The following is a 72,089-nucleotide window of genomic DNA, read 5'->3' as shown; positions in this document are numbered from 1 at the left end:
TTGCATAAGACTGTTAGAGCAGCAGATTTTTGTGTCTGGGTATTTCACATATTCTTTTACATTGCAATTCTACACATATTTTATTATAGAGACTATGAAATAATATTTATGCATTTGGGGAAGCATATTATAGTTTGAATCGGATATGCCTAGCTCTGTGGTTGCTTGGGTGACTGCATACCAGGATGAGCAATCTATTGTTAGAAGCTAATGGCTCTTAGGTCTAGTTCTCACTGATCTTCCAATTTAATGCTTATTTTTGGTCCATTATAGTAAAAGGATGAGCCCCTGTGTGTGCTGAGTACAATGTAGGGATACACATCCAGATATTGTATACCTGGTCCAAATATATACCTAAAATATATATTATCAGTATTTTCCTGCTATAGTCCAGTCTCAAGAAGATATCTGAGATTTTCTGGGATACCAGGAAATGGGTCCCAAAAAATCCCGGAAATATTTGGGATTAAACAGAAATATCAAGAACCAGAGTTTTAAGGCTCCCAGGGCTTGGTATCAGCTTGGCAGGCTGGTTTCGCTTTGATTCTGTCCCTTTAAATTTGTTTTGTTGGTCTTGCAACACTGTATTCTTTGCTTGAGTTGCTTGGTGTCAGGTTTGCTTTTTGCAATGAATTCTCAGGTTCAAAATTGCCTTTGATTTTTGAGTTGTACATTGGCTCAGATTCTCTGATTTTGCATTTGGTTGAAATTATTCACTGATTTGACCTAGGACTGGATTCTCAGGTGGTACATTTATTGTGTTAGGCTTACCACAGTGTCCTGCAGTTCTGCTGGGATTCCCTGGTGCTGCATTGGTGCTTTGGGTTTGTTGGTTCTGTCTGCTTTGAGAGGCTTTTGGCCAGGGGTTGCCTTGCTTGCTGTTGTGTCTTTGGCTGTTTTTGCCTTAGAGAAAGCATGAAATCCCCTCCAATAGCAATCAATGCAAGACATCTGGGAGTACCTTATTCAGGGCCCCATACAACCGGACCTCTTGGTCTAATTCCCTTGAAATTTAGAGGTTATTTAAAGGACAAGGACCAGCAGTGTCACTGCAATTGTGGCGTAATTTGTTTGAAAAACAGCCCCTCCAGCCCTCTGGAACTATTCCCCATGGGGAATGATGGAGCTGAATAATATTGGAATCTCCCCCCCCCCCAAAAAAAAAACAAACCAGTATAAGGCAATTACAAATGAAAGTTGTGAGAGGGACAATGTTCCTTTTGGTAGGAAAGGGAAGGTATTTTAGGCATAGAGAGTAGCATGGCAAAATGTATGATAAGTGGAAATGATGAAGAGTAAACTAAATAAGAAAAGAAACTGAGGGGACTGTAAAGTCAGGGGACAGCTACCTCACATCTGTTCAAACACAATGTTTTGTAATGGAGGCAGTTCATACAGTCAGTTGTAAGTCATCAACTGAAAAGTAAAAAAAAACAGGACACAGAATGATGGATATGCATGAATGGGTCAGCTCATATCAGGGGTCAAAAGTGCCCAGTTTAAATGTAGGATAAAGAATTTGCATTTGAAATGTGCTGTTTCTTCTTTTGGCACATGCTATGTTTAGAGATGAGAGCATGGATAATGCCAAGGAGAATAATTTCACACCTTTCTAAAAATGAGTATGTTCCCTTTGTTCAGAAACTGAACAACATTATTTTGTATGCTTAGACGTATTTTAGATTCAGATGCCAAGCTTAATTATGTCTGGTGAGATGTACCAGAAAATTAACATTATTGTTTTAAAACGATTGCTTTCTCAATCGTTAACAAAGAACACAAAACAAAAATTACCTGAAGAGAAAACAATGAAGAGCAACTATTTTCAATCCAATAGGCATGCAGAGCCTGGCAAGATTAATTGCATCAGACTGGCTCTTTGGAAGGATTTTTGGAATGAACATAATGTTTCATAAGAAGCTTAAACTAAAGTGGACAAGTACTGAAAGAATAATTAGATAGAACAAGTCTGTAGATTGCTATTTAATTTTCTGATAGACTTCAGTTTGACAAGTGGAATATTGTGGGAGCCATCAGTAAGTAAGAAAACCATGACATTACAGTTGTCCTTGTTTGGCCTATTGATCCAATATATATATTAGAAATTTAGCAGTACAACTAGAGGTGCATGTTTATTTATTTATTTATATAGTCGTAAAAGGGCCAGGTTAGTGACCACACAATGGTGGATGCACCATTCAAAAACCTGAAACACTTAAACAAGTAACATTTATTGAAAGGGGAGGGAAACAATAAAGTCAGGCTGAGAATTTGAAGCAAAACAGTGTGAATAACAATTATATTAACCAGTCCCAACGTCAGTGGGAAAATAGAAGGAAGTCTCTTCAGTCTCTGGGTCCTGGCTCACAAACTGAAGACGGGTTGCATTCTTCTCACAGTCACAGAAGTCCCAGTAACACTCAGGATGGAAGACTCACACCAGAAGATGGCCACTCTTCTGCCAGCTGCCTTTGTCTCCCCGTCTGTTTTTCTCAGGAGCTTCTTCTTAAATTCACCCCAACATCAGGAGGACAAAACACCTCAGCTTCTCCTCTAGATGCGTCTCCCTCTTGGAGTCCTCCCCCTCCTTCCGCTACCCTGTGGCCAGGCAAAACCTGTCCCTGCCTCCCCTGTAAGAAGCACCTCCCTCTAGAGGGCAGTGTTGCCAGGCTATTGTTTCACAACTATGCAGGTGAAACACGGCAATACACTTGTCAACAATAAATACATTTTTTTTCAAGGCTTACACTTTCTTCATTTATACATTGGCTTTCTCTCCAATGGGGGAACCAAAAGAGCTTACAACGTTCTCTTCTCCATTGTATCTCCACATTTTATCCAGTAACGAAGCTTAGGTTAAGAGTGTATAGCTGGCCAAAGATCAATCAGCCAGCAAACTCCCATGGCACAGTAGGGATTCAGACCTGGGTCTCCCAGACCTTAGTCTGACACTGTCACTACCACCGCACCACACGGCTTCTGTAAATAAAATGACATCCTAGCCATGATCGTCAGTCCAAGCTGATTGATCCTGCCATCTGCCTGGGTTCCTCGTTCAAAAGCATGCAGTGGCCTACGTTATTTTTCTGACCTTGTTGTGGCCACATCTTTCTTGCTGGTGCCTTGGACACCTAAAAGCCACAAACCCCCTACTAAAGTATGAACTTAGTCTGTGTGTAATCTGCTGCACAGTTGCTGCACAGTATTTGATTATGTATGGACCCAATATCAAGCACATCTGATCACGGACAGTACACTGATCACAGTACTATCCAAATATTTTGAAAAACTATGAGAAAGCATATTGTCTCTATTTGATTCTATCAGTAAGTGACTGATCAACACAATTCTAAACAACAAGGAGATGGATCCTCTGGATTTGTTCTGCTAATACTGGGACTTTCCTCTGGTGAGCAGAAGATTCCTTGTGCCAGAGTAAAATGCTGCCATTAGTAGAATGGATCCATGGGATCCAGCCCAGGATCTTCATTTAAAGCTTCCATTTTGACAATTTTTTTTTTTACAATGGTGGTATTTCTGTGTTTGTTATACTTAATTTCTAAGTCCATGTTCATAATCATGTCTCTGGGGCACTCAACTACATTTTGTTGTGTATATGATTTCTATTTTGCTATGTTCACAGATGGATATATGTTCACTATGTGTCCACTTGGCCATGTGTCCGTATAAGGTTTGGCTCTGAAAACATGGTTCAATTGATGATAAAATCCTATGTGTGTGACCAAAGACATATAGTCATAGCATATATTTCCAACCCCATGCGTTTCATGTGCAGGCTCGCGTGCAGCTTCTCTTTAATGCATGCATAGGGATGTTGCTACAAAGAATCTGAAAAATTCCCACTGACAAAGTTGCACACAAAACAAGTAGGAGTTGCAAAAATTATTTTAAAGAATTTGTTTCCCTCTGCACCTTGCCTTCATTTTGCCTTGGTGCTGCCCCCCTTCTTTTCTTCATATATTTCCAAAACAAAAAAAAAGTGTGAAGTAGCCATTCTTGGTGGATGACGTCTTCTCATATTGGACACTCTTGTGAAACCAGTGGCTTTTCTGAGTTAGCATTCATTAGATCAGGAACAGACTAATTTTATTTGGAAAAGTCAATCAAAATATATGAATATTTTTCCTGTGGGCCTAAATACAGGCTGCCTGACCAATATTAAATGTTGAATCAACACCTGCTGCAAAGATGGCATTACCTAATGCTTTCATGTGTTTAATTAGCAGTTCATAATGACCCACTCAATCCACATTATATAGTGTTGTAAAAAAGGGGCCGTAGTCATATCTTTGCTTTCCAATATCAAACGTTAGCTGTTTTCTTCCCACACAGATAGATTTTCTTCTTATTTTTGCATAGTTCATATATATATGTGTGTATATATATAAACTACATTTCAAAGGGTCTGAAAATATTTCCCCTTCTATTTTTTTTTAAGACAGATATCCAGCAAAACTAATGGCATATGCTGAGGAACTCTGGGACTAAAGGATGGTTTAGGAATGGCCTCAGTTCCAGATGGGGTTATTTTTACCTGCCAGCAGAAACCGGGAAAATGGCCAAGTCTTCATTTGCTTGTGCTTTCTAAGTCAAAGCAGGCTACCAGTGTGGTATGTATGGAATTATGAGTTTAAAAGCACCTCCCACCTTTCAGAGGTAAATTTACCACATGTTTATGCCTGAAGATACGCTCCCATATTGAAGGACACCTGAAAAGCATGTTTGTTAACTATCATGTTCAGCATTGTGGGGTGTATTCGACACCTTCACTTTTTAAAATTACTTTCTGTTTTGGCTTGGCAAAAGCCCACCTTCTCATCGGTCTCTGTACTAGAAGAACAAGCAAGATGTTGCCAAATGTAAGATGTTCCTCCCAGTGAAGGAAGCTTCAGAAATATTACATTTCCAACTTTGTTATAAAAACAGTGACCATCTTAACCATCAGGAAAAGTTTTCCCGCTGCTTGCCTGCATGTATTTGGTATCAAAGGAAAAGAAAGAAAGAAAGCACTGATGGCTAAAGCTATGCAAATTATCTCTTAATTTCTTACAATACAATACAATTTATAACACACTGTGAACAACATCATACATTCATCATGGTAGCTGCAAAGTCCCGAAATAATGAAAAAAAAATCAACTTGAAGAACTCAAACTGCCACACTAGTGACTCATAGTTCCTTTCACAGAAGAGAGCTATATCCGGTAGCGATCCCATCAAACTGTATGCTCCTAACGTGTAAAGAAATGCCAATTCTCTAAGCCGGGAGCTGCTTCCTTTCAGTATCCCGGAATGAAGAGAAATCTGGTTGATTCTTATTAATTCCCGAAATTCCCAAGATGGGGACCCGGTATGACTCCCATTTCGCCAAAGCTTTATCTATCGGGAGAATTACATGTATTTGGTGACACAGGAAGTTGAATCTTCATAAAGAAACTCTATTCCTATAATTGCAAGGACTGTGCTCCTATAATTGCTTTATCCTTCCCTTCTCCTTCCTATAAAATAACAAATGAGGAAGTGGCAGTGGAGCTAGATGAGATTTATTAGATGCCCAGACAATGACTTCTATTGGTTCAGTTCACTGGACCCATGAAGCTGCCTTATATAGAATCAGACAATTGATCCATCAAAGTCAGTATTGTCCATTCAGACTGGCAGCAGTTCTCTGGGGTCTTTCATGACATCACCCACTACCTGATCCTCTTAACTGGAAATGCCAGGGATTGAAACTGGGATCTTCCACATGCCAAGATGTTCTGCCACTGCCCTTCCGCGCATGGTTGATGTGGCTTGAGTCACAGCTGATCATCCTGTCCTTTTCAAAGACTGCACTTATTCATCGTTCCTTTAAAGAAATATAATTTTAAAGGAAGGATTGAGAAATAATCTTAAACATTTATGTTCCGGATACAACTATTAAGATAGGGGGATAAGAACATAGGAAAGGACCTGTTGGATCAAACCAAGACCCATCAAGTCCAGCAGTCTGTTCATGCAGTGGCCAACCATGTGCCTCTAGGAAGCCCACAAACAAGACGACTGCAGCAGCACCATCCTGCCTGTGTTCCACAGCACCTAATATAATAGGCATGCTCCTCTGATCCTGGAGAGAATAGGTTTTCCTGGAAATACAAGTGAACACAAGAATAGGCATTTCAGGAAATACAAGCAATGGACCTGAGGGTGGGTGGACACATTACAAGCTTGTACTGGGCTCAGAGAAATGAAGCTTGGACCCTGATTATGTATCTAACATGGATACAATACCTAACCCACACATTCCCCTAAATGACCAGATAATCCCCAATATTAATTTACAGCAGTTATGTTCTGTGAAAAACTAATCAACAGTGATCCTACTGCAACATTTTCCTTCCAACTTCTTCTGTATACAAGAGTTCTAATGATTTGTAGCTAGATTTCTTTGAAGACCAAGTCCTTTGAGGAAAGGTTGAAGGAGCTGGGTATGTTTAGCCTGAAGAGGAGAAGACTGAGAGGGGATATGATAACCATGTTCAAGTACTTGAGGGGCTGTCATATAGAGGATGGTGTCAAGTTGTTTTCTGTTGCTCAAGAAGGTTGGACCAGAACCAACAGGTTGAAATTAAATCAAAAGAGTTTCCATTTAGACATTAGGAAGAATTTTCTAACAGTTAGAGCCATTCCTCAGTGGAACAGGCTTCCTCGGGAGGTGGTAAGCTCTCTTTCCCTGGAGGTTTTTAAGAAGAGGTTAGATGGTCATCTGTCAGCAATGCTGATTCTGTGACCTTAGGCAGATGATGAGCGGGAGGGCATCTTGGCCATCTTCTGGTCACTAGGGGTGTGGGGGGGAGGTAGTTGTGAATTTCCTGCATTGTGCAGGGGGTTGGACTTGATGACCCTGGTGGTCCCTTCCAACTCTATGATTCTATGAAATATCAGTAAATCTTTTATTTGGCGTGTGACAAATTTGAAATGCCAGTAGCGCTTCAGTTTTATATACAGAAGACTTGGGTGGGTAACTTAAGAACAGGAAAAAAACAGAATAAAAGACCTTTTATTCCAGGTCTAAGAGTTTTCTGTGAGAATGTTGGAAGAAATCCACATTCCCTGATTTTTTCAACTTTGCTGGTCACTTTGCTGGTCATTAGCAGATGAGCTTATCCTTTGAGATAAATGCTGGTAATTAGAAGTGAATATTTAAAACTCTATTCCATGCATTTTGCTCATGCAAAACTATTTTAGTTTTTCCGTTATCAAAGTCATGCACATTTAAAGATAAGAAGGTTGCTTTCCTGCTTCACTGGTTTACATTTTGATATTGCCGTAATAACGTAACTCAAAGTCTGTGGGTTCAATTTTGCCTTTTACTATTAGCAATTTTTTAAATTTGTATTTTTGTCTATAGTTTTGCTTCATTTTTCTTACTGGTAAGCTTGAACTTCAATTTTAACAGGATCATTTATCTACTATGACACTTCATTGATGTAGTATTTCTTCTGTTTCTACACAGAATTAAAATGATGCTTCATGACCAAATTGCCATTTAAAAAGGTAAAGGTTAAGGTCCCCTGTGCAAGCACCGGGTCATTCCTGACCCATGGGGTGACATCACATCACGACTCCAAGGCAGACTTTGTTTGCTGGGTGGTTTGCCAGTGCCTTCCCCAGCCATCTTCCCTTTACCCCCAGCAAGCTGGGTACTCATTTCACCGATCTTGGAAGGATGGAAGGCTGAGTCAACCTTGAGCCGGCTACCTGAAACCGACTTCTGTCAGGATTGAACTCAGGTCGTGAGCAAAGCTTTTGACTGCAGTACTTCAGCTTAACACTCTGCGCCATAGGGCTCCTAAATTGCCATTTAGAAAACATTAATGCATTTTGAAGTGTTGTCAAATCAAGATATGAATCATTTCCCCCAATTTTTGAAACAGGTAATGTAAGATGGAGAAAGATGGCATAATTGGCCAGTTTTGTACACCAAGGGACTAGTCACATGATTATTCACTGTGCAATAGCTCTAGGCAAAACTCACCCTGGCCCGCAGTAAGCTAGTTGTATGAATCCTAAGACTGCATGATGAAGCTGAACTTGGAAGAAATAAGATTCTGGCACTAGGGTTGCACTGTTAGAGAATGATTCTAAGCAGGTCTATACTGAATCCTGCCTGTCGCTATTTATGAAGCATTTTTGGAAGCGGTATGAGACAGCACAATGTAATATTTAAAAGAAAGAAAAAATAAGAGGTAATATTTTTACATGAATTAACATCAGCAAGTGCTTGTTTATTGTCTAGTTCTCACTTAACTATGCAATCCTGTTTCTGGGCTGTATCAGATCAGACTGCAGGCTTTTCCACACACCGGATTTCCCTCACATGAAGAATCACCATGCCAAGGAGGAGAAGGCTAGGCTAGAAGCCTACTCCTCCATAAACAGTATTTTAACTGTAGAGGGGTTTTTTTTGGATGAAGAATTCAATAAAGTGAACATTCCAGCTGCTGACTAAAATGGCATGACCTATATACAAATTTACTACATTGTGTGTGTGTGTGTGTGTGGGGGGGGGGGAACTAGGCCTATGTTTCTCTGGGTGATAACAGATTAGGGACCAGTACATATGGAAAGGAGCAAGTGGGAGATGAGGATTCAACTTTCAAATTTCAAAACCTTTATTGGCATACCATCAAGCAGTCGATCAAATAAAACCAACCCTCTAAACCACTAGTTCCCAACTGGGGGTCCGTGGACCCCCAGGGGTCCGCGAGAGCTAAATTAAGATCCGCAAAACAAAGTTATAAACCCATAATAAATTAATATTTTCAATTAAAAGTTCTCTATTATAAAAATATATATTCAAATATTATTCTAAGTATAATGTTTAACTAACAGTTATGATTAAAGTGTATTTTCAAATTCTCAGAATTTTTATTTTGAACCTTGGGGTCCCTGCACCGAACAAAAAAGTCCTAGTGGTCCCTGGTCAAAAAAAGGTTGGGAACCACTGCTCTAAACATAATTTAACCCCTGCCTCTTAACAATTTCATCAAAAAATTTAGCCACAGATTCAATAGTCTCAGAATCTCGGGAGGATAACAACAATTTGATCTTACTATCATCAACGTGATCTACATGATATGAGAGAAAGGGATCTAAAAGGACCGCACGAATTTCACAATAAAATGGACAATACAAGAGCATATGCTCAATACTTTCAATCTCCCCCAGGGCACATTTACACACACTAGCAGAGTATGGAATTCTTATATCTCCCATACAGAATAGTAGAAGGGAGAACATTAAAACGGGCTAACATAAATGCCCTCTGGTGATGAGGGACAGTAAGACAGGACAAGTACTCTGGCGAGATGAGGATTCTAGGCACTGTATATCCATTTTAAACATTTTACGTTGCTTTTTCACAGCAGCTTACAGTTAAAAGCTGATAAAGTACACACATTTCATATAAAAAGGACACAAATGCATTCTGAAAAAAACACATAACTTCTACTCAGATTATTCATTTATTTGGGAAGTTTATAAGCCTCCTCTCCAGAGACCTACAGTCACATCATGCTGTATCTCAACTGCCAAATATGAGATTGAAAAGAGCTGGTGGCTAGCACAGGAGAGAGGCCAATGCAATCCCTGTAAGTGAAGCTGAAGCGAGCGTCACTTGGCCCCCCTGCCCCCGGTCAGAACAACGAGTTGGAGTGTTCCGGTCTGTGCTGACTGCAAGGCGACACCATTCCCAAGGGCTCACCCATTCAGTGTGGCAGCCAACAGACATACTAAGGGTGCTGAATTAAGGGCGAGGGACCTTATCTAAGCCCTGAAGCAGACCTGAGGGGGAAAACCTAATGTAAATGTATGTTAGTAGTTGCTTGTTCAAATAGTTTTGGTGATTTATTTGTGTGTGTGTGTGTATTTCTTCTTGCTCACTAATAATTATATTAGGGAATGCAGAATATAACATTTGTAAGCTTAATCAAAAAATTAAATTGAGTAATTGATTTATTCACATAATTTGGTATGAAAATTGTTAAATAACATAACATCTCTGTATAAACTGCTATAGGTTCGTCTTCTCTTTCTCATTGATTGACTGTTGCTTAATTCTACTCTTGTTACTAATTAATTATACCTGCTACCATTACTGTTACATGTCTGTACCAATTAGGGGGAGAGGTATTAGGAATTACTTAGTGCCTCTGGAAATGAACTCACAAGAAAGTTTAGCAATAAAGTTTACAGATCTTTAATTCTAGGATACATTACAAAATCCAATTTTTACTAGAAGCACCTCCAGAGTCCCAAGATATATATAAACTTTAAATGATTGTGCAAAATGCTCTCTCAAACAAGAAAACTGTAAAAATAAAACAACTTAAACAACATGCCCTCAATCAAAGTTCAACTAAAAAAACATATATGATCTTTACCTTAAGAACAAGGGACATTAATACACAATAGTGACAGAATTCACATTAAAATCATACAACACATGAAAAAGTATAAAAGGTAAGTAAATGTTCTCTTGAAAGAGAACTGATACCAAGTCCATGGTAACTTAATTAAAAGGTTGATTATTCCCTGTATGACTCACAGCACCTTAAAAATATTTTTCAACCCTGCTACCTGAAATCCTAAAATTGGATGTACTGAACACCGAACCTGGGACTTTATGCTTACAAAGCATTGGTTGGATCCAACCAGCTTTTCACTGATGAAAAAGGGAGGGAGAGGTCCAATTTTAACCACCCAAAAGGCTATGTTGGGGATCATGGGACTTGCATGGGAAAAAAATGTGGGACGGAAGCTGTAGTAAGAAATAAATTTCAACAAGATGGAGTGAAAAAGCTGTCTTGGTTCAACCCTGTGTGTTCTATCACTGAGTTGTGGGCCTTTGGCAAATGAGCTGCTCCCTATTACTAATATGCTCCTGTACAAAGGAGTTCATGCTTCACAAGGACTGCAGATTATGGCTAAGATTCAAAGAACCATATGGTAAGCCCCTGTTCTGAAAGCGATCCTCAAACTCAGGGGAACCGGGAACAGCCTGGTATCAGAAAACTTCCAGTACCTAGAGACAGTGATCCTTGTTAAGAAGCCCTCTGTAAGTACGAAAAGGAAAGTTGCCATGTAACATAACACAGATATTACTTCCCTGCACAGTCACTAATAAGTACTTAAAGGTAAAGGTAGTCCCCTGTGCAAGCACCAGGTCATTCCTGACCCATGTGGTGACATCATAACCGACAATACATTAGAGAATCGTTCTGAATCAGATTTCATTCCATGATGGCCCAACCTTTAAGTATTAAAAGATTCTCCCTTATTTTTCCAAACACAGAAAAATTATGTGCATTTAGTGCAAAACGGAAAGTGATGGTTTTTGCGATCCAAGAAAATAAACAATCTTTCGGAACGTCTTAAATGTCTTTACTACTGCTGCCATCTGTTGGTTCAAATGATGTTCTTCAGACTTTAGAAAAAGCTGTTGAGAGTGACCCAGCCAAAATAATGCAAAAGGCTATTGAGAGTAAAAAATAATTTTTCAGACCCTGAGTAGACAAAGAAAACACAGAGGGGTAGGGGTAGGGAGAACAGCATTATTTTCTAGAAATCAAATGAGTAATCAGGTTTTTTACAGTACATTTCAGATCAGCAAATATGTTATAATGTGTTTTCAGAAACACACTACATAAATATTAGTAGCCAGCTAATGTTTACTTCATGTAGTGAAATAACCAGATTTGGCCAAATAATCTGGTTTTACACACTCATTCATAAAAAAAACATGTCAGATACAGCCAAGATATGTAAAAGCATTAGGAAAGTGTAACATGCAGCAACTCTTGAAGAGCTTTGCAGTGCCATCCTAAACAGAGGTACTTCCTTCTAAGTCCACTGAAATTAATGCTAAATGCTAATAGCTCACTAAATCACTAAATGCTCATAGCTGCTTGTCTGAATAAGAAGCAGCTCTAGGAAAGAGGAAGACATGTGAGGGGGCGAAGAGTGCTTAAGCCCTTCCCTGATGGCCACTGTTCTACCAGAGCACTACTGTCCAGGGGCTCCAGATGAATTTCTGCTCTTGTAAACAAGCACCCAGAACTCCATGGCAAAGGGGGACAAGGTTTGGCTGAAATAATTTGAGGCGGAAATGGAAGGGTTAAACAACTCCTCCCTATGGTTTTTTTAAATTCCAAACTGCCCCTTTCCTCCATAAGGATATATAAAGAAGTAGTAGTGTTGGTTTCTACCTTTTAAGGAGAATCAAACAGGTTTACAATCCCCTTCTCCCTACAACAGACACTTTGTGAGGTAGGTAGGGCTGAGAGAGCTCTAAGAGAGCTGCGACTAGCCCAAGGTCACCCAGCTGGCTTTATGTGGAGGAATGGGGAAACCACATGAAGAGTCCACCACTCTTAATCACTACACCACACTGGATCAGCCCAATGGTTTATCTACTCTAGGAGCCACTTTCTCATGTTAGCCGACCAGATGCTCTGGAAGAGATACAGAGGCCAAAGCTTCTCTCCATTGTTGCTTCCAGTAATTGACATTCAATTGCTTATAAACATGGAGATCCCATTTAGCCCTAAAGACTATTAAGTCATTAATAGACCTAAACTACATGTATTTGGCTAATCTCCTTTAGATAAATTCTGTAGAAGTGTCTGTTGGCAGCTTGTAATGTGTAGTTCTGCTGCCCTAAGCCTTTGGAAACTGAAAACTGGGAGAGATGAACAACTGTGTTTGTTTGAAGAATTCAGTTCTTTTAAACTTGCACATCTCCTTGTGGAAGAGGTACAAAAGTTCAACTCACCAGCATGTCTCTTTCCCCCACATGTTTAAATCATTCTAAACGCTGTGGCAGCAGATGAAGCCGAAGTACACTAAACACTGGATATTTATTTACGTAGGCCTTTCTACTCTCATTTTCTCTCCAATGGGGACTGATCGGGTCTTACATCATTCTCCCCACCTCACGTTTGTCCTCACAATGATCCTGTGAAGTAGGTCATGCCGAGAGACAAGCCCAAGGTCACCCAGCAAGCTTCCATGAGTGGCGATTTGAACCTGGGACTCCCAGATCCTAGTCCAGCATTCTAACCACTAAAGCACACTGGCCTACAAAGAGAAATACACAACTCTTCCTGGAGTTGCAATTGTGAGAGAAATGAAGTTAGGATGTTGTGGATCTTACCTTTATTTCTTTAAAGACCAGGACTCCCCACATTGCAGCTATAAATCCAGGCCCCTGAACAACAAGTGTAATATATAATAAATACTTCTACTATCATGAGTTGAATCATTTACATTTAGCCATGTGTATATGGAATCATGTGGGATACTGTTGCTCATAATCATGACAGGAAAAAAGAAGTGGAAACCATCTGAGGAAAGTGTATGGGTAAGACCTGCAGTAGGGTCATTATTTTATATAGGTCAGTCCGGCAATAGGCTTAATATTTCCCATGGATCAACTGTACAATAGCCTCATTATTTCACATGGGTCAACATATTCTCGATTAATCTATTTTTTATTTTGCCCTTCCGCCAAGGAGATAAAAAAAGGTAAAGGTAGTCCCCTGTGCAAGCACCAGATCATTCCTGACCCATGGGGTGACGTCACATCCTGACGTTTACTAGGCAGACTTTGTTTTACGGGGTGGTTTGCCAGTGCCTTCCCCAGTCATCTTCCCTTTACCCCCAGCAAGCTGGGTACTCATTTTACCAACCTTGGAAGGATGGAAGGCTGAGTCAACCTTGAGCCGGCTACCTGAAACCAACCTCCCTTGGGATTGAACTCAGGTCGTGAGCAGAGCTTGGACTACAGTACTGCAGTTTACCACTCTGTGCCACGGGGCTCCTAAGGAGATTAGGGTGGTGAATATAGTCCTTCTCCCAATCATCATCTCAACAGTTCATTGAGTTCGTTAGACTAAGGTCCCTTTCATACACCATCTTTAACTTGCTTGGGCTTCTGAAGACAAATTGATTATTTTAAAAGGTTTCATACACCTTAAGGATAAAATGCTGTCCTTATTACTTCATGAAGAAATGTATTTCAGAAGTACTTACTGCAGTGATTATTGGAAAGCTGACCACAGCACTGAGGTAACGATTTGCTAGGAACCAACAGCAATTAGCTAGTGCCCACAATATGCCAGAAACAAATCCTAACAACAGAAATGAATATATTACACAATACATCCACCATTTAAGCTATGCATACTATGTAGCAAAACCATTGTATGTAGCGACTTTAAATAGATTTTGAAAAGCATGGGGGACAAGATAGAACCTTGTTGTCTGATGTTTAATTACATATTGTAAGTGACCTTGAGCCATGGGGAAAAGGTGAGATAAAAATGTTTTAATAAATAAGTTAAAATAAATAATTTCTCACCCACACCAAGTTCAGGGAAACCTGTTTCTCTAGTTGGCAGCCAAAAGTGTGTGCACCCTTGTGTCAGTTACAAAGCCTATCAGCCCCTCTTCTCAAAACAGTTTTTCAAACATTAAAAACCTCATATAAAAGGGGGCACAGAACAAATCTTTAATCAGCTGAACAAGTGATGTGCTTTGAGGGGGGAAATAAAACAGTGTTCCTGCCTGAAGCATGGAAGGAAGGGCAAAGAGGAAAAGGAAATAGGTATTGGTTCCAGAGGCAATGTCTATTGAGGAACAAACGAGGCAATGTGGGGAAGGAGCCAAGCTCACCCCACAGCATGAAAAACTGCAACCTTTCCTATTTCCTATATTTCACACAGATGTGAAATACCAGCATATCCCATGCTGAATGAGCCTCTAAAACTTATCCTTCCAAATCTATCATTATGTTTATGTATTTAATGCAAAACACTATATATCAACAGTTCCCATAAATACCTTTCGTTTCAAAGAGCTCTGACTGCAGAAGGATTTATGTAAATGAACAGTGTATGGAGTGACAGGTTTGGAATCTTAACTCAAACACAACTTAAAGATTAGTACATTCACATTATGGAGATGACTAACAGCAGTGGTGTATGTGATAGAAAGTTGTAATTACAACAACAGAATACATAATATTTCAGCATTATACCTGGGATTATGGCTTCAGGATACACTTTAGGATGATTTTTCATTATTGCACAGTAGATCAAAAAGTAGATGGTACTTGTAAGGAAGATGCCACTAAAGTGCGCAAAGACATAATCTAAATCTGAAACAGAAATGTAGATTTCACACATTACATACGTAGCAAACAAACCATATTTCAAGAATACGCAAAAGACCATACGAAGTTTATACAAGCTCACAGTATTGCAGAAAACATGATCACATTTTCAGAACAGACTCCTGCCCTAGATATACAGATTTAAAGCCTCCTGGGTTTTTGTTGAGTAAGGATGTTGGCTGAATCACACATACATATATTACATACATCAACTCATATATAAATATTATTATAGATATATCATTACTTTGATCTCCAAGTGTCACCAGTTGTAGTTTTCTTCTGATAAAGAAATGTTTCCTTGTCCCTTACAAAAATTGTCATCACAATAAACTCTATAATCAGAAATCTGCTACAGTAGGATGGAGGAAGCAAAGAAGATACAGAAAGTCTCTGCTCTTCCTCTTCTCTGGCCCTTTCCTTCCCTACAAATTATCATGGTGCCCTTGTATACGTTATATTTTAAAATGTCTCATTGGTCTTTACCAAACTGACTCGCTCCTGTATATGTTGTTCCATTTCTTCTGCCATGGTCCTTGATGTAAAGCACGGGCACAAAACTAGAACCGTATAGTATTCCAGCTATCACAGCCAGGGAACAGCCTCTTAGAGAGAGAGAAAAAAGAAATATTAAAAAAAGAAGTATTTTAAAAATCCAAATTCATTTGCTGAGTAATACGGTTCCTTGCAAATTCAGACTACCACTGCTAATGGTATTCTAACTGCTACCTGCAAAGAGATGTCAGAGCTCTGAAAACTGTAATGGCATCAATATATATAATTCTCAACGTGGCCCCATCTGTGGATACTTAAATCTAGAAATTGGAGCCATGAACATACAATCCAGATCTGTCTACAAACCCCAGAAAAGTTCCAGGTTTGCAGAAAAATCTGAAAAGGACAAACATTAATACATAAAACCCTCCAAAAAAACCTGAAGCAGTGCCTGTACCTTTAAGAAACTAATGCTCTCTACATAGGGTTGCCAACCTCCAGTGGGTGCCTAGAGAGCTCTCAGAATTACAAGTGATTTCCAGACCACAGAGATTGGTTCTCCTGGAAAAAAATGCCTCTATAGTAGTATATCTACTGAAGTCCCTTCCCAAATCCCATCTTCCCCAGGCTCTCCCCCTAAATCTCTCAGAATTTTCCAACCTGGAATTGGGCAATTCTACCTCTACGGTGGCCATTGTAGGGGTTGCTTGGCAACCACAGAAATACTGTCAGCCTTCATGTCTTGCTTTCTGTCAGTATAAAACAAGGGGAAAAGGACAGGGCCTTTGAAGGGAGAACTCATTGAAGCCAGGATTGGTGGCAACCACTGGTAGGTCCCACTGCTCGCTACTTTTCAACAACAGCCACTGCATGAAAGCCAGTATGGTATGGTGCTTACAGAGTAGGATCTGGAAGACCCAAGTTTAAATCCCCACTCTGCTGTAAAAGCTCACTGGATAAACTTGGTCAGGTCACACAATCTTAGCCTAACCTTCCTCACAGAGTTGTTGTGAGGATTACTGGAGGACAGGAGAATGATGTAAGCTGCTCTTGGTCCCCACTGGGGAGAAAGGTGGGGTATAAATGAAGTAAATAATTAATAAATATAGCTGAAGATGGGGGGGCAGATAAAAGGTAGGTTGGTTGGTGGGTGGGGAGAAGGAAGCAGAGAAAGGGGAGAGGATATGTGGGCTGCCAGGAGAAGTGAATGAGGAAGTAGTGGGGGAAGGGGATACCGGGTGCCCCCCAAAAGTTCATGAGAATCGTCCACTTGTGGTTACTGTTTGCCTTATGGAACTACAGGCAAAGCTTTGTTATCTGGCATTCATGGGAAATTGGTGGGGGGGCTGGTTAATTATATTAGCTGGATACTCAAGCTTAAAGCACTGGATAACAAAGCTTTTACTGTAGTACCTTGCATGCCAAAGGTAGTAAAACAAGGTAGAGGGCATTCACCAGAAAGAAGAACAGAACTTACATAATTCTCTTTCCCACTGGAGAAAAATTGTCCACCCAAGATACATCGTTCCTGATTTCATTCCTACGTTCAGAAGTATTGATGGACTATCAATAAAATGAAAGTCACTGAGATTAAGATTTCTGAAAATAATTAATGGTGTACACATTTTACTTGATCCTACACAATCCTTTTGGATAGGAAAGACAGTCTTACAACTTAGCATAGTCCTAAAGAACGCCCAATTTGTACCTGTGCAGATTTTCTTGGAAAACATCAGAGGAAAGACATCCTCCAACTTTCCACTGTTGTTCTGACCTCCTAATTAGGAAGCTTTTCCTGATTCACTGATTTTATGACATATTTTATAATGTTCTGCTTTAAATTGTTAGCTGCCTTGGTGGCCCTCTTTGAGCCAAAAGGTGAGACATAAATTTTGTAAATAAATAAAAATAAACAAACCATCCTGTAATTTAAATGAATTGCTTCCTATTTTCAGTGGATAAGAAGAATGGCACTGTGGACATATCTTCGTTTACTCTTGTGGAAGTCAAAATATACCTCCAGGCCCTGTCACCTGTCCAGAGAAAAGACTTGCTCTTAATGCAGATGGCCTCATCCAGTTCCTGTTACCCTCACTAACTGAAATTTTCTTCTAGACCTTTCATATTCCTACGAAGAATTCCCTATTTGTAACAAACTTCTTGAATTATGGGAAGCAGCAGAGAATTCTAGGATCCAGAGGGTAGTGTAGCCATACATGTACATCATGATAGCTCAAAACATGATCAGTTGTCACATCATGTGGGCACAAAGTTCGTATAGAGGTTTTGAGTTTGGGATGTTAACGGGCAACACAGAAATGCTCTCAGTGGTGATTAATTTTGGTAATGAGCCATTCATCATTTGATGCTGCATATGATGAACATCCCTGTGAGAAATGGCCAGAGGTGGTGGATTTACCAAAAAGAGAGGGCACTGTTTTCTAAGCATTGGGCACAAAGATTAACTCAATACAACCCAAATTATCATTAGTATCTTAAGTCACAGTATTGACTCACATTCAGTTTGCTATCCAGCATCCCTTTTCAACATTTACTTTTCAACAGTTCAAGTACTTTACCAGTTGTTCCTCACCCACATTACTTTTTTTTGGTTTTCTCTGTCACCTGTACATTAGATTGTATTGGGTTTTTAACAGAACCATTTCTGCTGAAGCTCTCTTATCTAACATATTTGCTGTTCTTTCTCTATTTCCACTGAACACTCAATGAAAGTCATAAAAGCATCAGACCCAGAACTGAGCCCTGCAGAACTCCATTTGAATCAGAGGAACAAAGAAGCTGGGGGCTTCCTAGAAACTAATAATCAATGAATACTCAATGAAACACTCAATTAAAGTCATAAAAGCATCAGACCCAGAACTGAGCCCTGCAGAACTCCATTTGAATCAGAGGAACAGAGAAGCTGGGGTCTTCCTAGAAACTAATATTAAACCTAGAAAAGACCAGGAATAATTCAGGTGTGTGTGTGTGTGTGTGAGTCAAGTGCCGTCAAGTCGCTTCCGACTCATAGCAACCCTATGAATCAATGTCCTCCAAAACGTCCTATCAACAGGTTGTTTGTGCCATTTTCCAGTGCAGACACAGACGCTCACTGTTTTAAAGCAGTAGCAAAAATGAAAAACTTACATGTTCTCTTAGTAATGGAGTGCTTTCTGATGACGACGAAGAACTCTGAATATCAGTTTTTACAAAAAGAAACAGGATAGTGCTGCAAAGAAACCATTTCAAACACTACATTCATAATGGCATTTCAAGCATGTATCTTTTCTTCAAAACGTAACGCATCATTTTTAATATCTGTAAAAAATAACTCCCAAACATTAATAAACCATTTACGCGCATCCGCACAGACTCGAAATACTAATTTGCATTTGTTCTTTCACATACATCTGATGTTTTTTTGTTTTTTTTAATGTTATTAACAAAAGGGAGGGTTTTTTTTTTTAAATACCTTAACACTGAAAGTCCAGCTCCAACATAGTTTAAGACTGGCTTTTCTACCACTTCTGGATCAATTCCAAACCAACCAAACCTGTTGTAACCAAATAAATAAATAAGAAAGAAAGAAACCTGTTGTAACCAAATAAATAAGAAAGAAAGAAAGAAAGAAAGAAAGAAAGATCTTCTTTGACAGTTCTTGAAATTAAATTGGCATAACAGAGGGAAGGGAAAATTACATCAGACTGGGATATACTGAGTGTCTGGGAATGGTCAGAAGAACATAAGAAGAAGCCTGCTGGATCAGACCAGTGGTCCATCTAGCCCGACATTCTGTTTCACACAACAGCCAACCAGCTGCCCTGGAGGGCCCAATTATCAGGCCTCAGAGGACAAGGGCTTTCCCCTGATGCTGCCTCCTCGCACTAGTATTCAGAGGCGTGCTGCCGCTGCCTGACCCCCTTTTAAAACCATCTGTGCTCACGGCCATCACCACAGGCAGTGAATTCCACAATTTAATTACACATTTTGTCTGTCCTGAACCTATTTTCCAACAATTTCACTGGGTGCCCCTGGGTATGGAAGAGGAAGAAAAAGCTATCTTCTATCCACTTTCTTCACACCATGCATAATTTTATTAATCTCTATCACGTCCCCCCTTTCCTATCTTTTTTCTAGACTGAAAAGTCCTAGAAAAGCCTTTCCTCATAGGAAAGGCACTCCAACCCCTTAATATCCTGGTTGTTCTCTTCTGTACTTTTTTCCACCTCTGCAATATCCTTTTTGAGATAGTCTGTGATTATGATCCTATATTTCTGTTGCACAACTAATTACAACTAAGTAAGAAGGAAAACAAATGCTTTTCATAAGAAACTTGACTTATTTGTTTTAAATATTTAAGTTAATCACAAATGCATATGTTACTACCTAGTTAGGTATGTGGCAGTTTTACCTTGAACTTGCCCAACCAGTTAGCAAGTTAAAAGAAGCCCAGATTAAGAGCCCAAGGCCCAGCCCAATGGTTTTAACAATGGGGACAACTGTTACATTACCTGCAATAAAAAAAAGAAAAGAAAAATTTATCAAGTATTATACACTGCTGTGTATTATGATAATAGGTATATGTTATCTAGATTAGATACGTAGATTGTTTAGATAAAAATAACCTGTTAAAATCTTTGGCTTGGATCCCACCAACTTTTTCACTCACTCAGTTAATTCCCCTCCTTATTACAGCCTCTATCCTACAAGTCTTTTGTCCATGCAGGTCCCATAGTTCCCAGAACTGACTTTTTGATGGACAAAGGGGATTCCCTCCTCCTCCTTTCAATAGGAGAAAAGCAGGTTAGATCCAAGTCTTTAGTTACAATGCACATAAACGCATTTTACAACAGTTTCTACATACCTATTTGTTGTTGTACAAGAACTACTACTACCTGCTCAATATAAACAAATCCCAGAAACTCCCAGCATCTTAAATTACTAGATTTGTCACGTTTTCTTTTTTCAGCTAAGCTGAAATTCTACCTAACACTCTGTTAATAAAACACAGAATCTCAATCAGAGGGGAAAATGGCTATCATATCCATTCCCCACTCACAAACACAATTTAGAAGCATACAAGTAATTGAAAGTACTAACAGTGTCAATCATAAGGAAGATATACTTCTGAATACGCCTTCATGCAATAAATTCTAGTATTCAAGTCATAAAATACTTCAAGCCTACTTTCTCATACTGAATTACAGCTGGTTGGTAAATGCAAGAATAGGTCGTAACATTTATAATGTATTTTCTCTTTCAGGACTAATTATTATATTTTACTGTGTGATATTATGCCACTCCTGCTATCTGTAAATTTACATGCATTAATCTATTCCCCTCAGCCATAGCAGAAGGCCGGTATAAAAAGGTACCATTGGAAGAACGGTTTTGTCCCTGTGGATCAGGGAGGATCGAGTCGATGGACCAGATCATATTGCACTGTAGGTTTTATGAAGCAAGTAGAATGAAGCTTATTTCACCAATAATAAAGCGATGGCATGGAATTACCGATGCTGAAATAAGCCAGAAACTATTATTTGAGACACACCTGGATTTTATATTGAATTGTGCTAGATTTTTAGCTAGAGCCCTTAAAATTCGCAAAGATAAAGTAGTGATCTAAATGAAGGGCTACCTAGTAAAGATAACTTTATTTAGGTGATTTGTTGGGCTTTATATGTGTATTTTATATTTACAGTCAGCTTCAAATTTTATTGTGGGGTGTCGTATCCCATCCATTGCATTTGGATGGCGGGTTCGATATACCTGTGTATTAGACTTTTTGCAACTTTGCTGGTTATGTACCGAATAAAGACTTGATACCTTGATGCATGAATCTAGCTACATTCCAAAAAGGAGGATTACTTCAGCATTACCTGTAGCCCATAAGAAGCCCCCAACCATAGCAAGAGGCCAAAATCTAGGACAGTTCTGAATAAGGTTGACGATTAATGAAACTATCCAGATAGCAGTGCAGAGAATCCACTGGAAGAACATCCCTAGAACACACAAATCCCCCCAAAACATAGTTACATTTCACTGATACCACAACATTATAATTCCATAATAAAGAATACCGATCCTACTGAATTTAAACTTGAATTATAAAGTACTAAGGTATTTTGTGGTGATGAAGTATCTTGTAGTAATTGACTGAGCTGATGTGATATCATGGAATGGTTACAGCCTTTCCATAAACTGGCAATAGTGAAGCAACAGTAAAGGCCAAAGACAGTGGAACGAATCTCACAAATTCATCTGAATTAAACTGCCAATCCTTTAAGACTGCTAAATTGAACAACACTAAGCACTTGTATAGTGCCTACAGTGTTGAAAGCATTTCACAAATACCATCACTATAATCTTTACTACAGGCCTGTAAAGTACGCTACTGTTAAGGAGTTCTTTTTAGGAGAAAAGCAAGGTAAATGTTTTTAAGATTGAATGTGAAATCAGTTGCAGATGGGGGACTAGAGTTGAGAGTGTCTTGCCTAAGGCCCTCTGTGGCTGAAATGAGACTTGAACCACTAACCTCCCAAGTCACAGCTCATGCTCCTAGCCACTAGGCTGTAGCCGCTCCACTTGCAGGGACTTTTCCTGCCTTAGGAAGACATCTAGGAATTATGGGCTACTAAAGTCTATTGATATGATAACATGTTTCATTCCATTTATAATGATGGCTCTTTAATTAACCCTAGCTCACATGGAATCTATCTACTTGATTTATTCATTTGAAACAAAGTGCCATTTGACATCTGTATGAGGTATGAATAAGAGCATTTAAAGTTAACGCAAATTATTTACCGTCACCAGTGTCAAATTTCTTAACCGGTACAAAGTTTGTCCCAAATAAGAAGACTGCTATTGCTGATGAGGTGAAACCAATTGTTAAATCTGTCTCATTGCTGCTGACAGAACTGTTGCTTCCTTGCCAGCCGGCCATCTCTGGTCTTAGCAATGAAACGTGACTTCCTTCAGGAATGGCTACGATTCTGTTTCTTCCTGGCAGCTTCTGAAAGTAGAGAGAGGGGCTAAATAAACGGTGTTGTTGGGCAAATATTGTCATAATAATGAATGCTGACCATCACAACAGTACTAATATATTCCCCTATACAATCTATTTTAGCAATGTATTATAAATATCATTCTATTTAATAGTAAATTGACTGGCCCCCCACATGGAAAACATAGGGCACAAAGCAGTGGTCTCTACAATACATCCTGGGACTCTCTAGGTATGTAGAAAACCATGACACTAAATTAACCCAAAGAAAAGTACTCTCAGAAAAGTAGCATGATGATGAAAACAAATCTGCTCCAGAAGGGATAGAATGCTGAAGACATCTGAAGTGTCAGTTAAATGGGGAAAAGGTGGAGGATTAGTCCTTGGAGTTTAGAGAATCTTGGAGGGGAAGATTTTAAAAGGTGGATGACATTTACAAATGGTTTCCCCCATGATTCCTTGTGGGTCCTCAGATTTTTCTATAATAATGCTGATCCTAATACTGTTCATGGCCCTGACCTGGATGGCCCAGGCTAGCCTGATCTCGTCTGATCTCAGAAGCTAAGCAGGGTCAGCCCTGGTTAGTATTTGGATGGGAGACCACCAAGGAAGTCCACGGTTGCTGTGCAGAGGAAGGCACTGGCAAACCACTTCTGTTAGTCTCTTGCCATGAAAACCCCAAAAGGGGTCGCCATAAGTCGGCTGCGACTTGACGGCACTTTACACACACAATACTGTTCATACTAATTTCCAATAAGGATAGGATTTTTTTTTTACAAAGGCACCATATTTTTATTTTGGGGTACAGTAAATAAAATAATGAAATGAGTACTAACACATGCATTCCCCACCCAATGCAAGCTTTAACTAGCGAATGGTTTTTGTATTTTCCCTAAAAGGTAAAGGTCCCCTGTGCAAGCACCGGGTCATTACTGACCCATGGGGTGACGTCCCATCCTGACATTTACTAGGCAGACTTTGTTTTACGGGGTGGTTTGCCAGTGCCTTCCCCAGTCATTTTCCCTTTACCCCCAGCAAGCTGGGTACTCATTTTACTGACCTCGGAAGGATGGAAGGCTGAGTCAACCTTGAGCTGGCTACCTGAAACCAACTTCCGTTGGGATTGAACTCAGGTCGTGAGCAGAACTTGGATTGCAGTACTGCGGCTTACCACTCTGTGCCACAGGGCTAATATTTTTCCTAACTAGATGCAAATTTTACATATTTATATTTCACGCTGTATTTCCTCTACTTTGTAGCTTCTTGACTCTGCTTTGTCAGCCCCCCCAACTTCTGACATAAAATGACTACACAGAGAAAATCCACTCATAGTATCTGAAGAAGTAAGCTCTACCCTATTAATTTATAATAGCATAAATTGCCACAACAGACTACCAAACCAACCCCTCTGGAATTCATGTATGCTGAACATAAACTAGTTTACAGCATGAACTAGCTCCAGTGCAAACTGGTTCAGAAGAAGTTTTTCCTTTACAAATGTTTTTTGGAAAATAGAAAATTTAATCTAGGACATCTTCCACTGCAATGCCCACAGTGATCTAACAGTCGAGAGTAAACTGACAGCAAGATATAGCCAAATTTAAGCACATTTATGTCCCATTGGTTTCAATAGGAGAGTAACTCAACAGGGCCTCAAAGTGTTTAACTGTGGCCAGATCGTTCTTATAGTAATAGAAGTTAAAGTGCTGTTCTCTGTGCATTGTGTGTGTGTGTGTGTGTGTAAAGTGCCATCAAGTTGCAGCTGACTTATGGCGACCCCTTTTTGGGGTTTTCATGGCAAGAGACTAACAGAGGTGGTTTGCCAGTGCCTCCCTCTGCACAGCAACCCTGGACTTCCTTGGTGGTCTCCCATCCAAATACTAACCAGGGCTGACCCTGCTTAGCTTCTGAGATCTGGGCTATCCAGGTCCAGGCTCTGTGCATTAGGGACTCGATAACTACACCTCGATTTTGTGCCAGAAAACCAGGACGTTGGGATTATTTTGTCAGTTTCCCCCTTTGCGATCCCCAGGTGCACTTTACAAAACTAGAGAAAAGATGAAGAACGCAGGAGGAAGTTGTCGCTTACTATTTGCCAAAACAATGTCCTGTCCTAGATGAAACTCCTGTTTCTTTGAGGCTGCAGGTGACGTTTCCAAAGGTCTGTGTTTCTGAATTCAATGAAAGGCCGGCTCTAAAACGTGAAGACACTTAGAAGCAGTCTCTTGTCCTGTCCTGAAAGTAACAAGCGCTCACCCAAAACTGGCCAAAACTGAACAAACGGCTTTACAAATGTAGGATGCCATGGAAGTTACTTACAAACTTTCCCTACTGACCCGGCTCCCTGCTCGGATTTTCAATACTAAACGCCGGAAAAGCGCCTCCCTGTTCTCACGCGGTGCCTTCTTCTTTCCCGGGATTGTGTCGGAAACCTCGCCCCCAGCAGCAGTGGCTACAGTCGGCACGCTACCTGGCAGTCCTACCTGGCAGGAGCGGTGCAACATCTGAAGCAGTAAACCAATTCCTGTTGTTTTTGCACTCTCCGCGACTCCCCTTCCCACCTTTTCCTGCAACCTCCCCTTCAAAATCCCGTCCGCGTTTGCAGTAGATCACGGGATACGGGCAAACGAGAAGAGGCGGGGTGCTGGTCTCTTGTTAAGGTCGTCTGCCTTTGACGCTGTTGTTAAGGACTGTAGCCTTCATAAGTCTCTCTTTTCTGATTCTCAGTTTTGCCGTTTACGCATGGGAGGGTTTGCCTTGGATTTGCCACTCTTGAGATGCACTTCCCCCCCATCCATATTCTCAAAACTCAACAATAAGCCCCCGCGCAGAGTTTTGAGGATTCGGATGGGGAAAATGTGCATCCAGAGAGTGGCAAATCCAAGGCAAAACCTTCCATTAATAAATGGCCTATAAGGAGAAACTGCTCGAATATCACGTCCAGGGAAAACCATTTCTGGCTTTTGTATTGTTAAAGAGAATGTGGCTTTTTGATTTTTCCATCCCAGCCGCTTTTAAGTGCATCTTGAAATATGCTTTGCATCCCGCCCATGTAATCCATTTAGGTCTGCAGCACAGCCCATAGGGCGGAAACGCATGGGAGGTTTTGCCTTGGATTTGCCACTCTAGATGCACATTTTCCCCATCTGAATTCTCAGTACTCTGGTTCTTGTAGGTTATCCGGGCTGTGTAACCGTGGTCTTGGTTGAACAGCCCGGATAACCTACAAGAACCAATGAACTCTGACCATGAAAGCCTTCGACAATATCTCAGGACTCTGCATGGAGGCTTGTTGTTGAGTTTTGAGAATTTGGCTGGGGAAAATGTGCATAGGAGAGTGACTTATAGAATTCTGTGCAGGCAACAAACTATTCATTGCAAACATGTATTCGTTGCAAACATGTGTTTCAGTCAACCAAACAAGTGATTGTATACATGGGCATCACTGGATGGTCAATACAGAAATCAAATAGATTACATACTCAGAAGCAGTGAACTCTTACAAATGCCCAGAAATTTCTGTTCAGAAAGGAATGACACGTTATTAAACTTTTTGGGTTGTCATACACTAGGGGGCCCTCAGGAGTCAGAAACAGATAGGATAGGGCTGTGCTGGTTTTGGAAACAAGACAGCATACTCGGCTTTTTCACTGCAGAATGTAAAAGAGCGGTGTTTCCTTAATTAATATTAATCATAATCAAATATTCCTGTAAATGTATAGCTGCAATTAGGAAACAACTGTCTTAACCAGTGAAAATGTGTAGAAGGAGTATAAAGTCCGTAACGAAATTTCTAAAGCGTGGATGGTATTATTTGTTTCAGAACTTTGAAAAACTGTTTTACATTAATATTAAAGATTTATGAGAACAAGAACTGGGAGAAAGATCTGGGAGAAGCTGTGTAGGTAAGATTCTGAACACAGAGAGAGAGACGCCTCTTCTGCTGTAAAAAGTATGATGATGATGTTTGTTTATGTGTAATGTTCTATTTTTGTTCAAAAAGGCAGCAACTGAAAAAAATATTTTGGCTATGCAATGTCAGTTAGCTTCTGCATTTAGCAGCAAACATATAAATCATGGCTCAATCTATGCCTAATGTACTTATTTAACAATGTAAACATGCTTGCTTGGCTTAGCAGATTTCTGACTTGTTAGTTAATGTAATATTTTCTTATAATAACAGGAGGCAATAAACTACATGGCTTTACTGCACGCATCCCCTGTAATTAGTCTAGAAAGAGGAAAATATGTCTTCACTAAATTTCAAAATATGTCTTCTACTCATGGCTGTTTTTATATGCTTAGTTATTCTGGAACATAATTTCATTTCTAGCTATACTTAGGATTTTTTTATTGCTTCCTATTAATTTGATGTAGATAGCATGAAATACCTGGATCTTCTTTACTTTGGGCATTCATACCTTTTAAATGCAGATGTTTAGATTGTTAGAAATAGTTATGTGGATAATGACTAAAAAATGTTATTTATAATTCTCTCCCTTGTAACAGTGCGCCAGCCCAGGAGGGACTCCCAGACTTTTCAGACTGTGACTCAGTTAACTTTGTTTACACAGCCGACTCCATTCATTCTCTGAAACAAAATCACACCCTCTGTGGTGGCTGATAGGATTTTAACAGCTTGTTGGGGTAGCCTGTCAGATTCATTAGGATTCATCATTATCTTCCTTAGGGCATTCCCCTCCCCACACACACAGATGGAAAAGGAGGAGGAGAAATCTGGTATTTTAGAAAGCATGCATCATCCTTCTAGCTTGCAGCTACCAAAGTCTTTAAACTACTTTCATCATGTTGATGCACTGGAGAAATGAACTTCCTGGATTACACATGCCAAATTATAAACTGGTTTGTTTGCTCTCTGTGTACACCACGGTTGCTGCGACTCTGGAATGGCAGGTGCCCAAGGACGAGAAGGAATTTGCTATTGGGCACTGCTTTTGTGATTTACTTGGGGTTCCTCGTCAGCCAAGTAGGTCATGTTCTACCACAGCATAGAGCTGGATCACCGAAAGCTAATTCCAAGAATCTCCAAGATGCAGCCCAGACCCCTTTCCTTGAGATCCCACTGGATGGCACCCTGTCACTTTCTGATTTGCAAAGACCCCTGATGGAGACAAATGATACCTCAGCAGTGCCCAATGTGGTCTACATTACTCTGCCGTCCAAGCGCAGCAAACCTGCCAACATCCGAGGCACTGTGAAGTCCAAGCAAAGGAAGAAACATACTGTACCTTTGCCCTATGGAAATAACAATCCAACAATCTTCACTGTCCAGGAGAAGCATTTCATGCACAAGTCACCTCATGGGACTAGCAACTCCATAGGGCTGAAGAGAGCTGTAGTCCAAAACAAAGCAAGGCAACGCCAGGAAAAGGACAAAGAGAAAGAAATACCTCCAAAGGGTAAGAGATATTGGCAATCTGTGAAAATTCTAAGAGGTGAAAATGTGCAGCCTAATTCTCAGGAGAGCAATATCAGGATGTACAGCGAGAGACCACCATCTTGGCTGAGCAAAGAGGACATCTTACATATGCGTCTTCTGGCAGATTCCAAGATAGGAACTGTTCAAGAGGCACCATCTCAACATGGAACAGTTCTGATATTTGGGAGGATCTCTGCTGTGAATGGATTGACCAAAGGTGCTTCTTGCAGTCAGAGGTTCTGTGGCCTTCTTAAAGGACCTCTTGACATGAGTGAAGTGTTTGCTTTCCATCTGGATAGGATCCTGGGGCTGAATCGGACCTTGCCTGCAGTAGGCAGAAAATCAGAGTTTTTCCAAGGTAATTGATTCACAAAATGCACAGCAACTAGACTAGAGCACTTTCTGCCTTAGTAACAACCAGCAATGAATGTGGTGTAAAGACTCTATAGAGCAGAATAAAGAGTAAAAAAATCTTTAAATAAATGATTGCTAATGATTTGGTTTCCAGTGAAATTTGTCCTTTCCTGAAGGACACAGTTTCCTCATAATTTATTGACTTTCCAGGTACCCTCATGCATTGTTAGGGTAGGAAACAACCATAAGCTAATTGATTATAAGCTAAATTGTACAAAGTAAAGAGTATGGAGGATTCGTTTGGATTTTATTTCTAAATAATAAGACATTGTACAGTTATGAGAGAGAGAAATTGATTGTGTGACAGAATCTAAAAATTGACATCAGCCTAGACTTGCTTCGTCTCATCAAGGTTTTGCTCAGGTGGGTCTTTGGGGGTATTTTTTTGGTGGGCCGGAGATGGCAGTCAAGGATGTGGGCCACCACATGTTACAGCTACACATATTCCATCATTTCAGTAGAGCTTCAGTACCGTAGAGGATACATTAATAAAGTAAATGAAGATTCGGAAACAGTAAAACCTGACGGTTTGAATCATGGGCTTAAGTCTAGTAAACCTTCAAGGTGATTTGATGGGCATGTAATACAGTTAACATTTTGCTCCCTTTCCATGCTGCTAGATTTTATAAAAGTTATAAATACATAGTAATGGACTTATTTTATTGCTTTGGTCAGTTTAGAAGAGTGCCATTTGTATTTAGTCTGTATTCCTACTACCAGCAATAAGAGTTTTAAAAATTATCCTTCCAGTGCTAAAAAATAAGTGTAACTATATTATCTTGCTTTTCACCCTTATTTTTCATCGTGACTACAAAATGTCTGATATACGCTCATCTCACAACTTGCTTATATTCTGCACATTATGTAAATCCCAACACAAAATGTAAAATTAGACCGAAATAAATGCCGTTTGATATGGGCATCTAAAACATCGCTCTCACGTTAAACTGTGGTTTCAGCAGAAGCATTAGTCACAAATAGCTTGAAAAAACTGCACTGCATTTTAATGAATCGCTGTTAAAAACAGTTCACTGTTTTTCCTGGTGATTGCTTTCTAGTGGATCACGAAAGTTCATACCTACCAGAAATTTTGTGTCTTTAAGGTGTTACTGGACTCTTGCTCTTTTCTATTACATTGTACAAAATCTACTATCAGGGTATATTTTTATTAAAGACAAAGCAAAAAAAATGCAGTCTCAGCAGAATGCAGATATAATGCAGTCTCTGCTTTATCAGCTTTAAGCCTCCCTGCGGGCAGTACATATGATAGCGTCTGTAGATCTGTAAGAGTAGCAATGGGCTTCTTTCCTTGCTTCTGAGAGTATTCAGACTACCAGAAAATGGAAGACACACATTATGCATACATAATTTTAGGGACAGCTGTTGTTGCTGCAGTCAGAAGGAACCCAGCAGTTTAGTTTCAGGGATCCTGGGTGGCGGGTTCGCATACATTGCAGAATGCGGGCTTCCTGGTAAACTGCTCTAAGCCTAACCTTAGAAACATTTGCTTTCGGTTTGCATTCTCCTTTCAGAGTGTCAGGAAGAAAGAAGGAGAAATTCAGCCTTCCTCAATCTCTGTGTAAATTGGTGATGTTCCCAAGGCAAGGGACTGTTGCTAGGCGATGAGAAGGGTGGGGGGGAAGGAAAGCCAGTTTTTCATTTTTGTTATTTTTTGCTGGGATGTTTCTTAGCTACGGATGAGATCAGAATGTGGAACAGCCACAGCTTTTTCTGGAAATATTCTGAATCTGAAATGTCCAGTTTAAGCCCCTAATGATCGTAGTGACTTTGGGCATAATATGCCCTGGGAAAGCCCCAGTGAATGGGAGCTTTTGTTATCTCCGTCTTCAGTATGGCTTGTGCAGGAGCACTTCTCAACATATTGTACTCCTCTTTATTTCTGATTTGTCCATTGACACATTTAATACAAACACCTTTATGGTGAGGTAGAATGGAGCCCTGATCTGGCTAGCCCCAGGCTAGCCTGATCTCGTCAGATTTCAGAAGCCAAGCAGGCTCAGCCTTGGCTAGTATTTGGATGAGAAACCTCCAAGAAATACCAGGGTTGTAATGAGGAGACGCAGGCAATTGCACACCAACTCCAAAAATCTTTTGCTTTGAAAACCCTACTGGGTCATCATAAGTCAGCTGTAACTTGACAGCAAAAAAAGAAAAAAGAAAAAAGAAAAAAAAAGAATCGATTGCCAGAAAAGCAGTTATGTGCATTTTATGACAGTGTATAAATCTTTTTTTAAAAAAATATAGCTGCAAGAATGTTTGAGCTGCTTTAATTAGAAGAAAGACACGAAAGCTGGACTTTGGAGTTCCCCAATCCTTCTCACTACCTGCATTGTCCTTTTTTACCATGTCCTTTTAAACATATCAGTTTCAACCATATGACTATGATGTTAACACCTCCACAGGATGCTTCCATTTTATCATTCTGACTCCTGATGTGGTATAAAAAGACAAATTTCTTGCCAACACTCCACAAAATAAGCATTTGAAAGCTGCCATTCATTTTGTGGAAGCCCCTTTTCCAGAGATGTACTTAGGATCCTGATATGAAACAACTGTAGGTTGTTCTCTTCTTCCCAGTAACAGGATAATAGGCTGCTCTCTGTTGTTGCCCAAATTCATATTGTCCTTTGACCCATCTGCATTATCAGAGTGGAAACTGATCCTAGCTAGACTTGCCTTAAAACTTCGTTTGACAGTTCAAAATTCAGGCAGGCATGGGGGCAGCAAGAGACCAAAGCCTCCTGTAGTTCTGGCTGGCAAAGCAAACAAAGCTTAATTTGTAATGTCAGTGGCAAACATGCTGCTTTTGTCAGGGAGCTGACATGTGATGGTAGCTGAATGAAGGCTCTTGATCCAAAGAGGTTAAAAAAAACGAACAGAGCAGGATGCAAAAAGGAAGATAAACTTGTACAAGTGCATAGATCTGTGTTTTCTGAGGCTAGGTTGTGGGGCAAGGAAAAGTAGTGAGGAATTTAGATGTCTATATAGTGTTTACTTAGTAATGTTAGGACTAGGATTCAAAGAGCTACTTAAACCCAGAGTCCCCTTGGATGTACAGAACAAGTTGTGTGCTCTTTTGATCCTAGCCTTGTTAGGTGTAAGCAGAAGTTTGTTTTTAAGCAAATGCTACTCATCACTGCTCATATAGATGATAGGGTTGTAGGGTTACCAGGTGCCCAGTGGTGGCGGGCAAACCTCCGGCAATTCAGCCCTATAGGGTTGCCAACTGTGGGTTGGAATATTCCTGGAAATTTGGGGATGGATCCTGGGACGGTTGGTGTTTGGGGAGGGGAAGGACCTCAGCAGAGTACAATGCCATACCGTCCACCCTCCAAAGCAATAGTTTTCTCCGGGGGAACTGATCTCTGTAGTCCTGAGATCAGTTGTAATTCTGGGAGGATGTCAGGCCCTGCCGGGAGGTTAGCAACACTAATGAATGGGATTTCTAATCATGGGGAACTGAATAATCAGTGGAAAGAAGAAAGAACTGTAGAGTATGTCAATACGTACGTGTGTGAAAACACTGCCTTGACAGGCCATAGTGAAAAGCTGAATTAAAAAATAGAGAAAACAAAACGAATGGGAAAACAGACCATGTATGCTCTTTGTAAGGAGGGTTCCTCCTTACCAACAAATCAAGCAACCACTGAAGTGATACAGAGACATATTTTTCAGATAGTGTCACAAATCATGGTTGCAAAGTGACATGAATAAACCATGAGTTAAGAGTTCAGAAAGATAAGTGAGCTGAAAACAAGGGGTGGAGATGGGCAATAGTTTTATAAGAGAGCCAAAAGTGGTATGATGAAGCTTTGTTCTCTGTGGTGTACAGTTCTTTTGCCTCACACTCATTGCTAAGCAAGGAGGTTGTGGAGATTTTGAAACCAGACTATAAAAACATGCAAAACCTATGAGAAGACTGTGGGGTGAGTGCTATTGTACCACCTTTTCAAACAAGCATATGAAAATAGCCCATTGTCTTTCTCCAGCCAAGAGCCCCACAGTGCAGTGAGAAGTAGCGCTGAAGTCCTTGTGCTGTCAGAACAGTTCCATAGACGCAATTTCAATTTATAACACTAGCTAAAGGTCCAGCTCAAATGCAGAGCTGCTTTTGCTCTGAAAGGGTAGAGCTTTTGATTCTGAACCGCATTGTGTTTGTTCATTCTATGATCAGTCTTATACCAACAGAGGCTGGGAACTTGGCACAGATAAAAGAGGAAGCACTGTTGATTCCATTTACCATGTTACTCTTGCGATCTCTACAGACTGATAAGTGAAGTGAAAATAATGCCTTAAAAAAAGAAAGAAATTAAATGAGTGAGACATTGACTATGCTCTTTACAGCATATTTTAAAATTGTATCTCATCAGAATGATGACCGCTGGTCAGTGGGCAATGAGAAAATGCATTATTGCTGGTGCATTCGGATTTATTGCATACCCTTTATCAGCTCTATCAGTTTTGTTTGCAGCTTGATCTCATATTCCATTACTGGGGCACCCACTGTGGTGCCCACGCCTGCCATGGCACCCACCAACTCCCTTCCTAGCACCTGCCAAGGGTTTTCAGAAAGTGGTGGGGGCCAGGTGGGGCTGTTGCCCAGCAGGAATTCTGTTTGGCCATTAAAGATCTGCTGGGCTGTGCAGCTTGTTTACAATTTGCTTCAGCAGCAGCTGCCACCACAACACATGTTCATTTTAAAAGGCATCCTTGTTAAACAGAGGTTCTGCCTTAAATGTGGAAGAGTTGCTATTAGGACGATGCATGACTTTGCTCCCTGACATTTTGTGATTGGCTCTGTCTCTTGTGGCAACCATTTGGCAGTTGGCCCCACCTCCTGTGGCAGCCATTTCATACTTGTACCCACCACCTTGTGTCAGAACTGCAAAGATGCCTGCAAGCTCAAAAAGGTGGAGACAACACCTGTACTACTATTTGACAAAGTGACTGGAGGGCAAAGTAATATTGTGGACAATAAAAAACCTATTGGAGAGCTGTGGGTTTGTTTAGAAGGTGGTTAAAATCTACTGATCCTATCTCTTGATTATGTATGCCCTCCTAAAAAGGTAAAGGTCCCCTGTGCAAGCACCAGGTCATTCCTGACCCATGGGGTGACATCACATCCCAACATTTACGAGGAAGACTTTGTTTACGGGGTGGGTTGCCAGTGCCTTCCCCAGTCATCTTCCCTTTACCCCCAGCAAGCTGGGTACTCATTTTACCGACCTCGGAAGGATGGAAGGCTGAGTCAACCTTGAGCTGGCTCCCTGAAACCAACTTCCGTTGGGATGGAACTCAGGTCGTGAGCAGAGCTTGGACTGCAGTACTGCAGCTTACCACTCTGCACCATGGGGCTCCTACACATCTTAATATTTGCATTCATACACAAATAGAACATGAATGTTTGTTTTTCTTGTCCAAGATTCCCTCCAGATTGTGTAATGCTTTTAAAATAAGATGGGGCAGAGATAGAGAAGAGCAATTGTGTTATCTTGAGGGGTTTAAGACTGCCAGTTAAACCTGTGACCCACCAGGTATGAATTGTGACTAGTCAAGAGCTAGCTAAATCTCACAATATGTAGGGAGCTCCAGAATGATACATCCATGTGGCTGGCAGGTTTCTTTCAAATGACATTAAATTCTGCAGTAAACAGAAAGTTTGATAAGGAGATCTTAATTCATGACCTGTCTCTAACATAGACATAGTGAGGTCATAAATACACTGGGCAAGCTATCTTACTTTGTGGGCAGCTTAACTGTCTGTATCATCTTACAAGTGACAAAGAGGATTTTAACAAATATGTGCCAATGTATAGCAAAACATGGGATAGAATGATTGTCAGTATTAGACCTCCAGGTGGTAGCTGGAGATCTCCTGGGATTACAATGGCTCTCCAGGGAACTGAGATCAGTTCACCTGGAGAAAATGGCTGATTTTGAAAGTGGACCCTATGACATTATACCCCATTGAAGTCACCCCCCTCCCCAAACCCCACCTTCTTCAGGCTCCACCCCCAAAATCACTAGGTATTTCCTACCCTGGAGCTGGTAACCCTAGTCAGTATACATTCAGTGTGTGTTCTTGGGCAGCAATATCTCATCTTGAATTTCTCATAAAGTTCTCAAAGGTGAATAGGGCTCTTATGCTTTTTCAGATTCTAGAGTTTGTCGTGCAAGAATGAGAAACAAACTATATATCATACCCTTTTGTGAGTAGGTTTACCAGGTTCCCCGTCTTCTCCGGTGGGAGGTTTTTGGGGTGGAGGTTTACATCGCAAACTCATACTGGGAGTTTGAGTGATAAAAGGGCCCTTGCGATACGGCACTTCCAGGTGTAAAACGCATCGCAAGGGGCCGTTTACCGCTCAAGCTCCCAGTATGAGTTTGCGATGTGGCGCTTCCTGGTGTAAACCGGAAGTGATGTGGTGCTGCGGGCAGGTGCGCGGGCACGTTGCCCGCTGACCCTCAGCTGGTTGGCGGACAGCCAGGTGGATTGGCAGGGGTTTGTCCACCACCACCTGGCACTTGGCAATCCTATTTGTGAGATTCCTAAGGGTATCTCTGGTCAGTGATGGCTGCACAGTCTGGGCTAGATGGGCCTTTGGTTTAAATAAGAATAGAATTTAGTATAGTCCTCTGATAGATCTCTCTGAAATCACAGTTGTTTCTTTCTGGCAGTGTGGTAATGAACCAAGACATTTCTGTCTTTTACCTTCCTTAGTCTGCCCCCACATTTTCCTAGCTGATGCATTGCTTGATACCATCCATACACATGCACATGTAGGTGTTCTGAACTATTTGGAAATTATAAAATCTAGTTTTAATAAGTAGTATATTTTAATCTGATGATTGAAGGTGTACAAAGGAAGGTTGACTAGGGGAAAGGCACCATTATGGTACTTATAAAAAATCAGTTACGAGTTCTCAAGTCATTTCCCCCCGCTATCTAGCTCTGCTTATGCATCCTAATATAGAAAACTTGCGATTCTAATATTAGACATCTGGAGGATACATAAGTCTAGGCAAGGTACTAGGTTGCTATGGAGATGGGAATCATGTAAGAAAAAAAAATTGTTAGGATTTCACTGATGCTATGTTCATCTCTAAAACTAGTAGCTGTAAGACAGATGGGCATTTATTTGCTGGCTCTGCATTATCGTCTATCCTTTTTTATTTTTTAGAATAAGTCCTTTTTAAAATATACCTTGGCTTCATAGTTCCTCAGATGCTACAGAGATGATCTGAAATAGAAGATGTTCAGTAACCTCAGGACAAATGCCAGGGCCAGACCCCCATGTGATTCAGAAGTATTGCAGAACTGAACTGAATGAGACGGGGCATTGATTGGATGGATTAGCAAACATGTTTCCATGCAGAACAAGCACTTGCATGGCTGCAATAGTAGTTCTTTCTCTTCTTCCCATGCCCAGTGCATTAAAAGAGGAGCAGTTAACTGAGCTGTCTCTTCTTTTTTGCTCTAAAGCTGCTATGCAGCTGGTTGCAGAGTGCTTGCTGAGAAGAGGACAGGGAGATATTGTATTTGGGTTGACTGAGAGCTGTGAAACTATTCTGTTGGGGAAGGAAAGTGTTAAGTCCGTGTGGGGGAACACACGAGGTCAGAGACGGAGTTCCAACAGCAACCGCTTTATTAGGTGAACAGGAACAGAACTGAATTACAGTGACCCGACCCCTGCTTATATGCCCACTTGGCCGCCTGCAGCCACTCCCCCCACAACCGTGATTGTGGGGGGGGGGAATCCCAGTAGCCAATGGGAACATACAGTTCAGGAGCCTTGGGGAACTCCAAGCTGCCCAGGGTTTCCCCTGATGCAATTACAAGGACCTTCATTCCCTTGATTCAATCACACACACACATGCATACATAACAGAAAGTGAAAGGATTTCATCCATGCTACCATCCTAAGGGTGCTTTCTTAGGATTAAGACCCCTTCAATAACATGAGGCTTACTACTAATTAGACCAGTTTAGGATTGCTCCAAAAGTCTAGTTGATTACACTGTTTGACATTCTGAATGATCCATCTAGAGTCCATGCTTTGTAGGAAGAAGTTCCTAAATTAATTTCCTGGTATCTCCAGTTAAAGAAACATAGGTAGAATGTTCAGGAAGACCTTTCTCTGACTGATATCTTGCAAAGTATCTGCCAGTTATGAAAAGACAATACTAAGCTTGATGGGTCAGTTGTTTGCCTTGTGTATATTTATAAAGTTGGGGGGGTGTTTCTGCTGATCAGATTGGCTATGAAATCTGAGGTTGTGGTGGTCAGTTGTGTGTAACATGCTTTACTGTTAATTTTAGTAAACAGTTCCTTTAACTGGAGTGGGTTTTTTTGGGGGGAGGGTTTTCTCCAGGTGAACTGATCTCTATGGGCTAGAGATCAATTGTAATAGCAGGAGATCTCCAGCTAGTACCTGGAGGTTCGCAACCCTGGCCAAGAACCTTACAGTCCGGGGATGGAGCTTTGACCTGGGAGAAGCCTCACACTTCTGTTAGGGCAAGAGGTCAGAGCAAATACTTTCCAGAACTCGTCCAGGTCTCTTTAGGACTACAGTGTGATATTTTAATGCTTTTCACCTTGTTAGCTGTTTAGAAGCGAAGTTCATATATTTTAGTGGAACATATTGAAGAGAGCACTATTTGGGTTGATACATTCTTGCTGTGTCTGTTTCCTGTGAATTACAAACACTTCCTGTATTTAACCTTTGTTCCATTTTGTTCTTTCCAGATAACATGTTTTCCTATCTATTAAAAACAAGAATTCTCTCTCGCACTCTCTCATATAAACCCATGGGAGGAAGCAGAGAGGAAAGAAATCAGGAATCACTACACGAGGTTCCTCCTTTTGTCAAAGAAGAATGGATATATTTGTTGAGGCTAGGAATAAAAAAGTCACATATTTTTATTTAGATATTTACCAAGCAATCTGCTATTAGAGTTGACACTATATTGATATTCAACAGGTGCCATTTATCATGCATGAAGATACAGCAATAAGAAAAAACATCTCCCTTTGAATTTCTTCATTTTGTTCTGTATGTGAATCGTATGTGGACTGTACCACTTTAGACAGCAGGTAGGATCTCTTACTATTAGGGTTGCCAACCTCCAGGTACTACTGGAGATCTCTAACTCCATCCGATAGAGATAAGTTCACCTGAAGAAAATAGCCGCTTTGGCCATTGGACTCTATGGCATTGAAGTCCCTCCCCTCCCCAAACCCCACCCTCTTCACGCTCTGCCCTAAAAACCTCCCACTGGTGGGGAAGAGGGCCCTGGCAACCCTACTTACTATAAAGATTCCTACACACAGATTAATTGCCCCATATGGAAAGCCAGACATTTCAGAGAAATGCTAGCATCTCCTACTCCCTGACACGCCACTGTTCTAGATGCTTGTATTTTTGAGATACTCCCAACCCAACCCACCCTCTGCAATCTGAGGTAATATAGCCCAGTTCAGGGAACAGAAGGCTGTAGACAAATCTGTTTCCAGATGAAGAATAAAATGAAATTAGCAGGTTCCAGTTTTAAAACACAGGCCTTAAAATATGTTTACATGCGTGTGAACTGCACATAGCATAGGGTTGCCAGGTCCCTCTTCGCCACCAGCGGGAGGCTTTTGGTGTGGAGCCTGAGGAAGGAGGGGTTTGGGGAGGGGAGGGACTTCAATGCCATAGAGTCCAATTGCCAAAGTGGCCATTTTCTCCAGGTGAACTGATCTGTATTGGCTGGAGATCAGTTGTAATAGCAGGAGATCTCTAGCTACTACCTGGAGGTTGGCAACCCTAACATAGCATTCATGCAGCTTTGATTAACTTTTCCCTGAGATGTCTCACACAGTCTCATTATGACTTCACCTTTTGAGATTTTCAATGCAATCCTAAACAGACTTAGACCCTTCTAAATCTATTCAAATCAATGGGCTTAGAATGGTGTTCTTTTTAGGATTGCACTGTAAAACAGCCACTAACTATGCATCCTTTCTTTTCTAAGGTATCCCCTAGTTAGGAAGTCTTACATTAACAACTAAAGTAATAAAGATGAGAATATAAATCTACTTTTTTGGATTCTGGAATTCATTGCTTAATCAAACATATATGAATCAATGACTACACTCCCATAAATGAATGTTCCTTTCCTGAAATTGAATGAACTACAGCAATTTACACATGGTGATGATCTGCCAAACCCTTTTTAATCCATGTAATAAATTTTCTCTTGCAGTATGTTTCCTTTTAAAATATCGCTTTTGTAGCAAAAAAGCATGTTCTTCTCAGACATTGGAGACAATTATATGTCCAGAGTTCTTCCTTCAGTATAATGTCTTCCTTTAGATGTGGCATATGACCACATTAACCAAAGGAAGAAAAATCTTTGCTGGTTTCAGATTCTTCCTGCCACATCTTAAAAATGCCTTTTTATAAACTTATGCTGTTAAACTACAGTGATTTTAGACAATGTCTAAAAATTGGCCAAGTGTTGTAAGTCCTAAATGCATGGTTTAGGGATGCTAGTGGATTTGCTTGGTCTCTTTCTTTTTGTACACTTTAGATAATCAACCACGTCCTGTGATTCTCTGGGATTCTTCCTTGGGTCAAACAGACAATGAGACACACTCTTCCTTGAAGCTAAACTGGGGGGCCTACAAACAGCAACTAAAACAGAAGTGTTGGCAAAATCATAAAGTGTCCAAAGCAAAATGGGGATGTTCAGATGTCCATCACCATGAATGGTCCAAGATGGCTCTCCTGGATTTTCTGTTACAGGTAGGAAAACAACGGTCAGGTGGGACTGATGACCAATACATGAGATTTGTCTTAGCTAAGTTTTTTTAAATTGAGTGAATCGTGCCTGGTTATATATCCCCAGTGCATGCGGTAAGAGATGTGGAAGGGAATGTGATTGAGAATTCTATACCCAGCAGAAGTCTTTAAATTCTACATCTTTAATCTGTAGATTTAAATTCAAGTCAACAATTTTCAAAGGATTAATTCAAATATTCCATGCATGACACCAGTTTCACTGTCTGAAAAATGAATCCCACACCCCAAAATCTGATTAAGAAGCCCTGAAAATTTAATGCTGTTTCCTGAAGAGAAATGGGGGAAAACTGTTTCCCGAGTGAGCAAAACGTGTGTGAGAGTGAGAGAGAGAGAGAGGGGGAAAGAGAGAGAGAGAAATCAGTTTGATTACTACAAAATTTTGTATCATATTAGGGGAAGAATTCCACTGAGTTGAAAAATTCACATTAGAAATGAAATCAAGTTTGTCTCAAGAGTTGCTCTATTAGGACTCCTGATATAATGAAAGTAAAAGGCCTAGATTGTTTCCACTGCAGGGTTAAATAGGATTCTCCGTTGATAGCACAGAAAGAGTGTTGTGTCTTACTCCATTTTCAGCAGTTGTTTTACAGCAGTTTGGCAGCAGTTTGCAGCAGGAGCACTGTCTTTGCCATCAGTTTCTTTTTGCCCATTGGGGCATCAGTTTAGAGGGAGGCAGAACAGATAAAGACTGGTTACAAGAAAAAAGAAAAAAAACATACAAACAATGGGAAACACTTGCTACACAAAACAAAGAGGGTGCCTGGCGATATTTATTCTCAAAAGTCTTACAGTGCATTCCTGAGCGGAATGCCTGCGCCGCTGTTTGGAGGCAACGCAGTGGCGCTGCCTCCAAAGGAGGGTTTGGCTTGGCCGAAACCTCCTTGCAGTGCCAAAAATCCGTGCAACCCGCATAGAGTTGCATGGAAGATGTGGCGTATCTCGGCCTGAAAAAAAGGGGGTGTTCCCGAGGTGTAACGGCGGCCCCGCCCCCAGGCCGATGCCGTGACGCCTCAGGAATGCCTCCCAGGATGCCGTGACGCCCCAGGAATGCCTCCCGGAACACCGCTGCAGCCTTTGTCGGTGTCTGGTGTCCGGGCCTGCACGCTGGCACTGGGGCCACAAACGCCAGAGTATGCCACCCGGACAGCGGCGCTGTGGGCCCTTGTGCTGGTACAGCCCTTCACCGGCCTCCTGAGGCCTTTTGTCCTGGCCACCGGCGCGGCTTAGGAATGCGCTATTAATAATGCATTGTCAGCAATTCAGGAAGCAAGGAAGCCTCTGGAGCCATCGGAGCATTACACCCTTCTAAGCGAATTGATGTCACTGGAGTTACAGAGATGTCACTGTGCTTAGGATGGCACTGACAGAAGTTTGAAGCATTATCTCTTGACATTTCCTTTCAGGGGAGAGGGAATACCTCCCTAAAGAGGGAAAGGTTGAACACTGCCTTTAAGGTGGTTGCCATTCAGCGCTGGCTCCTCTTACTCACTTTGCAGTAAGACTGGACAAATTCTGCTGCACTCACATGAAGTCACCATTAGGGTTGCCAGCTCTAGGATGGGAAATACCTGGAGAGTTTTTAAAAGGAGCCTGAGGAGGGTGGGGTTTTGGGAGGGAAGGGACTTCAGTGTCATAGAGTCTAATTGCCAAAGCGGCCATTTTCTCCAGGTGAACTGATCTCTATCGGCTGGAGATCAGTTGTAATAGCAGGAGTTCTCCAGATAGTACCTGGGGGTTGGCAACCCTAATCACCATGGTGGCATAGATGCCAGCAATAGGCTACGAGGCTTTTGTTCTTGAACTGGGTGGTGTTCCGGAAGGTTGTGGCTGCTGTCAAGCAGATGTAGGATAGGAAAAAATGGTTAGGGAATGGTCTAAACTGCCAGTTTTAATTCTCATAGCTTTACCAGGACCGACCCATTTTTTTGAGGCTTTAAAAAGTCAAACTACACATGACTGGCACATGATGAGTAACTCATCTTTTATTTTAAAAGCACACCAGTGTTCTAGTCTCAGACAGAGAAAACAGATGACTATGATCCAGAGAGAGCAGTAAATAAATAATGACAACAAAAACCTTCATTCCTTCCAAAGGCACATACCATTGAAGGAAATTTCTATTGCTCTGCAAATTCTGTCAGTTGACTCACTGTTCCTATTTTGGTACCTGTTTCTAAAAGTCAACTTGTCTTTCATACATTGTCCCCTTTTATTCTTATACAGTTAACCCTAGTATATTTTTGTTAGAATTATGGAGACAATTGTATTGCTTTTATTATTGTTTTTAAAAAAAGAAGAAATCAGTGGGTCTCTTTATTTACATTGCATTGATAGACCATAACTGTGATAATTATAGACTAAAATAGACTGTGCTGTCTAATAATTTCCATTACTTCCATGAGTGTGTAATGCTCAGTATATAATATAAAGTCATGTGCAAATTATATGGATCCTAATCATAGCCATAGACTTACAAGAATAGCATATTGCCCTCATATTTCAGAATGGTGACATGAAATGCCGACTTAGGTTAAGTAGGTTAAATGATCTTCAGGATCTTGTTGACCTCTCTCTCACAGTCCCATAGTATAGCTCATTGCTAATGGGCAGCCTTTACAGGCTTTCCGAAGAATGGCCAATCCCACTCTGGCTCAAAATTCAGTGCAGCCAAATATGGTCAACCCAAGCCTTTCCTTGTCTGCACATAATCCTGTCCGGAGAGGTGAAATACCAAGCCCCACCTCCTTTCCCCATAGAGCAGACAGTGTTCAGCTGATGCTTTCCATCACCAAGAAAACTCCCTTCCACCAACCTGTAAGAGCCAATAAGCAGCTAAATGAGTGTGAGAAGATAAGGCTTGCTGGCTGGATAGATAAACTGAATCAGCTACATCATGATTAGATTCCTCACCATTATCCCTTACTTAAATAACAGAGAGTTACACTAACTGTGCCACGTAGCTAGGGTTGCCAACCTCCAGGAAGTGGGGGAGAAAATTAGACACCACTGTACATATATCAAGAGATTTGGAAATTAGTACAGGAGCGAAGTTACTATTAAACAAAGTGCAAAACTTTATAACAAGCTACATGCAATGACATACAATGTAGGACAATATATACAAAAGGACCTACAACAATTGTTTACAAATATTCATATTCTCAATTGTCCCAAAGCTGAGTACAAAATTTCTTATGCAGATAATAATCATATAGTATGATGGATGCCACTAGCAATGGAGGATACGTCCGTTTCAAATTCTTGACTAATTAATAATAATTCTTCAGTCCTTCAAAAAGGCATCTTGCATAAATTTTCTACACCAGGGGTAAAATTCCAATGTCAGTCCCACGTAGGATCTCCACACTGAGCTTCCTTACCCTACATGGGACTGACATTGGAATTTTACCCCTGGTGGGATATATAATGTAACCTACAATTTGAAAACTATGTAGAAAATTTATGCAAGATGCCTTTTTGAAGGACTGAAGACAGGCCAATTTAACATGACATCCAATCAACAGCGTAATTAGTCCACTCAGCATGGATGGACCAGTCACAGCTATTGATAGTTTGGCAAAGTAGGATCAACATAAAATGTAATCTAGGAAAGTGCAGGATGAAACATGATAAGCAGATCCCTTTAAAACATTACAGTGGTAAAGCCAAGCAAATTAATATGTAAGAAGTGAGATGTGAAAGATATTAGCACCTATAGTAGGGTTGCCAACCTCCAGGTACTAGCTGGAGATCTCCTGCTATTACAACTGATCTCCAGTCAATAGAGATCAGTTCCCCTGGAGAAATGGCTGCTTTGGCAATTGGACTCCATGGCATTGAAGTCCCTCCCCTCCCCAAACCCCGCCCTCCTCAGCCCCCCCCCCGCAAATCTCCTGCCAGTGGTGAAGAGGGACCTGTAGTGAATGAAAAATCCAACATCCTTGTTAAGACCTAGGAAGGGGAGATAGTATTCATCTTCTGGATTAATCTTAAAGCAGGAATTTTGTTTTAGATTATCTCTTTCAAGTTTCAGTATCATTGTGGGCTCTATTTAGGTAACCTACCTTATCTGTTTATTTATTTTATTTATACCCCACCCTTTCACTTTCAGGTCTATCACCGCTTAGACAAAAACTGCTGTGGGTTCAAACCTCACAAAGAGGATTCCTGTGTACAGAAAGGACTGCATCTGCATTGCAATGACCAGGATAGAATTGCTTTGACTCACATTATTCAGAGAAAGGAAGACCCACGGCATTTGGTCTTTATAGACAACAAAGGTTTCTTTGACAGAAGTGAAGACAATCTAGACTTCAAAATATTGTATGGCATAAAAGAGTAAGTTCTGTGATGTATCTGCAAATACATATAGGCTTCAGTAGCCTTTCCCCTGGTTCTTCACTTTAGATCTCCAGTGTCTTTTGCAGAGTTATAACTATGTATTTTAAGTAATGAAGCTTGCTGTCAAGATCATCAGCAATGGGTAAACTCAAACCACAGACATTCAAGAGCATGGGTGGAAAAGCATAAGCCTAGGCTCGTAATTAACCTGGTGGCTGTGGGCAATCTCCTGCCCCCTACTGTCAGTTCCCCATAGGGTTGCAACTGACAGGAGGGTTGGGGGTGGGGACATGGGGGGCACAATGTCAGCTGTGTTTCTATATAACTTCCTGGAAGTGACATATGGTAGCTCTAGGAATCACTGGAAATTCTATGAGCTACCCTACAGTTACCCTTCATCACTTCTGGATTTTTCCTGGAAGTAATATAGCAATGCAGCAGACATCACCCCCCCCCCCCAAATTCCCACCACTCCTCAGAGCAGCAGTGGGCAACTGGGGCTAATGTGGTTTTGGGGTGTATCAAGATGTCCAGATCACAAGATGTCATAGTCTCACTGTACACTGCATTGGTAAGGCTACAGCTCCACTTCAAAAAGGATGTGGACAGAATGGAGCGGGTGCAGAGGATGATCAGGAGCCTGGAGAATGTTCAGTCTGGAAAAGAGGATATTGAAGGGGGACATGATTGCTCTCTTTAAGCATTTGAAAGGCTGTCACTTAGAGGAGGTCAGGGAGCTGTTCCTGTTGGCAGCAGAGGATAGGATTCACAATAATGGGTATAAATTACAAGCGGAAAGGTACCCACAGGACATTTATTTTTACAGTAACAGTAGTTCAGCAGTGGAATCGGCTGCCTAGTGAGGTGGTGAGCTCCCCCTCACTGGCAGTCTTCAAGCAGAGGCTGGACAAACACTTGTCAGGGATGCTTTAGGTTGGTCCTGCATTGAGCAGGGGGTTGGACTAGATGGCCTGTATGGCCCCTTCCAACTCTATGATTCTATGATACCACTGACACTCTTCTTGTCTGAGTACAGTAAACTGAGCAGAATAGTAGGCCATTATTCCAATCTTCTGCTGCTCCCTGTGCAAAAGTGTCCCCTGAATCTTAGCATCTGGGGGTGTAGGGGGGGGACTGTCTGTGCTTCCATGAACTCAGTCTGTTTTCAGAAGCCTTGGATTGAACCCCTTCACTAATGGTGTTCCTTGCTCTGCCATTGCTTAGTTTGGATACCTTCTTGGTCCTGCTAGCCTTTTCTGTCTCCCTTTGCTTTCCCCAGTCCCGTTTTTCAGTCCTTATCTGAGATATTTTGGGAACCGATCTCAAATTACCATTCCTGCTTATGGACAAAATATTCTTCTTCTACAAAGTATTTAGCAGATATGAAAAAAGAAAGAGCTGCTGGGTGACATTTGCATCAAAAATGATATGACATTAGAACTAACATGTATATTTACTTTCAGGTTCCCCGAATCTGCAGTCTCAGTGCTGAAAAGTCAACGTTTGCGAGAGAAGCTTCTTCAGTCGCTGTTCCTTGACAGAATATTTTGGGAGAGCCAAGGAGGTCGCCAAGGGATTGAAAAACTCATTGATGTGATAGAAAGAAGGGCCAAAATTCTTCTTACTTATATTAATGCAAATGGGGCAAAAGTTCTGCCAATGAATGAGTAGAATTCAGAGAAAAAAAGACACACAAAAAAGCCTGATATAGAGCTTGCTGGTAATTTTAATTTCCATTTCTTTCATTTTCAAAGTACTATGAACAAATGGTCAAACTTAAAAATTTAAATTAGATATTCTTTAAATGTAATCTGGAACACATTGTTTCAATTGTTTTAAAAAGTTAAATGAGTGGGCAAAATTTTTGCAATTTATTTTATTTTAATTACTATAAACTTAGAGGTGCTACTAGCTTTAAAAAAGTCCAAAAAGGTTGCAACCCCCAAACTATTTATTTCAATGGGACTCTCCCATAATAAGTGGCTTTTAGTAGCGCTACAAATAATTGCTTAAAAAAATTATACAGGGATTTTTCATTATTTCCTTCCAACCACAATGACAGACCTCAAGCAATGTTCATATTTCTGTTATGTGTCTAAAACCATTCAGGCAACTAGCCATATTCATTCTTCATTTGTGCGTCTTTCATTTCAGTTCAGGTTGCATGTAAACATGCCATCCAAAGGGCTGAGCGGGGAAATGTTACATATTTGCTGCTGCTTCTTGTTTTTGGTAATGCCCACAATGTTATTTGTCTGTAGAAAATTCTATCGAAAACTAGAAGTTTCCACTATCAACTGTTTCCTCAGGTCCTACTTTTCAGGCTATGGCCTACATTATCCCTCTTCCTCCAGCTACTCTGTCTCTTGACTAGCCACCCTAGATTTCATTTTGTTCTTCCCTTTAACACATAAACCCGTTTCATTTTGTGCTCTGATTAGCCCCTTCTTGTCTCAGTTCCTTTTTCTTTTCATCAAACTCAATGCTCCATCAACTGTTTTTTTCAGGTTTCTCTTTGGCTGCATCCACATGGTGACTATTCCCTGTTTTGTTTTGCCTGGCACTGAGAATGCAGAGGCATCGACATTGGTAACAGATGTTCCCCAAGAGATTTGTCAGTTGCCATTTTCCCTGCAGCTTTTCCCTGCTGTGTCATCAGAGTATTTGAGGGCTTTTGATTATTGGTCATTGCTGTAGCACAGTGTGAAAATGGCACTGATATGGGCAGGGCTTTGGAAAAGGTGCACCTTCCTGTGCAGATGGCATGATAATGGACCGTGCATTTTCCCCAAAACTGGTTTGGGGAAAAGCATATGAAGGAGGCAAAAAGGATGATTGGAGCACAATTAGAGTATGGCATCATGTGAAAAAGAACGAAATGTTTTTGTTTGGAAGCGAAAGAGGAAAACCTCAACAGGCAATCAGCCTAGGTGTGCATCCAGGTATCATTTTAACCAACATTCAGTCAGAATGCAAAATGAAAACAGCTCAATTACTTGCCTCCCTTCCTCAATCTTTGAATGTGAAGAATCTCAGTTAAATCCAGTCAATTTGTGACATATGAAAGTAGGATCACAGGTTATCTGCAGCTAGTTTTCTTCCTGAAAGATGGGACACTAAACCTGGATTATGGTTTTGAATCCCAGGTTTTTTTTTGGGGGGGGGGGCTAACTGATTTACCCTTGTGCCTGCATGTATGTGTAACTGCACGTATAGGTAACTGAAGTTAGAAAATCCTTAGGAACTTTCTGTACATGAAGGGAAGGAAGAGCAAGGTGCATGAGCCTAGCATGTAAACCTGTGTTGGTTACAAGTGATAACCTGAATGCTGATTTTGCAGTACATGGCTTGCTTTTTACCATTTCCTAGCCTTCTTTCTTCTGTTCTCGTTTTTCTTAAGTTCCCATCTTTCCCAGCTGCCCTGCATGGTTTTTTAAAATTATAATCCCAACCAAGTTTACAATTTACCTTTCCTCACAGAAACTGGATTACAAAGCACTTAAATCCCTGAGCAACTGAACATTCTGATCCACTGCCCTAGCTCAGCCAGTCTATTCAGAGGCTTGACTGCCATGAACACAATGAAGTATACCGTAGATTGTCTTTAAAACACTACATGTATATTGTTTCTTACATCGGTCCTATGACACTTGTGTGCTTAGATGCAACATGTGTTCACCACTGTACTTTCTTCCTGTCATTTAAGTTATGAAATCAGGTTTTCAGTGTAATGTACTGGTGACTAATAGCTTTAGTTTAACTTGCTATGAGAATCCTGCAATATTAAAGGAAACTATGGCTCTGAAAACATTCCTTCCAGTAAATGTATTCTAAAAGAGCAAATGGTTGTGTCCTATCCCTATTCTACTGATAGATAAGGGCGGAGGGGCAGTCTCTCCTGATTCCCCTTCTCACTGCAGTGTCCTGACCCACATGGATTTTTATCTGTGAGAGTCCAACTGCTTTCATGATGGCCTTTCAGGGGACACAGGAAGCTGAAGGGGAAGGGAAATCCAGGGAATTATCTGCTTCTGCCTGTGGAAGAGCAGTAGGATAGAAACCTTGTATCTTGTGGTATCTTATAGACTAAGAAATTAATTGTGGCATAAGCTTTCACAAGTCAGAACACTGGTTCATAAAACACTAAAAAAAAATAAAGAAGAAGAAGAATAGGTTTTTACATGCTGATTTTCTCTACCTTTTTAAGGAGAATCAAACCGGCTTACAATCTCCTTCCCTTCCTCTCCCCACAACAGACACCTTGTGAGGTAGGTGGGGCTGAGAGACCTCTAAGAGAACTGTGTGACTATCCCAAGGTCGCCCAGCAGGCTTCATGTGTAGTGAATGGGGAAACCAGCCCAGTTCACCAGATTAGAGTCCGCCGCTCATGTGGAGGAGTGGGGAATCAAGCCCGGCTCTCCAGATTAGAGTCCACTGCTCTTAACTACTACACCATGCTGGCTCAGGGCTGGATGGATCCAACCAGCTTTTCTGCTCCATCTCACACAATTTGCCTCATTATTATAGCCCTCCATCCATGGCTTTTGTACATTCAGGCCCTGTGATTCTCAGCATAGCTTTTTTGGGTGGTCAAAGAGGATACCTTCTTCCTGTTTCATCAGCAGAAAATGTGGTCGGATCAAACCCTTTAAAGAGATTTGGAGATCTATAGTATAGAATGTTATCTTGAACTGTGTTCCAGTTTTTTGGATTTTCTCATTGGTGTGTGAAGTTCTGGATGCACTGAAAGCTGAGGGACATATACCATATGCTAGGCGGTAGCATCAAGGGAAGATAGGGATGCCAGCCTCCAGGTGAGATCTGAGGATCCCCCAGAATTACAGCTCATCTCCACAATTCAGAGATCAGTTCCCCTGGAGAAAATGGATGCTTTGGAGGATGGACTCTATGGAATTGTGCCCTACTGAGGTGCCTTTCCCCCCAGGCTCTATCCTCAAATCTCCAGGAGTTCCCAACCTGGATCTGGAAACCCTACCTCCCCATCCCCCGTTGGTGGCTAGGGGGGACCTGGCAACCCTATGAGAAGACTTTGGCCTCTATGCCCTGTTTGGTCCTCCAGAGCAGATGTTTGGCTTCTGTGTGAAACACATTGCTGGACTCGATGGACCACTGGTCTGATCCAGCAGGGCTTTTCTTATGTTCCTATAATAAGCAACTGTTCTGAGGGTTCCTTGGGAAGGCAGAATGGATATTGAACAAGTTTGTGGTGTAGATCTGTTCTTTCAAGCTCTAGTTCAGCATCCTCTGTGCATATGGATGTTCGTCATGAATGCTTGTGATTTCAGCAATTTTAATGATTTAGCTGTGATTCGTATATCAAAAAGGGAGTTAACTGCAGGAATGTCAAGCACTAAAAAAAGCTGCCTCCAAGATTTATCATGTAGCTTCTCAAAGTCTTGTTTGCCCTTGGAATGTATGAGACTGTACTGAACTCCTGTTTTATTAATCATTCACAACCAGGAGGGGTGAATCAAATAGGACTACTGCATAACTAAATAGGAAAGATGGCTTGTTTGTCTTTGAAAAGGAATGGTACTTTTCTTATCAGTAAATCCAGTGCTGTGTGCTTCCAGTGCCCTTCTCTGCTGTGGCTTGTGCCAAATAAGCATTCTGCAAGGCCAGTTATGTGGTGTTAATTATTTCCTCAGACCTCAACCACTGGGGTGAGGGTGACAGCAAAATTAATTTCCTTGATTTTACAGCCCCAGGTTTACAGCACCAGGGATTCTTATTCCATTCTGGGAAACAGGACAAAATGAATTAGAAGCTGTTCCCTAGGGTTGTCTTCCAGGCAAACAAGGAGCTGTTTACCCTTGTTTCATTCACATCTTTTGTAAACGTCTGTACTGGGCTATTTTTCCATTTACGGACAATTGGGACCAGAAATGTTTTCACGTTCCAGACTAGTCCAAAGGGAGTAGAGGAATCCAAGAGCTGTGTGTGGGAGAAAGGACTGTGTGTCGAAATTCTTGGGTGAAATGCCAACCTTTTAACAACCCCGAATATTTTCATATCAGTAGAAAACATGATAACTGGCTTGTTCTCACATGAAACATGATACTTTTTCTCAGCTCTATTCAGTATGTTATTGCAATAGGTCACAGTAACAAAATTGGGTCTGTTTGCTTTACCTTAAGGAGAAATACCCTAATTGAAAGCCTAACAATTAGGGTTGCCAACTCCAGGTACTACCAAGTAGACACAGAAACAAGCTCTTGTACAAATGTAAGAAATTCTACATTATACCACAACAATTCTAAACATCCTACAAGCTTACAAAAATACAAATACAAAATACAATTTTCCAAAATCCAGTATGGTATACAACCAACACATGCAATATTCCTATATCCACAAAAGTATGTACTTTTTCTTTCAGTGCAAACAGGTACGTATCATCTGTATTTTACATAAGTTTCATTTTATTATTATTTTTTTCTTCCACAGGTGTCTGGTAGAAAAGGAATATGATCATTTCAGTTCCTTCCTCAGTTCCTTCTCAGTTCCTGAGGAAAGAACTGAAACGATCGTATTCCTTTTCTACCAGACACCTGTGGAAGGAAAAAAATATATATAAAATGAAACTTATGTAAAATACAGATGATACTTACCTGTTTGCACTGAAAGAAAAAGTACATACCTTTGTGGACATAGGAATATTGCATGTGTTGGTTGTATACCATATTGGATTTTGGAAAATTGTATTTGTATTTTTGTAAGCTTGTAGGATGTTTAGAATTGTTGTGGTATAATATAGAATTTCTTACATTTGTATAAGAGCTTGTTTCTGTGTCTACTTGGTCGTAACTATTATATACGCAGAAGTGTCTATTGCTGCTAACCTCCAGGTACTAGCAGAAGATCTCCTGCTATTACAACTGATCTCCAGCCGATAGAGATCAGTTCACTGGAGAAAATGGCTGCTTTGACAATTGGACTCTATGGCATTGAAGTCCCTCCCCTCCTCAAACCCCACCCTTCTCAGGCTCCACCCCAAAAACCTCCCGCTGGTGGCAAAGAGGGACCTGGCAACCCTACTAGCAATGCACACATGAAGCATCTGTGTGTGCCATCTTCCTCGTTCACTTCAATAGAAATCAGTGGTGGCATCCTTTTGCACACATTGTTCATAAGAATTAATGGGAAAGACCTATTGTGCTCTGGAGGTACTTATGTGCATCCTCCCTGTCCTCCAAAGGACTACCCAGCTGGGCTGATCATCAATAAAGAATGGTCTCCTGTTCATGCCTTGACAGGGTCACGGGCAGACAGAGACCAGTGAAATTCAACCTGGCATTAAATAAGCCTGAAAATTCCAAGAAGCTTCCTTGTGGCCAACAGTACATGCAGAATCTGTTGTGTAAAACCAAATGCTATGTTAGTCCATAAATACAACTAAATGCAACTGAAACTACCACTCAAATATTAAAGAACAATGTGTTGATGATATGAAACACCAGTAACGAGAATAAGGGTGTAAGAATTTTTAAAATTTAGAAAGTGTAAGTAAAAAAAAAATGTCTTGTGAATATTAACAAGACCCACTAGAACACTAATAAAAATAAATCTGGATGGTGCAATTGTGACATCATAGTTTGTTTTGCTGTTAAAAACCCCTCCCTCACAATTCGGGGTTTGATTTTATATATTTTTGCAGCATTAACATATTGCACATGCATTGCTTGTTACTGGTAAATACATTTTGGTTTTTATAAGGAATCGGTTTTTCAACCATTCTCTGTGTTGCTGTGTCCTGTACCCTAACCAATAAAAGCAGTATCTTCCGCGTTTTGAGTTGAAGACCTTACAATATAAAGCCTGCTTTGAAGACTTTGTTAACTCTATTGCAAAGTGCAGAGAGTTTTGAAAACATCTTTTGAGTTTGAACGCTGTTCTCTTAAAACACACACAAAACTCATGACAGATTACGAAACCTTGCTGGAACCATTGTTAGCTGTTTACTCAAGATTTCAAGCTGTTGCCAAGTTGTTTGCCTTTCAGATATCCTCTGAATATGTATTTGAACAGAAGCACATTCATTTCAGAGAGATGGATGATGTTGGCATCATGGCACTGGGCCACAACAGAATGTAGATATGTTTGTATGGAGGAGGAATTATATGTTTAACCTCCTCCCAGTAAAAACAACAACTCCCTGCATATAAAAAGCTTACCTGTCTCAGAGAAGGGAAGAAAAGTTATCTCCCCTCTCTCACTGACATACTGGTTTTTCATGGTCAATTTTTTTTTTAAATATGGGGCAGCATTAAAAATATGATCTTCCCCCATTTTGAAGTGGCTTGTTCCAGGAAGCGCAGTAGGGCATGACATGTCTGAATGTATAGACTGGTTCTGAGATATACAGAGAATAATTTACATGTCAGGTTGATGTACAACAGGGGTCCCCAACCTTTTTGTGCCTGTAGGCACCTTTGGAATTCTGACAAAGGGCGGTGGGCACAATCCCAAAATGGCTGCCACAGGAGGTGGAACAGTACTGCCGTATAATGGCATCTAAAGGTCACCAAAGAAAGTGCCTGCCTCACCTCTTCTGGGAAGCCATTCCAGAGGAACTGAACTACAAATGAGAAGGTTCACATCTAAGGCAACACTGATTCCAGTATCCAGGATGATACTACAATGGTGAGTACCAATTCTGGGTGGAGGTAAGCAAACATCCAGGCTCATAACAAGAGGAATCCAGGCCATGAGGGGTTTTAATGGTGAAATGAGGAATCCAGGCCATGAAAGATTTTAATGGTGAAAACCAACACCTTGAACTGAAATGAGGAATCCAGGCCACGAAGAAATCCAGACTATGAGGAATCCAGGCCATGAAGGGTTTTAATGGTTAAAACCAACACCTTGAACTGAGCCCAGAAACAGGCAGTCAATGGAGCTGTCTCATCATAGGTGTTAGGCGTTCATAGCATTATGTGCCACTCAAAAGACAGGCAACCACATTCTGTATAAACTGAAGTTTCTAAGATATCTTCAAGGGGTATCCTTGAGGCATATAAACAGTAACTGTGAGACTGAGTAACAGTGTCTTCCTTAAAATCACCTGGTGAACTTTGTGGCAGAGTGAAATTTCAGTCTAGTCCAACATATAACATGGGCTCAAGCTTCACTAGGGCTTTGTACATCTCTCCACAGCTGGCCCACCACCAGGCTAAATTGAGTGATTTTGTCAATAGAAAAACAAACATCTGCTGCTTGTAAGCAGCTGTGAAACTAAAGAGGCAAAGTAGCTCAAGTCATTTAAAACTTCAGTCTCTAGAGTCTATTCTTTTTACAAGCTAGGAACATTACATGAAGAACAACAGTCTTAACCCAGTAATACAATCCCCCCTTTCCCCAACAAAAACCAAACCTGTTCAGTTTTATGGAAGAATATCCTGACAGGCTTGCAAAATCTTTTCTGAGAGCCACTGATGTGTTAGAGGTATCTCTGTAGGGTCTCTTTATACAACTTCTGTCATGGCTCATTGGACAATCTAGATAAGGGGACTGTCAACCCATTGGAGCTGTTTGTGGATATGCATTACTAAGGACAAGATTCAGCATGTATAGGCATTTTTCTCAGCACTTGCCAATACAGCAAAATTCTATGACTTGCAATGGGTACACATGACAAACTCCAACGGATACAGAAAGAGTGATCAGGCTTCAAGTGTGAATGCAGTGGAAAAATGGGTACACTTTACCATGGGTTCAGGAGTCCAGTGGCCCTGACCTGGGCTGCAGGCCTATTACTATCATATGGCCTGTTTATTTCATTTCAGAAATAAAGCTTATGTGATTGCATGTACGGGATGGGATCACGGATGTGCAGGGGACTATGTTACATTAGTATTGAGCCCACTGAAATATTGCGTGGGCCCTGCGGAGGATCTGGTCATTCTAGTCTGGCCTTTTATTCTGTTTTCTAAGAAGATTTTAAGAAACATCCTTACTTTAAGATGATCCCAAGGTGGTATAGATGATTGTAGAGGTGGATGGGTTTTTGGTGTGGGTGTGTGTGGGGAGGTGTTATATGTGATTATAGCTCTTTTTTTCCTTCTCCCCTTCTAGTATATCACCTTAATAAAGGGCAGGACAGTACTGCTAATATCAATAAATGAAACGATATGGCTTTGAACCCTGCACAATTAAATCTTACTCAAAAGGCTGGGGATGGCATTGACACTCTATGGAATATTTCCTATTCTTTACGAAGCAGCAGCAAAATATAAAGATTTCTCAAAAATTTGGTGCTTATAGCACCTCATGGCTTAACTGTATTGGTTGGATGATGCTACTAAACTAGGAGCTCAAATAGGGGCGAAAGATATAAGAAAATAAGATGGGATTAAAAAGGTCATTCTGTCTGCAAAGTGCCATCAAGTCACAGCCAATTTATGGTGACCCCAGCAAGGGGCGTTCAAGGCAAGTGAGAAGCAGAGGTGGTTTACCATTACTTTCTTCTGCAAAGTCTTTCTTGGCGGTCTCCCATTCAAGTACTGACCCTGCTTAGCTTCCAAGAGCTGATGAAATCAGGCTATACCTTCCTTCTGAAAAGGCCATTAGAAAATTAGAAAATACATATTTCAAACAATTGAAATTATCATTATACGTCACTAACATCTGCTTTCGGATCCATTTCATGGTGCATAACGCTTCTGATGTGTGCACGCATTATGTAGCCAAAAATGTATAAAAGAAGGCTTTCCCTTGCTGGAAAACCTATATTAAAACCCAAATTGTAGATTTTCCTTTAAAAAAATCTTGTTTGCAAGCAGAGATTTTGTTTGCAAGCTTTAGTTCCATTTCATAGAACAGCTGCCTGTATTTCAAAGTAGAATAACAGAGTTTTGAGAGAAGGAAACATGACAAGCTGAAGACAGCTGTTATTTTTTATGCTGTGCCAACATTTTTTCTGTGTTACATCTCTGACAAACAAATTTGCATTCATAAGGATGGATAGGATTATAATTCCTGAATTTATTTGGTTCTGTTATCATTTGAAAGGGTACAAACAACTTTTTAAAAATGGATTGTTTCAGGCAAGGAACTCATGATCAACCAGATTTTTGTTAACAAAGTAGGAATGTGGATAAAACTATTCACTGGGTTGGAGGATGAATTGGTAGAGGGGAAGCAGGTTTGCTCCTGCTGCTGTCTCTGCCTTTAACACATTTGGCCACAGGCAGATGTCCAGGGTGGAGCTTGTCACCATGATTCTTTCATCTGATGCCATACATTAATTCTGTGTGTAATATCTAAAAAATATGTAGACCAGAGTTGCCACTGAAGTTCATTTTCCCTGGGCTCAGAATATGAGCTTTGTCAGTTCACATAGCTTGCCTTCAACATGAAGGGAAGCATTATAATCCTGAATTCTTCTCTGGTTTGGACTGTATATCTGAGCCAGAGAAGAACACTCCTTCCCCATTCTCCCCAGGGCCACAGCTGCAGCAGCCATAACAGATGACTAACCAGGTGATGTGTGCTGGTGGATGAATGGGTAGAACACCTTCCTGTCCCTGTCTCCCCTCCTCTTCTTCCTTTCCTGGTACCTTGGATACTGTTTGGCAGAGTCCAAGAGAGCAATCCTAAACAGGTCTACTGAGAGTCATACTCAGATCTCTTAAAACACTTTCCCCAATCTAAGGGATCATGGAGATAGCGTACAATATAATCTGCAGTTTAAGCTATAACTATTATGAAGAAACTAGTGATAGACAGGAGGCTGTATGGCCCACAAATGTGAAACAGCAAATCAGCTGTGAGAGTCTGAGATGGTTGGAGTGCTGCTGAAACATCTAATCACCTTGGCTGTTTATGCATGGGAGTTTTACCTGAGGTTCGTTCCTCACTGGACCCACAGTTTCCAGTTGGAAATCTATGCACCAGCAGTCTCCAAGCTCAAATCAAGTCCCCGCCCCTTTAAATGCTGCTTTGTAATTGGCTTACTTTGTAGATCTTATTGTGAGAGAAAATCCCCCCCAAACCCAACTGCTGCTTAAGAAAGCATTTTAAGAACAAAAAACAAAAAATGGAGCAATCTGAAAGGGGGGGGGGGAAATCCAAGCCTAGGTTTGAAAAAGCCTTTCTTTCTGCTCAGAAAGAGTTCCAAGGAAGCAGGTAGCATTTGAATCCCCGCCTCTTTATATGCTGCTTTGTGATTGGCTGTGAGAGAAACCAAGCTTTGCCTTATGCATGGGGATTTCACCCAGACTAAGCTCAGGGGAAAATTAAGAATTGGGCTAACAGATGAATGGGAAGTCCTGGGATTTGTGAGGGATGGTAGTGAGGTCATCTCTAATGGACAGAAAACTCATACATAACTCCAAGGAACAACCGAGGCAGATGGAGGTGAATGTGTGTGACAGTACCCATGCGTAAATGACCCTTGAAAGAGGGATTGAATGTTGAGGGTAGCGCAGCAGCTGACAGTTCCAGTTCTGCCTCAGGAAGACAGCAGATTCAAGAGTTCGATCTCTACCTGAGGAGCAGAGGCAGGGCAGAGTGACTGTTTAGACCTATCTCTAGTAGTTATCAGTCTAGTGAAAGTCTGTCTCTTGGGAGAGGGCAGACTGCTGAGATTAGAACCCTCTTTGTGAGAGGGTCTAATGTGGTATTTAGGCTGAGGAAGCCTGACAGGACCTTTCCTTAAGAACAGGTAGCAATAACAGGCTAAATAAATATCATTCAGAGGTGTCTCTGTGGCTCTAATAAGTTAATGTGTATTCCAGTCCTTACTGAAGCTGTAATTAGAGAATAAGCAAATAAGTGCCTCAGCCAAGCTATTTTATGTCTGTATCTGGAAGCCTGTGCCTCCTGGTGTTTGCACAGCTCTCCTAAGTTAAATAACTGTTTTTGATGTTGTTCTCTTTTACTCAAACCTCAGAATCTCTGAGTCCTACCATATTTTCACTTTGGGGAGGCGTGGGGAAGGTTTATCGCCACAAGCCAATATTCCCCCAAAATTATACGAGGCTGCCCCAAAGGGCATCCATAGAACCTTATATCAGCTGATGCTGACATAGATACTGCATCTGGAGATAACATAGGCTAAACCCTGGACCTTTAGGATCAAAAGCAAGTGCTCTGCCAGCGAACCAAAGTCACTCCACACTGCAAGAAGCTGAGTCTCAGTCTCAGTCCCAGTCAGGCAATGAGCTTGACAGTTTTACATCTGGGATGACTATTGGGAAGATTTCCTGCCTTGAATGGGTCCCTCTGGAAACTGTCTCCATGGAGACAGTTCCCAGTGGCTCCAGTGATATAATTCCATAACATGTAGAAATTGGTCCCTTCTCTTTGCCCTGTACTCCCCACCCACTGTGAATGATAAAGCCATCCCATTTGTTGAGCCATCAGGCATTCCTACAAGAGACCTTCAAATTAATCTGTGGAATAATTCAGTATTTCAAAAGGAATTTTCCTCACAAGACTTTTGGACTGTATTTGTCACCTCATTCTGTCATATTAGCATCATCTGAAGAATGATATTTACCCACCAGGAATCAGTCTGGCCTTCCTTGGAGGCTGTCTAAGCAATACAAGCATGACTTATCAGTAATATTCTTTGACTACTCACGGGAAATATGTCCAGATTTCAAAGCAATTCATAGCAAATGCTTACTGAAAATGGTACTAGTGGTTTTTAATAACAGAAAGGGACATAACAATTCAGTGATATAAAAAGGTGCTATACTTTCCATTTCCTCTCTTTCTACAAAAGGAAATACAAACTCATAAACTGAAAAATACCTATGATCGATTTTAGAGCCACAATGATAGCAAATTTACCCTGTATTAAGCAAGTATTAATGCTATTTCAAATTAAAGAAGCTTAATAAGAACTTAACGTAGTTCCCTCTTCCATATTCTTCCACCTTCCCCACACAGTTCCAGTATCCCTTCCTCCCTCCCATTCCCTACTCCTGGTCCTTTACCTCCTGGTGGCGGTGAGGCAAAATGCCATCTGAAAATCCTTTTTCTCCCTTGCATTTTTTCTCTTTTTGTCCCTTTCTGGGATTTTATTCACCATCCCATTTTTTCCAGTTTTCATTTTTTTCTACAAATCTGTGGGTTCTCCCAGGTTTGTAGAACTATGTCTCCTTTCTGTACCTAGTCCCATTGTGTAGATTTTCGATCCATACATGGAACCAAGTTGGGAATTAGATATAAGATATTATCTAAATACACAGAAGAAACTGCTACCAGAGGGTAAATGGGATTATCCTTCTTTTATCTTACCCCATGATGACACCCTAAGTAGGCTGTTTCCACTTAAATTGTGGAAATTAGCTGGAGAGACGGCGTGAAAGGGGGTAACTGGGACCAATAACCTATGTAAACCAAGATAATCCTGGGTGAAAACTCTCAGATGAACAGGGGGTAGTACAATTGAATGGGTTTTATTAAAGAATAAAAACAGTAAGACAAGAAATATATTTTAAGCAATAATACATACATACACAAAGCATACATGAGCTGACAAAGGGAAAATAGAAGAAGTTGGATAGGATTTCAGGGATTGGTGATAGTTACCAGTCTCGAAGGGACATCCAGGGGAAGCAGTGCTGAAGAGGAAAACGACCGGCATTTCCAAAAGCAAAGGAAAGAGCCCACACACAAGTAAGGGTGCATGCACAGATGAATGGCCAAAGGACCAATATTTATACCCCAAAGTGGGCCTTGAGGCAGTATGAGGTAAGCTGGCAGGACAGCCAGAGACAAAGAACTGATTGCTTTTCCGGGGTCTGAACAAAAAGATAAGTGAGGTTTGATGAGTTGTCAGGACCCAAGAGAATGCCTGGACTATTCTCTTGAATACTGATTGATTGCGGGGATGGGTGCAGATAAGATAAGTAATGGTCTGCTCAGAGTGCTGATTAAATTACCTTAGGATGACACAATGGAGATTAGCTAGCCCCATTGTCCAGCCAGGCACACCTTAGGGCCAGGGCGAAAGTACAGCTGCCAACCTCCTTCCTGCCCAAGCTTGACACACAAGGTGTATCCCAAAACTCTCTGAGAGGCATCCATTTTGTGGGGAGCAGTGTCTTGCCCTTATGCCTTATGAAACAACCTGTGCCTTTACTTCTAGCTATGTACAATAAACTACATAAGGAGAACATAAGATGTGAAATGCAATGCATGTGGGCTGAAGACCATGTGGACCATGTGCAAAGGCACACATGAGCAAAGAACAACAAATATTAAAGCCTTCCCATTACAGCCTTCCACTTTGTTTTACTTGGTGAGTAGAAATGTTTAAATTTCAACTTCAAATCTTATGTTGCAAGTAGATTTTATGGTTGACTACAGTTTTTGTCAACTAATTAGCACATGTGCATTGAAGCAAGAGATCTGAAAGGGAAACAGCAACAGACACAATGGCAATACCATGGGTGGGGGGGGGAAGAGTCTGATCTTTCATCCTAGTCCAGTATGAGTGATAATGAAGATGATTTTGGACAGTTGAAAAGTACCATGGGAACTTTAGGATCAGAGGATATAAACTGCTTTGAGTTAAATTACACCCATGGCATCCCTTGAGGGAAATGGCTTCCTTGCCATGGGATGTGTGCGTGTTTTGTGCTTTACTGTGGGTTACGAAATTACCCCCCTAGGATGTGTCAGGCAGCATGGGCAGGAGCAGCTCAAGAGATTTTGCTGCCTCAAGCAGAGCTGCAGTTGTGCCAATCACACACATCGCTTCTTCCCATGCCACTGGCCAGGAGCAAGACAATCCCCAGCAGCAATGTTAAACTACTGCCATGGACACTTTTCTTGATGGCATCAGGTGGTTTTGGTCTTCAGAACTGCTCTTAACTCTCATAGATTGCCCAGTTTTTACTGTGGTGCTCAGATTGAAAAGCCGCCTCCCTCCAAATAAGGAGAAAGCATGTGATTCTCCTTATCTCTGTCCTTCTTCCATCCTATCATTACTTGTGTGTCAAATAGAATGCCATCAGGTAGGACTGCTATCCAAACATCTTTGCTATACACAGGTGATTTTCCTACCTGCTACCTATTCATCTCTAAATTTTAAGAACTATAATGCATCCCAATAAATAAATAAAGCTTAGGAATTGGTAAGACAATTGAAGATGGTAGGGTAGATTAAATGAGCCATTAAATGAGGCAAAGGTTTATTTAGCAGAGCATAACACCATTAATTTTGTAAGTATTGTTACATTTTGAGCATTTTCTCTGAGCATTTTCAATTTCATGGAATAAAAATGTAAATAAATAAATGACTCAGATTGTCACCTGGAAGGCAATTATCATCTGGTAAGCACTTTTCGAGATTAATCTTCAAAGATCAGTTCCTCTAGACTGGGCTGAAATGACTTAGATGTGGTATGGGGACTGTGATTCAGCCACAGAGCACATGCTTTGCATGCAGAATGCCCCAGGTTTCATCTCTGCCATCTGCAGTTAAATGATCTCAGCTAATAGTGGTTGGGAAAGATCTTTCTCTGTTGGAGTCCATAAAGAATTGCTGTTAGTCTGAACAGACAATACTGAACTCGTTGGACCAGTGTTCTGACTCACTATAAGGCTTGTTAATATGGCACGCTTCCCCAATGAAGGACACTAATTTTGCACCAATGATTATCAAATACATTATCCTTTACCTTCATACCAGGAAAGTAAGGCATACAGAAGGGATGGGGCTTGGCATAGAATAGATAGAGGAAGATGCTTGAAGTCTGAGGGAAATAGTTATGAGACGTGGTCAGAATACATGCACTTCCAATATTATTCCCATGTGTTATTTATGTTCACATCTTGATTGTCTGTGCCCTGATGTACTCGCCAAGTAGACAAATTACTGCCTTCCTGATTCAATGGTCAGCACAGCATACTAAAACAGAATAGACGGTAAAAATTTCCACCATCACTTCATGTATAATTTCCATTCAGGCCTCTATCCTCACCTCCTGTATTGGTTTTCAAATTAAGGTTACAGATAGAAATAGTAGCTTTCCTGAATGCAATTGTTTGCTTCCAGTACTTCCCCCTCACCCCCAGCTAAACACAGCCCCTTCCTAGCAAATATTTTCTGCAAAAGCTGTGAGCATTTTGAACATCATAGAATATTAGTTTCAAAGATTCAATGTTTATAACATGGGCAAATTTGCTCACCATTCACTTATTAATATAATTTATTTTATTTATTTATCCGGGATATTTTTATGCCACTTTTTCACAGTTCTGCTTGAGATGGCTAACAAAACCATGTGACATTGTAAAAACAAGCCATTAAAAACTAGCCACGACTCACTGGACCTAAACAACATAAAATATTCATAAAACAGAAGCGGACCATTTAAAAAACTGGGAAAATAAAACCCCTAATTAAAAGCCAAGAAAAAGATGTGTTTTGGCCTGCACCTAAAAGAAAGTGAAAGAAGTACCAGGCTAGCCTCAAGGGGGGTGGTCATTCCAGAGGCAAGGTGCCATTCCAGAAAATGCCCGTCTCTTAGAGTTGCCACGTCCCTCTTGGCCACTGGTGGGAGGTTTTTGGGGTGGAGCCTGAGGAGGGCAAGGTTTGGGGAGGGACTTCAATGCCATAGAGTCCAATTGCCAAAGTAGCCATTTTCTCCAGGAGAACTGATCTCTATCAGCTGGAGATCAGTTGTAATAGCAGGAGCTCTCCAGCTAGTACCTGGAGGTTGGCAATCCTACTGTCTCTAGTTGCCACCCACCTCACCTCTGAAGGCAGGGGCATGGAGAACAGGGCTTGAGAGGCCCCTTTTAACTGGTATGCTGAAGGGCTCGATAGGACTTGTATTGTATAAAGAATTTTGCTGAGTCCTATGCTAAACCAAATTAAAAAGTTAATAAAAATCTAGCCCATAAAGAAAAAGAAAAAAGTCTCCCCTAAAGCGGCACAGAACCATAAAGATTTCTGGCTGTATTGAGTATTGAGCCATAGTCTTCACATGAAGAATACATCAGAATATTTTCAAGATGAACAAAATATGGCTTTGTTCTTATTCTTATCCTTTCTTTTTTGTCTAAACAGATGTGTGTCTCTGAAGAGGTGTGTGTTAACTGGTACAAAGGAAAAAATAATAATAAAATGTGACAAAAAAAGCATATATGGTAGGAAATTGTTAAATTTGTCATATAAGTATTATGAACAGCGTTATAAAATTAGAAGTCTTTAAAATATTAATCGGATTTAGGATGTAACAAAAATAATTGTATGGAAAGCTGGTGCGGCCTTTGCTAGAGTCTAATTTCTTATAACTTCAGGATGCTTGAATAAGCAGAGAAACAACAACAACAAAAAAGAGACCAACATTGAAAAGCAATAGGTGTGGGGAAAGAACAATCTCATATAATACTGAAAAAACTAAACTTGGGGAAAATAAAATTAGACATTACATAAAACACATAACAATATACTGGGCTGGAGCCCCTTGCACCGCCCCCCCAGGACTGCCACAGCAGCGCGGCCCTTGGACACCGGCTCGGCCTTCCACCGGCATCCTGTTGGCACGAATCCAGGGCATTCTGGGGGGCGGAGCTGCCGGTAGGTTTTTTGCTGGAGCAGCATCACTTTTCTCTATGGGGCTTCCCCCCTTTTAATTTTTTATTTTAAAAATGCCCCTTTTCCCCCCTGCAGCAGGCGCGAAACTTCCTTGAAGGCGCTGTGGCGGTGCGGCGGCCACACCATCCTTGGCCACTGCATTGCTCAGGAATGAGCTGGAAGGATCCAACCCAATAGATACTAAATAAAAATACTTTGAACCCAGAGGGAAACAAAGGAAGATTTGATACTACCTGTGAGAGTGGCTGGCTATTGGTAATACAGAAAGTGCAGAGGTATTTGCTGATTATTAAAATAATATTATATGCTTCACAGGAACCAAAGAGTTGTTTTTCAGAATATTTTAAAAATTGGTTCAATGGTTAAGTAGTAATGATAAAGAGAACATGGTTGTTCTTATCTCACAGGATAAGGAGGTGATTTGATCAAATCACCTAAATCTAGTAAAGCCTCTGGCCCAGGTGGTGGAAGAATATAAAAAGCTGATATCTTAAAAGCTGTTTCGACTGAGGCGTTTCAGGGATAGATACAGAAAGGAAATTCCCAGAAACACAGTCAGAAGGGAGGCTGGTATTAACAGGAGAACTGGGGAGAGGTGAAATGGATGTTGTATCTTATCATCAAATATCTTTATTGAATTATGCTTATAAAAACCTGGCAACATTCCTAGCAAAGAGATTAATGCAAATAATAGGAAATGGCTTTAATGCTGAACAAACAGGATTTTACAGTCTGACATAATATCTGGAAGACATTGAAATGTATGTCTTTAGTGTCTTCCGTGATATTAAATTTCATGTATTCAGTTTAAGTAAGGGGAGTGGCCCAGTTGTCGAGCACATCATTTGTATGCTGATGGTTTCTGCTCCCTTCTACCATTTGAAGGATTTTAGGAGGCAGATATTGAGAAAGACCCTAAGACTTGGTATCAGTGAGAACAGACAATACTCATATAGACGGACCAACTGTAAAAGGCAAATATTAATATTATGGCATAAAATGGGAATATCTGTTGCCTTTCAGTTTTAGAAAGTACAGAAAACTTCAGTAGAGAAGAATGTGAATTCTTTTGGTCTTGTCTAAGAAAAGTAAATGCTGGGGTTGTCTAAAAAGGTATAACTTCAGGGCTGCATTGTTAGACTGGATCATATAATACATTAATATCAAAATGTACTAATGGATTTGTATCAGATTTAATTAACAAACTAAAAGGTATTACAACAAGTTCCAGAGATTTTCAGGGTTGTTCCCCACCCCCCACAAAGAACTAAGAAGCTTATGCTGTAAAAGGGTATTCTTAACATTGTTTAAGGAACCTGAAACAGTATTATTTGTAATTGCTGGAGGATACTTAATACATTGGAGTCATATACAATGTGTAGAGAATAGATTGTTGATGCAACTCACAGGATACCAAGAATAGGGTTGAAATACTATGTTGCAAATGCATTTCTTCCACTTCCAGCTCTGGGTGCCTTTGCTTCTGCAGCATCTGGACATCACACTCAATGAGAAGGAAGGGATGTATTAATTATGATTGAGGTCCTCTATAATTTGACACATGTGCCCTGATGAGGTTGCTGTTAATGAAAGACATAGGCTGTCCTGGAAAGTGGCACTCTGGCATTCAAAATAAATTGTCCTAGAAATATTGTTCATGAAGAAATTTCTGTTGTGTGTTTGAGAGTTATAAATTAATCATAACAGAGTGTTGAACTTAAGACCAAACAGGCCTAGGGTCACTCCCTGCGATAGATCAGGCTCTCTTAACAAAACAGGTGATTACAAGCTGGTTGTCTTTCAGCAGACTTTTCCATGGCAGGATGAAAAGCAAGTTCTTACTATATGTGGGTAGCTCTGGAAATGTGAAGGTTACTTTGCAGAAAACCATTTCTATGATAAATCCTCAGTAACTCATACTTTCTATTTTTATATTCATTTTTCTATTGTTTGTCTCCCAAATTTCCTGTGGATATTGAGCAATGCTGTTATTTCAAACTAGCTCTGCTCTCACGACACTACCACTGGTTATTTCCTAAGATTTAACCACAAGGGAATAAACAATTCAGCAAGGGATGATTTATGTAAACTCATTTCAGTAAGAAAGCAATTATTCCTAGTTCTTCTGAGTGAGGACATTATGCTGGAACCAGAGCTTAAAGAGTCATGATGTGAGTCGCTGATCATGAGAGGTTTTTCTAGAAGCAATTAATATAGGAAGAGTATTCTGTATGAACATTACTACATCCATCTATATGGGTGCAGTAATCTGTATTGCTTTAATCTGTATTTCTTCTAGTAAATTTTGCATATTTAAAGAGGTACCCAAGATCTCCATAAAACCTTGAACTTTTTGGTGGTGGCACCCATCATTTGGAATAGCTTTCCAGAGGTGCTGCAGAGCATCAATTCTGATAAAATTCTATAGGCTGTGCAGAGCCATTCCCCCCCCCACACACACACATACCCCATGCCCCAGAAAGCCTTTGGCTGAATCTGTTTGTTGCAATAGAGGTGTTTCTGAGACAACTGCAAACTTGAATTGAACTTTTGTGTCATCGTACTTTTGTTGGGGTGTGATTTTTATTTTTAGTTGTAGACAGAGGTAGCAACCAGGTGACCTTTGGCCTCCACCCTTCAGTCTGTACTAAGGGGATAATAATACTGGCCTACCTTAGAGGCTAGTTGGTCTTCCTGAGAAAATGTATGTGAAGCATTTGGAACATTAAAGCAGTTTATCAATGTTGTGTGTTATTTCTATTAGCGTTTATTGGAGTTTTTTCAAGGTAGAGTGGGAAGGTCTGATACACACTGAAGATGGTGCTCCAAAATCTCCAAATAAGAACATCAAAGAAACATCTGCTCTTCGGTTCTTGTAGGCTATCCGGGCTGTGTGACCGTGGTCTTGGTATTTTCTTTCCTGACGTTTCGCCAGCAGCTGTGGCAGGCATCTTCAGAGGAGTAACACTGAAGGACAGTGTCTCTCAGTGTCAAGTGTGTAGGAAGAGTAATATACAGTCAGAAGGGGGTTGGGTTTGAGCTGAGTCATTGTCCTGCAAAGTATAAAAGGTAATGTGCTAATCATTGTGCTCAATGTGCTCAAACCCAACCCCTTTCTGATTATATATTACTCTTCCTACACACTTGACACTGAGAGACACTGTCCTTCAGTGTTACTCCTCTGAAGATGCCTTCCACAGCTGCTGGCGAAACGTCAGGAAAGAAAATACCAAGCCCATGGTCACAAAGCCCGGATAGCCTACAAGAACCGATGAACTCTGACTGTGAAAGCCTTCAACAATATTTTAAACAACTGCTCTGCTTCTCTGATCTGTAGTTACTGGTTTTCCTACTCATTGAAGAAAGTTCCCCATAGATGTTGTTTCATTTTTGCCAACTGAACATTTGTCAGTACAAATGTTAAATTCTTTGATCTTATCCCCCCCCCCCCCGGGTTACAAGAAAGCATTACCAAACCTCATGTATTGAGTGGTTTGTTTCTTCTTGCATAATTTATTGGCCTCATGGGCTACTGGATTGATGCAGGACCTCCTGGAACATTTTGAAAAAAGAGACCAACTTCCAAGCAAGCTCTTACTTTTTAAAGGCATTTAAATATTATTGATGTGCCTATGGCCCTCTTTCACTCCTATAATTCTGACCTAAATGTCCTGTGATGGAAAACTCACCAATTTTAAAAGCTTCCTATACAACATGATTCAGTTCAGGCTTTATGGAAAACTACCAAGGCTTAACAAAACTAACTATTGCTAATGTTATCATCCAAATGCAGGCCACTTCATTCACTATGGTTAGTTGGGGTATGTCAAACTAGGATCTGAAAACATAACATGAAGTTGGGTTATTACCCACAGATAGTCTTCACTACAGTTTCACAAGACGTACAAGCAGAGACATCCTAATCCTGGCTTGTTTCCTGGCACTGTCCTTGCTGCAGTGAAGGCTGGGATACCAACAGGTCTCTGCAGGGGAGGTGACTGAATGAACAAAGTCAATAAAAGCTGCAGTTGCAGACCCACACTAGAATTTGAGTGGTTGCTGCAAAAAAAATTCCTAGTTTAAGTATAGTTAAAATAAACCATGGATGGATCCAACCAGATGTTTCCCTCAATCTCAGCCAACAACTCTCCTTCCTACCACCTCTGTTTCAAATGGCTCTTGTCCAAATGGGGCCCATGATCCCAATATAACCATGGTGGGTGGTCAAAGGGACCCCTCCTTTCTTTTTAATCAGCAGAAATGCTGGTTGGATCCACCTTCATGGTTTCATGTTGTGTCTGAACCAAACCAACAGCTCTGTTGTATATTCCTCACTAATTCAACCTTATACCTTATTTTGCATCATTATAAATAACATAAATAAAGAAAAAAATACAAAACAAGTATTACTCTGAAAAACTGAGCGTACCCTGCTTGCATACCAATTTTCTCTCGAGCTACACGTACAATTTAAAACAATCTGAATGCTTTGTATGTGCACGGTTGGTGGAATTCATAGTCACATTAGGCAGCTAGCTGGTTGGCAAAGGTTCAGAATCATAAGGCAAGGCATTGTAATGCATGGGATACATAAAACATCACACAGCTACCAAGGCAATGCATTTCTTTCACCTGCAGAGCACCCACAGTTTCACCTGTGATTCCATTAATAAAAAGCCACTCCATTCCTTTTCCCCTAGGATTTTGAAAATTATTTTTGCCTGTCAGTAATGGGGAGTTCACAAACAGAAACAGCAATTTGAATATTTGTGTCATAGTGGTTAAAGAGGCAGAGAAGTACCAGGAAGATCTGGTTCTAATCCCCACTCCAATGAAGTTCATTGACTGGCAATGGCATAATCACTCTCTCTGCCTATGTTAGGATAGCAATAGCAATGGATCAAACACTATAGAAAGCCAGCATGGTGAAGTGGTTAGAGGAAGGTGATTGTAAGCTGGTTTGATTCTTCCTTAAGTGGTAGAGAAAGTTGGCATATAAAAACTAACTCCTCCTCCTCCTCCTTCTTCCAAGTCCTGCCAATGACAACTACATTAGTCTTGTCAGGATTTTGTTTCTATCAGCTCACCCAGTGCCATAACCTCTGACATTGAATGATCTCATCAATTGTTGGCTGAATTCCAAGCATTTTTGGATTAGGCTTTTTAGGGAGAGGACACATCCATGTTCCTATTAGCACACAATCAAAACAATAAGTATTTGTACTGCCTTACTTGAAGGTGAATGGAAATAATTTGTGAAGGAGCAGTACAGTGTATTAGGGCTTGCTCTTGGAGACATATGCAGGGCAGGAAGGAAAGTTTGGATACTGTTGGTGAATGAAATCATGGGAAAAGCCCTGTTCCAAGTGATTAAATCATAATGGTTAAATTAAGCAAAGTAATTTTCTCTGCTGACTCTTACTGAATAATACTGGCAAGGAATTATGCAGGAGGAAAATGAATGAAAATGGGTGGGGGTGAAAATAATAGAGTTCTTTTATTGTTTCCCATACATTAATATTTTTGTGCCAGATGTTTATTTTTAAACATTTCTAATGAGCATTCCTTACCTTCCATTGATATTCTGTTGTACAAGGTCATTTGTCTTCTAATTATGTTTCATAATGGTAAACTTACATTTATGTTCTTGAAACATCTGATTTGCTTACCAATTTTACATTAAATGATGAATTTACCACAAGACACTAGAGCTGAGACTAATTCTCTCTCCTACTGATGATCCTGACAAAGCCTTGTATACAAACTTGTCTTTTATCACAGCCTCTTGTACCCTGATTTTTTTTGCCATCAAATTGCAGCCACCTTATGGTGACCCCACATTGTTTTCAAGGCAAGAAACATTCAGAGGTGGTTTGCCACTGCCTGCCTCTGCTTAGCAACCCTGGTATTTCTTGGTGGTCTTGCATCCAAATACTGACCAGCGCTGACCCTGCTTAGCTTCTGTTATCTGTCAAAGTCAGGCTATCCTGATAAAGACCCTCAAAACTAAGCTCAAGACTACATCGACAGAACCCCCACCCTGAGGTCAAACAGTTGTTCCACCAAGAAAATGTAAACCACAATGAAAACTGCTCCATAATCTTTTTGGAGCTCTTTGTGTCACTCTACCATTGAACTTGTTTCTTCTTTCCCTTGCTGGGAACGCATTACAAAATACCACTTTCAATAAAGATATTGCAGGGTGTCATAGAATTGGCCTTGCAGGGTGTCATAAAGTTGGCTTGTTTGCAAACACCACCGCAAGAAACACTGTAGGTGTTTAAACTCCAGGCCAGAACTACACCAAAATAACTATTATTAAGTGAGAAAAAAAGAGGCAAACAACAGAGATTCAGTGAAAGTACTGAGAAGAGAATTGAACCTCCTGTGTAGATGACTCAGTATAGCGCTGTGATGGGCAGGACTCATCAACAATTCTCTTTACCTACTGGGGATCTGAGAAAATGCAGTGCCAGCTCAAATGGATGTCACCTCAATGATACATTCTGGGTTTCCATGCACAATATCTTACAGGCAGGGACCTACAAGGGACCTGGCAACTCTATTTAGTTTTCACTTCTTTTTTTTTGTTCCCCCTCTTTCCCCTACAGCTCTTTAAAGATCCCTTTTACCCATTCTTTGTCTAGGAACTGATTTTGAGTTAGCTTTTTCCTAGTGTGTAATGTTTCTATTGGTTGTTCTAATAGAAACATTAGTTTAAGCAGGTTCTCTAAATTCCCTGCTTTCATTTTTAAAAAGGTAAGTCTCTATCCCTGTCCCTTTGCTGAGATATGCCTTTACCCTTATATTTCCACAAAAAAAGAAGCTAAAGACTTACAGTGCATTCCTGAGCGGAATGCCTGTGCCAGGCTTAGGAGGCAATGCAGAGGTGCTGCCTCCACACAGTGCCAAAAATCCATGCAACACACATAGGGTTGCATGGGAGATACAGCACCTAAAAGGTGGCCTATCGCAGCAAAAAAAAAGCGGGTGTTCCCAAGCACTGTGATGCCCCGGGAACCCCTCCCGGGATGCCACCGCAGCCTTTGCCAGTGTCCAGATGCCATCAGCAGGCTCTGTCAGCGTCCGGGCCTGGTGCTGCCGCAGCAGCGACTGGCATCCGGCCCTGCACTCTGGCGCTGGCGCCACAAATGCTGCCGTGCACCACCCAGACGCCAGCACTGTTGGCCCTTGCACCGGTGGAGGCCTTCACAGGCCTTCTGAAGGCCAGCACGGCTCAGGAATGCGTGGTTACTTAAACTCTTGGTACAACACTACAACATTCTATAGATCTTTTAGGGCCTTTAAAAATAATAAGTGGGGTACCACCAATAATGGCCTTGGTCTCAGTACCAATGACAACAGCATCCTCCCTTGAAAATCCTCATTATTTAAGCCACCCGTGGAAGAAAATAAACTGACTTCACAACATGTGAAAGAACCTGCTAAACCAATTTCAATGCTTGTGGATAAACTCTCAAGAAAATCAGTAGACACCTGCCTTGTCTGTTCATGGCTCCAGGTTTGTAGGTCTGCCTTGTCTGTTCATGGCACCACTCTCTGGATTTTTGTAGCCACATATATGTCCATGTTGAGAATTAAATATATTGCTATATTTGATCACCAAATTACACAGAGTTGATCTAATTTTTTAGTTTAAGTGAGACTCATTTTCACTGACTGTATCTTATTCTCTTTGACAGTCCTGAATATGTAGTGTGAATAGCAAACTGAATGCTTTCCAGACACATTGTATGGAACTTGTGGTCAAACGTCAGAGGGCAAGAAACTGTCATTGGATCAAAAGGGCAGATAACAGAGAAGACAAAGCAGAAAACAATGTAACAGTTGTAGCTTCACCTCTGACTTGCCCTTGGTTAATAGTGAATTGCCTTTAAATGACAGGGCCAAGACCAGCCATTCTTCTGCCATTCCTTCTTTTCCTCTAATGTATATGTCAAGGCCTGTGTTGCTGACGGTTCCCATTACAGAGCCTCCTTTATAAATATGTGGGCCATTTTCACACAAAGGTCACATTCCTTATTCCATAAGATTACTGAACACTCTTTTCTTTATCATTCCATATAAAGAATGCTTTCCCCACCACAATTCATTATATCTCATTTTGCTTTATATAGTTAGCCACATCTGTTCTACATAGCAAGGATTCTATAAATCTGGAAAGAGAGAGAGATAAATAAGCAGTGCCAGAACTCACATGAGATAAATATGCATGAAGGAATAAATATGTATGTGTGTGTGGGGACACTTAGTTTTCAGATCTTGATGGTATTGACCCCTAGTTGGGTAGGGGGGACAGAATCTAAAGACATACATTGTTAAGCAGGCCATGTGAAAATCTGTTTATTTATTACAAGCACTAAACTAATAGGCCTAAGAGAAGACATAAAGATAACCCACTCTGAACTTTTGTGCTCCCATCTAGGCACTGCCAGTAGACTAGTTCTTATAAAGATTCATAATTTTACATATTATACCACCACTCAAATGAAAACCAGGAGAGGTAAAGGCATCACATACCAGAGATACAGTCAGAAACAAGGAAGAGTTCAGTAAGGAAAAAACAACAGCAACAAAGGAAGAACAAGAGAGCTGTTCCACAAGACCTAGGAAATCAAAGTGAAATTTAAAGCCTGGTTAGGCATGCTGGAATATCAACATGGAAATACGCTAACTGAACAGGACAAAATCAAGAAAAAAATGGGAACAATACACTTAACATCTCTACAAAAGAGATGAAAGGATGACAGATTCTTTCCAATAAGAATATTTTGAAGAAGAACCTACAGTGTTAGAAAGTGACATGAAAGCTGCACTGAGAGCAACTGGGAGAAACAAATCACCAGGAATAGATGGGATATCAATAGAGCTATTCCAAGCCATAGAGATGGAGTCCATCAAAATCTTAACAAGAATATGCCAACAAATAAGGAAAAGAAAACCATGGCCCACAGATTGGAAATGGTCAATTTACCTTCCAATTCCGAAAAAAGGAGACGTCAAAAACTGCAGCGACTAGGCTTGCGCATATCGGTAAACCCAAGCCAAAAATAAACCAGAAAATCACCGTAATCAACTAAAAGGGAGACTGTGATCAAGACATTAGGAGATTGACTGGGAAGGGTAGCCATGAGGGAGCTAGAAAAGATTCTTAAGTGTAAGAATGTGTTGCTGGCGACCAAGCCCGAATTCTCCCTAGAAGCTAAAATGACTAAACTGAGGCTATCATACTTTGGTCATATATGAGAAGAGTCACTAGAAAAGACAATATTGCTAGGAAATTTGAAGGCCGCAGGAAAAGAGGAAGACCTGAAATAAAATAAATTGACTCTATAAAGGAAGCCACAGCCCTCAGTTTGCAAGGCCTGAGCAAGGCTGTTAATGATAGGATGTTTTGAAGGACATTAATTCATAGGATTGCCATGAGTCGGAAGCAACTTGATGGCACAGCACACACACGCATTCACAGAAAGCTGACATTTTAACCCTGTTTTCCACATGTATGAGAATGTAGCCCTCTTGAAATAACTTCATCAACTAATGTTTAAATTATAATTAAACATTTATAGTTTCTTTTAAAGATAAGGTGATGAAGTTCTCTATGTAGTTACCTATGATTCTTGTTCCAAATAAATTTGAATTAACTTCATGATCATTTGATTCAAGAGTATCTTGTACTCAATCAGACA

General features: G+C 40.7%; 2 protein-coding genes across 4 annotated transcripts; one reads left to right on the top strand and one right to left on the bottom strand.

The window, feature by feature from the left end:
• Positions 1–11,407: 11,407 nt before the first annotated feature.
• Positions 11,408–22,691, bottom strand: TMEM144 (transmembrane protein 144). Of its 2 annotated transcripts, XM_056855246.1 has the most exons (11): positions 22,538–22,691; positions 21,610–21,732; positions 20,142–20,241; positions 19,203–19,283; positions 18,878–18,959; positions 17,208–17,293; positions 15,722–15,840; positions 15,101–15,220; positions 14,095–14,192; positions 13,217–13,270; positions 11,408–11,567 (listed from the first exon to the last, which is right to left on the bottom strand). In XM_056855246.1, the coding sequence occupies exons 1-11, from the start codon at positions 22,674–22,676 to the stop codon at positions 11,484–11,486; spliced, it is 1,086 nt and encodes a 361-aa protein (XP_056711224.1). In that variant the 5' UTR covers positions 22,677–22,691; the 3' UTR covers positions 11,408–11,483. The 2 variants fall into 2 exon arrangements, with proteins under 2 accessions (XP_056711224.1, XP_056711223.1); XM_056855245.1 differs by lacking the exon at positions 13,217–13,270 and having other exon boundaries at positions 22,538–22,687.
• A 3,900-nt stretch (positions 22,692–26,591) lies between these two features.
• GASK1B (golgi associated kinase 1B) lies at positions 26,592–45,479 on the top strand. Of its 2 annotated transcripts, none has more exons than XM_056855530.1 (5): positions 26,592–26,641; positions 27,246–28,534; positions 39,184–39,398; positions 43,567–43,793; positions 45,260–45,479. In XM_056855530.1, exons 2-5 carry the CDS (start codon positions 27,562–27,564, stop codon positions 45,465–45,467), a joined length of 1,623 nt encoding a protein of 540 aa, XP_056711508.1. In that variant the 5' UTR covers positions 26,592–26,641; positions 27,246–27,561; the 3' UTR covers positions 45,468–45,479. The 2 variants fall into 2 exon arrangements, with proteins under 2 accessions (XP_056711508.1, XP_056711507.1); XM_056855529.1 differs by having other exon boundaries at positions 26,605–26,641; positions 27,427–28,534.
• The last annotated feature ends 26,610 nt before the right edge of the window (positions 45,480–72,089 follow it).

This window comes from Euleptes europaea, chromosome 9 (genome assembly GCF_029931775.1).
Source record: "Euleptes europaea isolate rEulEur1 chromosome 9, rEulEur1.hap1, whole genome shotgun sequence".
Lineage (NCBI taxonomy): Eukaryota > Metazoa > Chordata > Lepidosauria > Squamata > Sphaerodactylidae > Euleptes > Euleptes europaea.
Note: the sequence above shows the minus strand (reverse complement) of the source record. Positions and strands in the feature narration are given on the sequence as shown.

Excerpts from the sequence above, each read along its gene's own strand:
- TMEM144 (XM_056855246.1), bottom strand. The coding sequence starts at position 22,676 with ATGGCCGGCTGGCAAGGAAGCAACAGTTCTGTCAGCAGCAATGAGACA. Across the intron at positions 19,284-20,141 it reads ACTGGTTGGGCAAGTTCAAG|GTTTGGTTGGTTTGGAATTG; the intron begins GTAAAACTGCCA and ends TGGTTACAACAG. Across the intron at positions 14,193-15,100 it reads TCCTGAAGCCATAATCCCAG|GATTTGTTTCTGGCATATTG; the intron begins GTATAATGCTGA and ends TTCTGTTGTTAG.
- GASK1B (XM_056855530.1), top strand. The coding sequence starts at position 27,562 with ATGAACTTCCTGGATTACACATGCCAAATTATAAACTGGTTTGTTTGC. Across the intron at positions 28,535-39,183 it reads AAAATCAGAGTTTTTCCAAG|ATAATCAACCACGTCCTGTG; the intron begins GTAATTGATTCA and ends TGTACACTTTAG. Across the intron at positions 39,399-43,566 it reads TCCTGGATTTTCTGTTACAG|GTCTATCACCGCTTAGACAA; the intron begins GTAGGAAAACAA and ends TTTCACTTTCAG.